Source organism: Neovison vison, chromosome 5 (genome assembly GCF_020171115.1).
Source record: "Neovison vison isolate M4711 chromosome 5, ASM_NN_V1, whole genome shotgun sequence".
NCBI classification, from domain to species: Eukaryota; Metazoa; Chordata; class Mammalia; order Carnivora; family Mustelidae; genus Neogale; species Neogale vison.
This window is the reverse complement of record NC_058095.1, coordinates 21,886,051-21,942,018: the sequence shown is the minus strand read 5'-3', so window position 1 is coordinate 21,942,018 and position 55,968 is coordinate 21,886,051. Positions and strand designations below refer to the sequence as shown.

The 55,968-nt window shown below is 58.8% G+C and overlaps 2 protein-coding genes across 9 annotated transcripts; one reads left to right on the top strand and one right to left on the bottom strand.

Moving 5' to 3' along the window:
* The first annotated feature begins 2,642 nt into the window (after nucleotides 1-2,642).
* On the top strand, nucleotides 2,643-46,926 carry RARA (retinoic acid receptor alpha). Of its 8 annotated transcripts, none has more exons than XM_044248033.1 (9): nucleotides 2,643-2,731; nucleotides 23,910-24,453; nucleotides 38,103-38,251; nucleotides 39,532-39,673; nucleotides 41,668-41,828; nucleotides 42,075-42,251; nucleotides 43,560-43,764; nucleotides 44,601-44,759; nucleotides 45,348-46,926. In XM_044248033.1, exons 2-9 carry the CDS (start codon nucleotides 24,276-24,278, stop codon nucleotides 45,563-45,565), a joined length of 1,389 nt encoding a protein of 462 aa, XP_044103968.1. In that variant the 5' UTR covers nucleotides 2,643-2,731; nucleotides 23,910-24,275; the 3' UTR covers nucleotides 45,566-46,926. The 8 variants fall into 8 exon arrangements, with proteins under 8 accessions (XP_044103968.1, XP_044103967.1, XP_044103969.1 ...); XM_044248032.1 differs by lacking the exon at nucleotides 2,643-2,731 and adding an exon at nucleotides 11,740-11,942; XM_044248034.1 differs by lacking the exons at nucleotides 2,643-2,731; nucleotides 23,910-24,453 and adding an exon at nucleotides 31,702-31,831.
* A 5,571-nt stretch (nucleotides 46,927-52,497) lies between these two features.
* Nucleotides 52,498-54,330, bottom strand: GJD3 (gap junction protein delta 3). The gene is made up of 2 exons (XM_044250434.1): nucleotides 54,139-54,330; nucleotides 52,498-53,368 (listed from the first exon to the last, which is right to left on the bottom strand). Exon 2 carries the CDS (start codon nucleotides 53,362-53,364, stop codon nucleotides 52,498-52,500), a length of 867 nt encoding a protein of 288 aa, XP_044106369.1. The 5' UTR covers nucleotides 53,365-53,368; nucleotides 54,139-54,330.
* Nucleotides 54,331-55,968: the final 1,638 nt, after the last annotated feature.

The following is a 55,968-nucleotide window of genomic DNA, read 5'->3' as shown; positions in this document are numbered from 1 at the left end:
CCTAGTCCTACCTATGGGCTCAGAAGATGGGGGCCTGTCTGGAAGTTCCTAGTGTTCCTGGGGATGGGCCAGAAGCTGTGTCTCTACTTGGCAAGGGATTGGAGAGGAATACGCCTTTGGTGTCCCACCTTTCAACTCTGGAGGAAAGTTGTGATCTCGGGTTCCTCCTGAAAGTGCAAGGTGCCCTCTGATACATTCTCTTGGAAAGCTGCAAACAGTGCAGGTCTCCCTCTTCTCAGAAGTGCGATCTGTAGGGGGAGAAGGTGTGCCCTCTGGCCTCCCTTGATTTTCAACCCCAGCCCCAAGGCACTGGCAGTAGAAGCTAATTGGGTGCAAGAGGCCTGGGTAGAGGCTGTCTGAAGACTGGCTAAAGGAGAGAGCCAGCTCCTTTTTTAAAAAGCTCTAATTGAGTTCTGAATCAGCCTCCCTCTCTTTGATCCCTCCTCTGTTTCCCACACTGCCTGAAAGAGCCAGATCAGCACTTTATAACAAGGGTGCGCCTGCTCCCCACACAGCCCCCCTCTCCCGACGCTCTCCGCTGCCGCCATCCACTGCTTGTCTCCTTCAGTTAAGATAATGAAGATGCTGAGAGATAAAATGTGTATTTAATAAGGGTGGGGGTAGGGAGGCGGAAAGGGGCAGCCAGGGCCTTCCCTAGTTTGGGGCCTAGCCAAGACTCAAGCTGAAAGCAAAGCTGGAGTAAGACTTGGCCCCAGGGTTTGGGGGTTTCTGGGCCTCAATCCAGCTGACTTCACTGCCTGCTGTTTGCCCTAAATTCCCCCACCTCCACCCTCTCACCCCCACACTCCTTTCTTTCCTCTCTCCTTGCTCCCAATGGGGAAAGGGAATCTTGCTTCTACTTTATTTTGAGCTGGTAACTTGGCCTTTGGTTCGGTGCCCCCCACTCCCCCCCACCCCGAGTCAGCTGCGAGGTCGGGCTAGGGCAGCCCCCTCTAGCCTAGGCCCGTAGAAGCCATGGGTTCGCCGTGGGGGGTGAAAAAAAAGCTAGAATTAATGAAGACCAGCTGCTAGTCTGGGTTCTGCCTGCAGTTAGCTGGAGGCTGGCCCTTGGTGGTGGTTGGAGGTACTGGGGTGCGTGACCTCCATCCCTGGGCACCAGGATATCCTGTGGCAGCTGAAGCTTGTGCTCCTCTGTGAGCTCGGTTTTAGGTTTTATCCTCAGTTTGAAGAGAGTAGTCTGTTTCCCTGTTGCCCTACTCCTCCCCTCTCCAAATAACACTGGGCCCTTATTGGGCTTTACAACTGTAGTGGCGGCCCAGCTGAGATCTGAGGATCTCCAAGTTCTTTTGTAAACACTCATTAACTGCCTGGGAAGAACCAAGAGCCCTGGTTAGCAGCTGGGAGGGAACTGAGGCACGTTAGGGAGAAAGGCTTGACCTGAGCTCACCCCATGGACTCCACCCTGGGGCCTGCATCCTTCCTGTCTAGCTCCTTTCCTCAGTTCTCCCTGAAAGATGGAGAAAGAGGTAGATGCGACGCAGCTGCCCTCTCCCCTTCTAGGAAGAGGCCAGGCTTTCTCCCGGGCCTCGGGAATCAGTCCCTGATTTCCCCTGGCCCTTCACCCCATGACACTTTCCCTGCTCTGCTGCTGCTGGAGATCTGTGCAACTCTCCTTGCAAAATCTTCTCACTCCAGCCCTCTGCAGACCTCCCATCCACCTTTCTCTGGCCCACCAGACCCAAACCCCAGTGCCTCCTCGCCTATCCTAAACTGGGTCTGTAGCCTTGAAGTTGATCTAATTGTGCTAAGAGGCCCCTCCGCCCCCTAACCCCCTAGATTGACCCCAAATGGTACCTGGGAAAATATTCTCTTTCTTTACCGTATTCACTCGGGTAAAGTTTCAGGATCCTATTCAGGGCTGGGTAGCGGCACTAGGGCCCTAGCTGACCCCTAGGTTCTGAATCATTCTTCCACTGACAATTGTTCTTTCTAGTGATGGGTGTAACTCAAGGTCCCCCAGCTCTACCTGTTCACACTCTCACCTGTATGTGCATGTCTGCCCACTTCGGCACACTCCCAGGTCCACCCCCGCCCCCCGCCAGGGTATGAAACTCGACCGTTCTCAACTGCTATCCATGTTTTGCCGCCCTGTTATTTGCTGGGGGGTGGGGGGAATCCCCCTCCTCCTCCTCCCCTGGGTGGCCTCCTAGGTATTTAGGAATAGTGGGAGGGAGCTCCAGAGACCATGCTATGTCTATGAGGGGGCAGACAGGAGCAAGCACCTGTCCAAAATGAATGCCTCTATCCCCAAATTCTCAATGGCTAGGTGGCTTAGCAGGAGTGCTGAGGGAATCTTAACCCCCATCTTCAGCACCAAAGCCCAAATCATCCGCTGGGGACGGGCAGAAAGAAATGCTTTTTTCCTCCTGTCAAATCTTATCCTATCCTTGGCTAAAGTCATTCCCCGTGCTGTGTATTTGAGACTAAGGACTGTTCTGGTCCCCAGCCCGTGACTCAGATCGCCGGCTTTCTCCCAGTGAGTTCCTTCTGCCCCATCAGTCAGCTCTGCACCCGCTGACCCAGTCAGGGCTGGGGGAAGAGGGCGGGGAGAGCCTACTGTTTGGTGAGTGGGCTTTAGGACCCAACGGGAACCCGTGCTTCTTGCAGCAGCCTAACCCAGAAGCAGGGGGGAATCCTGAACCGAGCTGAGAGGGCTTCCCCGGTTCTCCTGGGAACCCCATCGCCCCCCTGCCAGCACGCACCTGAGCAGGTAGGACCGCGCACACCCCTTCCCAATTCCCCCTGGGCCGCCTTCCGCCGGGCTTCCCCGCTGCTGATCTGGTCGTTTCCCTCTCGCCAGTTCAGGCTTTCCCCATCCCTCCTCCCCCACTGCTCACTGTGGTCCTGGGAGGTGGGGGCCTGGGAACAGTGGGGTGTCTGAGAGCTCGGAGCCCCCGCGCCCCACAGCGCCGTTCCTGCACTCCCCCCAGGCACTGCCCGATCTCAGGCTAAGAATGGAAAGTCGGGGGAAGGTCTGCCCAGGCCCCACGCCCTTGCACCCTCCTTTGCAGCGTTGCTTAATGCCCCTTCCCCCACCTCACCTCGACGGGAGAACTGGCAGTGTCGGGGCGGTAGCGGAGGGAGCGGGAGAGGGACCTGAGCCTCCCTGGGGGATTTCTCCGGCGCTTCCTCCTGGCCTCCTGTCCCCCAGAGCTCGGGACTTCAGCACCCCCCACATCCCGCCTCTGCCCCCAGATCCATACTCACCTTGTAGGGGAACGAACGCCCCTTTCCAGGCTCCTCTTACACTTGGGGGGCTAAAGACTTTGCTGGAGGGTAGTGGAGGTTGTGAGTGGTTTTTGGTGACCTGTTCCTCTAGGGAAAGTTCTTTCAGCTTAGAACCCCATCCCTGCCACGACCTCAGCACCTATTGCAAAGACAAGACCCTCACCCCAGTGTGTGTGTGTGTGTGTATGTTTAGACGATGTGGTTTTAAGCTCTATAACCTTTGCATAAAAGGTGGCTGTATGCATGGAAGGGGAGAGGTCCCAGAGTGTGGCCCAGGCCAGAACAGGCTCAGCCCAGATGGCTGGGGAAGGGGGTGTAGACCAGATCAGGAAGGCCACCCCACCGTGCCAGCTCCCTGGATGCCTTGCCTTCCAGAGTCTCAGGCTCCTGGTGTTACCCCCAAGCTCCTGCACGCCTGCAGGCTCTCTGGGAAAGGGCTGAATGGCACCCACTGTTTACAGCGGCTGATTTTTCCCTCCAGTCGGGGGCTGACAAAGCCTGCTCTCTGAAGATCTAGGGCATCTCATTCTGGTTTAGTGGGTTTGCAGGAGGGCCGTATGACTTGTCTGAGTAACTGTGTGAATGTGTGTATCGCCTCTGAGCGTAGCTGACTGAGGAAGAGAGTGATAGGAAAGACTGGTCACGCTTTGGGGGAACCCCTCTAGCTCTGTGTCTGGTGGAGTGGGCGGCTTGTCCCCATCTGGTAACTCCGTTGAGGTGTGGGGTGTGCTTTGCTCTTCTCCATGACTCCCCAGGTCCCTTAAGGGTTGGTTTTGGAGGAAAGGGTGGATAAGGGAGTGACTTCAGACTTAATTCTGCTCTTGACCCAGGAAGCAGAGCTTCTGAGTGTGAGCTGGTGTGTGATTTACACTAACGGCTTAGTTTGTTCTTTCTTTCTCTCTTTCATCTTTCCTTCCTTCCTGTCTTTCTCTCCCTTTTCTTTTGTTTTCTTGTTTTTGCTGTTTTGGTGAGACAAGAAAAGAATTTATTTCAGTGAGGCCAATACCAGGAAGACAGCAGACTTAGTTTCTTCATTTGTAAACACTTACAAGGCGATCAGTAGCAGGCCCCACTTGCCTGATAGGGACACCTCTATAAAGACCCCATAAGACAATGTATCAGACAGCTAGGTGCAAATGGTAGTTATGAGGGGGGAGTGGGGGTTCTAAGACAAGATTCTTTTCCTAAATCTAGGTCAGTCTCCCTGCCTTGGCTTTCCTTCCCCCCATCCTTGCCCATCTGTGGGAAGGCAGAACCAGGCAGGCCGTTGCCCCCAGGGCTGTGGAATTACCCTAATGCAGGGGGTAACTGTCACCAGAGAGCCTGTGGTCAGAGAGGACAGAGCTCTCCACCAGGCTTTTCTTCCTCTGGGGCTCCACACCTTCTCCCCTGAGCCCTGTCTCCACCTTCCTTCTGCCATCCCTGCTCAGCGTCCTTGTCCCTGTCTCTCCCCTGCCCAGTGGCCTCCTTCTCCGGCTCACTGGACAGGGGCCCTAATCGGATTGGACAGCTGAGATCTGTGTGACGGCTGAGAGCAGGCGGGAGGGAAGCCAGTGGGAGGATGGTACAAGGGCTGCCCCTGGCACTGTCCGGGCATCCCAGGCACCACCTTGGGCCCCGTGGACTCTTGGCTTGTCTTGGCCCTGGGGAAAGGATGCCAGAGGAGGCTAGGAATGAAGAGTAGGGGAAGGGGAAACCCCAGGACCTCTTTGATCTTTGGTGGCCTTCATGTCACTATCTCTGACTGTGACCTGGAGGAGAGGACAGCAGGTGAGAGCCAGGCTTGTCCTGCCCCCTCCCCCATCCCCATGACCCCACTTTCTTCTCTCCTCTTGTTGGGAAATGTGTTCACTTTCCCCACCCAGCCCCTTTGGCCAGTTCCCCCTTACGGGTCACATCTGGGAGCTGCTGGGGGCACTGTGTGTCTGCCTCACTGTGGGCTGTTTCCTCCCCTCCAAGGTATTTCTCTCACTCACTCTCTGGGCTGGGAGCCAGGACTCCTGGGTTTCCCGCCTGCCTCCTGGTGCAAGGCTGCCCTGCAGGCCTCCAGAGAGTCGCTAAGCTGGTTTCCTTCCTCCTTCGTGGGGAGGGCCTTCTCCCTGGGCTGGGAGGTATCAAGAATCCCAGGTGGGCTGGGGTGGGGGCGCCACAGCACCCCGGCTCCTCCCTTCTCGCCTCTGACTCAGCTGGGGGGCAGCACATGCCCTGCCTGGCAGGCACAGCCGGTTCTCGCCTCCAGGCTTCCATCTTTGCATGTGGGCAGCCAAGATCTTCTGCTCTTCTTTTTAGCTTTTTTTCCCCCATGGTATCTGGGGGTGGCCATTGAAACCCCTCTGTACCCACACATTTTGGGGAGCAGGGGATTAGCATAATTGAGGCTGGGGCGCTATTTTGTCTTCTCTCCAGCTGGGCCAAGATGAAGGAAACCAGCACAAACTTCCCCATGCCAATCCGTTCTGCCCTCAAAAGACCAGTTAGCGGAGCCAGGCCCTGCCCTCTCGGTGCCCACAATGTGGTTGGCACTGATTTGTCAGAAATTGGGAAGGTTTCCCTCTAGACTGCTTGCCTCCTCTCTCCTCCTCTTGGAGGGCAGGGACAGCTCTAGGATTGTAGGCACTTATGGGCAGGCCTCCCCCTAGGGAAGGGGTGTGGGATGCCCCTGAGATGGCCAAGTTGGCATGAGCCCCAGGCTGGAGTGCTGGACTTGGTGTGGAGCTGGGAGTTTGTGGGGGAGAGCAGGCCACGGGCCTCCCTGCCCCCCTCATTTCCTGCACTTTGGGCAGCTGTGGGCGAGAAAGGCTGCAGGGACTATTTTTAGTTGGTCTGTCCCCTGGCAGGAGGGACGTGCAGAAAAGCACGGGGCAGCAGAGGGGCTGGCCAAGGTGAGGGTGAGCAGGCAGGCGGAGGAGTGAGGAAGAGCCAGAGGGGCAGCAGACAAGGCAGAGAGGCGCATTGGGCTGGGGCAGGGCCTTGCTGAGAGGGTCCTGACCCATGTAGATGGGCCTGGCTGGGTAGGGGAATCCTGGGGACCCCCCTCTTGGGGCTCTCTGTCCTACTAGACTTAGAACCCAAAGGGGCTTTAGAGACCACCTAGACAATCCCTCCCCCTTACAGAGGCCTACACAGGGAGGCAAACAGAGGCAAACAGGTCTACACAGGGAGATGTCACTTTCCGTAGGACACTCCGCCAGTCACTGGGCTGCACTGGGGCCCCAACCCAGACCCCTTGCACCGGATTTTCTCCCATCAGGGTCCCTTGCCGCACCTGATTGTGCCTCCCTCCCTTACTGGTCTCTTTCCCTCTGCTTGTTTATGCAGGGTCTCTGGTAAGCCCCAGCTTGGTTTGCTTATAAATCTCCACCATGTGGAGAGAGCCTGTGTCCAGGCTGGAAGGAGGTCAATGTTGGGGTTTGTTTAGGTGGCCTGTGGCCACTGGTGTGAATCCAGGTGCTGGGCCTCTTCCAAACAGGCTCACAGGCTGATGAGCTTGGGCTTGGAGACACCTTAGGGAAGGGCCATCCGGTCTCATTCCGTCTTAGAGACCCAGAGAGGGCCTGGATTTGTCCACAGTCCTGGGATGAGTTGAGGACAGACCAAGGACTAGGATTCAGCTTTGCAGGGTCTCCAGAGCCCCCATCCTGCCCCACCTAGATCCTTCTGGTTATTTGCCAATGCCCCCAACAAAGGAGGGGAACAGGCAGGAGAGGGCGTAGATTACCACAGGCTTCCAGTCAGAAGTGAACCCTCCTCCAAGTCCTGGGGGCAGGGGCCGTTGGCTGAACTTCAGGAGGAGAAAGTTCAGTGGAGAATTATGGTCCATCAGAATACAGTCTCTTGCCTCAGCCTCATCCCCAGGGCCGGTATGTTGCACACAGACTCTGCTGGGAGTGGCGCCCCCTGGAGTTGTTTAGGGCTCTGCCTACGGAACCAGATGTGGTGCTTCTGTCCCCCACCTTCTTTCTTCCAGTCAGCGTCAGATGCAGCTGGAAAAGGAGGTGTTCCAGGTGGGCTTGAATCCAACACGCCCTCCCCCACCCTGTCTCCTGCCGCTAGGCGGCTCCTAGTCCTCTGTTGCCCGCCCCCTCCCCACCAAGCCAGGGAGATGGGCCACTAACCGGGGTGCAGGAGCCCCTCCCCCTCTCTCCACTCAGTCTCTCTGTCTCTGGGGGGCTGATTTATCATGCCCCCCCTCCATCAGGCCTGCTGCAGTGTGTGAGAAATCAATAGCGCAAATGGATTGAGGTTGTTCAGCCTGTCGACTCCCCTTTGGGCCCCCCCCCAACTCTCCTGGGACTTGGCGAGTTACTCAGTCCCTTTCCGCTCCGACCTCCACACCTAGTGGTTGCGGCTGGAGCATGGAGCGCAGGAATGACCCTTTCTGTCCATCTCTGTCTCTGTCCCTCTCATTCTCTTTCTCTGCTAGACTGGGCTGGCCTTAGCATGACAAATAACTCTCGAACATTTATTTTCTAGCCTGGGTGGGGTGGGGGTGGAGGGGCTTAACAGGGAGTAGGCTGCCAGCCAGAGGTGGGGGGAAGCAGGTGGGTGAGGGAGGCAGTGCCCAGGGAGAACTAGCTGGGGAGGGATTGGGTGACAGCCCACCCCGGCAGCCTCTGGTAACCCAATCCCTGCACCCCACCCTCCCGAGTCCCCTCCTGTTCAACAGCTTCAGCAGCTGCTGGCAGAAGCAGGGCTGGCAGAAGTGTGTGTGAGTGCATGTGTGTGTGTGCGCATATGTGCGTGTGCGTGTGTATATGTGTGTGCATGCGCGCACGCGCTGGGGGTAGAGGGGGCTGTGGGGGTTGGTGGTGCTGCCAGGACATGTTAAAGGAGCCGCAGGGGCCTGGGTACAACTTGGGTGGCAGGAGGAGGTGGGGCCGGTGGGCGAGTGGGTGGTGAGTGACGGGCAGGGGGCAGGCCGCAGGGGGGCAGGGCAGCCCAGGGGTCTCACAAAACTTGTCTGCACTGGAACAGGGCCTGGTGAGCTGGGGGTGGGCGGTGATGGGGGGGCCGGGGGCGGGCACAGCCCCAGCTTGTCCTGGGATGCCTGTTCTTCACCAGGGGGCGCAAGTAGCCATGGAGGACACGGCCTGCCCCCGTCTGCCATCCCTGGGCTGTGCCTGCTGGGCATCACAGTCTTGGTGACTAAGTCACTTCTGTCCTGGGGCTGGCAAGGTGCCAGGCTCAGCTCTTCTCGGTAGGTGAGTCACTGCCCTGGCATCTCCCCCGGATGCAGCTGAGTCACCCGGCCGTGCCTGCTGGGCAGGTGGGCACCATGCTTTGGGTGGGGTTTGGGGGGCATGTGTGTAGCCCCCGGTGTCTCCTCTGATCTGTCTCTGGCATGTCCCGGCCCCACCCACAGCCCTGCATCGTGGTGCCAGGATGGTGTTTGTCCCATGTGCTCTCTGGAGAGGGTAAAGGACAGGGCAGGAGGCAGCAGGGAGCTGCGTGGAGATGTTGGATTTGGAGCAGAGCGGGGGCGGCCGAGGAGGGGACGGTGGGTCAGAATTTCAGCTCTGCTGCTGGCAAGCTGGATGACCTTGGGTGAGGCAGTTTCCTTTCTGCACCTCAGTCTCCTAATCTGCACAATGGCAACAGGATTCCTGCCCCCAGTGACCCTTCAGGACTGCAGGGCAGGAGCATGCTTGTGGAAGGAGCTCCCCTTGGGCTGAGGGGGGCTGAGGGGGTTGGAGGGCAGCCAGGGAGGGGATGAGAAGTCAGGCACTGGGCAGGTGCCAGCAGACGTCTCCCACCCCGCCTGCACCCGGGGGGGTCCTTGGAGGGCAGTGCTTCCCGTCCTCTCTTCAAGCTACCAGGGTTGCTGTTCTTTAAGAGTTCCCCAGAGGCTGTGAGAGGGAGGCCTTGTTTTGCTGGAGGTGTGGACCCTCCTGGGGGGTCGCAGGGCTATTTTGTATCTCCTTTGGCTCCTGGGTGCTCCCTTGGGTTTCCTCTAGTTTGGAGAAGGATCCCTGTCTTGGGAAAACAGTGGCTCAGGCTCCTTTCCCAGCCCATTGCCTTCTGTGTGTGGGAGGGGAAAGGCAGGCCCTAAAGAGGAGCCTGTGGGCCTGTGGCTTTTCTCCGTCTCCTGGCCTTCTGCTGCCACCTGCACTTTTCTCCCCTTCTGCGTGAGGGTCTCTGCAGGTTGGGGGTGGAGACCCTGCTGTGGGGCTGGCACAGCTGGAGTTCAGCGGCTGCAGATTGGGGACTCCTGGCCTCCCACCTGGGAACCTCTCCTGTTTCCTGGAGTCAAGCCTGGGTAGGGCTAGACACTGGGTCCCCTGAGCAGGGGGTTAGTGCCCCAAAGGCCGGTGGGCTGTGTGCTTATACCTGTGGGTGTCTGAGGGTCTGGCTCCCCCATGGGGAATGGGCATGTGGGGGCATGAATTTCTTCCTTCATCAGCACATGGCCCTACTGCTCTGTCTGTTCAGGAGTGTGCCCCACACTCTGCTCTGTGACCTTGTGTGTGCACAAATGCATCTTTTATGGGCTTGTTCGGTTCTACAAAAAAATGTGGATACACGTGTGCCCTGCGTGTGCACGTGGGGGTATACACATGTGTGCTCTGAACGTACACATGGGTGTGCATATATGGGTGTCCTGCGTGTGCATTTTACACATCTGAATCTCGTGCACACGGGTGTATGTGACTCCTCTGCGCTGGCTGGTGTATGTGAGGGCTGCCCTTCTCGGGAGGCAGCCTACCTGTGTTTATGCATACTTGCAATTTTGTGTTCGTGGTCCTTTCCCTCTAACCTTAGCTGGAAGGGATACTGGTGTAATCTGGGGCAGGAGGAGCCAGTGCGGGCTAGGGGTGGCTGGTGCAGAGTCCCCTCCCAGGCTGGTCTCTCACCCCGGTGACGCCCCCTGCTGCTGGTTAGGCTCAGGCTGGAAGGCCTGGTTGCGGGAGGGGGGGGGAGGAGCGCTGGGGGGGAAGGGGTTAAGCGTCGGCGTCCACATCTGGGAGCCATTGGCGCATTCCTGCCCGCTGAGCGCATGTTTGCGGATGGATCTGGACGGGACAGGACGGGAGGGGCTGGGCGGGCGGTTCGCACCGGTGGACGGAAATCCAGAGGAGAGCGAGAGACAGCCGGGCCTGGAAGGCGGGAAGGGGCTTAGGGAAGCGCTGCCTGGGCACCCTTTCCTTGTGCCGGGCCTCAGAGCAGAGCGTCCCAACGACCCGGCTTGTCCTACCTACCAACGCGGGGAGGGGCTAAAGCAGGAGGGAGGCAGTCAGATACCCCACTTCTGCACCCAACTGTGCAGCCAGTGCCATAGTGGACGGAACCCCCGTGTCCGCTCCCGTCTTCCCACCTCCGGTTCCTAGTCTGTACAGCGGGGACTGTCATGCCCGTGGCTTTGAGAGCTCTGGCAGCCGGATCAGGCTGAGAGTCTCCTCACTGGGGTGGAGGCCTGGGAGTGTGACACTTCCCCTTCCAGTGGGAAGTCCTGTGGGGGGACTTGTGGTCACTTCTGGGGGTGGGAGTTGTTCCTTAGTGATTCTGATTTCATCCCCCAGGAGGCTGCTAGAGGTGGGGACATGATCCTTCCAAACGCAGTGGCAGGCTCAGAGGTGGCCTGTGGCTGTGTTGGGGACTGGGGTCCCTACGGATGGAGAGTGATTCAGATCCTGGCCCCCTAGAACCAGAACGTGAGCTTTCCTGGCTCCTCCAGCTGGGGCCACGAGAGAGACGCTTGAGTCTGATAGTCCTCTAGCACGGAAAGGGTGCTCCTGAGCGCCCCCTCTTGCTAGCCTCTTGGAAGATCCGAGGGTCATTGCCCTTTTTGGGGAAGGGTACATGGCGCCTAGACGCTGGGGATTGGGTTGGGCCCGAGTTCCTGCGACCCGCTTGGGCTGGCGAGGTGTTAGGGGGAAGAGGAGAGGAGTTACTACTCGAGGGAGGTCTACTTACTCTTGCACTTCCTTTTTTTTGCAGATGAGAAAATTAAGATTCAAAGAAAGGAAGGGACTTACACAAGGTCGCACAACTATCAGTTCCAACTGATCCCTGGAGGATTATAACTATGGGAGTCAGGGGCTTGATAACCGGGCCCAGAATCAGTGTATTAACTTACATATTATACCGCCTTCCCTGGCTTAAGCGTGGGACGTGTGTGTGCTGTGTGTTGTGTGTGTGTGATCTGTGCCCCAGCGAGTGTGGGTATGTGTGGTTGGGGGCAGGGGATTGCGACACCACACACTGCTGTCCTTTCTCTACAGTGCCCTCTTTCCATTCTTTCCGCAGAACTTCTCTTAGTACTGAATCTCTCCTTTTGGGGTAGAGGGAGGGAATTCTCCCAGATTCCCACGGTCCGGCCTTCTACCAGGCACGGCTCCTTTAAGACTCGCCCTTCCCTGGTTCTGTTAAGGGAGGGCGTGATCCTGTGGGCCCGCCCCTAGCTGGTGATAGGTCAGTGGGCGGGCGGAGGCGGGCCTGGGGGGGGAGAGGGCCTCCCCTCCTGCTCTGCACCCTCCGCGCCCCCCCCCCAGTCTGGGGCTCCGGGTAAAGTTTCAGCCTCCGCACGTGACTCGCCATGGCCGCTGCCTTCGCCCCGCGCCCCTGAGCCTCGGCCCCCCAGACGGCTCCTCTCCCGGGACCCCGTACCCCTGACGCTTAGCAGCACTGAGGCGCAGGGTCAGGGCAGACGCTGAGCCCGCGGGCGCCCTGGACGGATTGCTTCCTCCCGCTGTGAGGTAACCTCTGCCCCGGGGATTTTGGAGAGCCCCGGCTCCCGCCGGCTTCGGGGCCCGGTGGCCTGGCCCAGATAGGAGCTGCGGGCGGGGATCCGGTGCCGGGAGGGTTCCGAGGGGAACCCGGGGTTTCCTGGGCTTCCTACTCCGCGGCGGCGGAGCCCAGGGTGGGGGAGCCCAGTCTGTGCGTATGTCTGCGCCGGAGTGTTCGCGCGCAGCCGTGGGGCATCTGGGGCCGTCTGCCGCGCGTGTCCCCGGCGCCCGAGCTGTGGCAAAACCGCCGCTGGGAACTCCTACTCCCTCTCTTTTTTCTCTTCAAAAACAAACAAAACAAAAAGACTTTCAAACCTGTTTGGGGGAGAGATCGGATGCCCAACGGACTAGCCCCCTCCTTTCCCTCCTGTTATCTGAGCTGCCCTGTGGTTTGGGGAGAATCAGCCCGGAGGCCCACCCCCACCGGAGCAGCCGGCTGGGGGGCGGGGCCCGCTCAGCTGGTGTCCCCCGTGGAGTGAGGGAGCCGACTGAATTGGGTGCGGAGTCAATGCAGTCAGGCGAGGCAGGTCTCTGGGTCTGTTGCTACTGTGGGGTTGTGGAAGCTTTTTGGGGTGAGGGGAGGACGGAGTGGGCTGGTTGTCTTTGCTTTGCTGAGGGTGTATGGGACCTAGTGCCACCCACGAGGAGGGGAAGCTGCTAGCCAGATGTGTATGTGGAAGGGGGGCGCTGGAGAAATCAGCTTGGCTGAGCCCTCCCTCTTCTCTGGGCACTGCCCTATTGTCAGGCTGCTCAGTGGGAAGGGGGGCAGGCCACCAGTGTGCTAGGCTGGGGGTGAGGACCAATTCCTGTGAAAATCAGATAGAAAAAGACCCGAAGCCTTGGGAGAAAATTTTCTGCCTCTGTCCATTCTCTCTTGGATAGGGTTCCCATGTGCTGATATGGTGGGGTACCCTCCGCACTCACCTGGGGCCAGCTCCCTTCTCTTTTGCCACATTGCCTTCTGCCTTCGGGCTGTGTGCACATGTGTGTATGTATATGTTCTTAGAGGGTCTTGTACCTGACAACACTACCCCACCCTGGAGATTTGCTCCTGGCCGCCATCCCTCCTCCACTTCCCTGGGTGGGAGATTCAGGGATGACTCTTGTCCCCTTCCCTGACTGCAGTGGTCACCCGGCAGGGTCGTTCCAGGGAAGTAATACAGTAAGGACGCCAGGTCTTGGTACAAAGTGGGCTCAAGCCCCAAACTCTCCTCCAGGCCTTGTGCTTGATGGGGAGGCTGGGTCGGGGAAGCCCCAGATTGGAGTGGAGATGGCTTGGCACCTTGGGGCTTCCCCTGTGGGGGGTGGAGATGAGTCTGGGGGAAGAACAAGAGAAAGAGTATTTGGAGCTGGAGGAAGTCGGTGAGGGGGAGGTCAGGGAGTTTGCCCTATGAAAGATTTTAGTGCACTGGGAGGGGCTAGGACATCAGTTTGCTTGGGAGTCTGGGTCATGTTGGTCCTGAGATGGAGCAGTCGCTAGAGTCAGACTGCATTAGGCCCTTGGGAGCTGAGGATCTTAGCTTTGGAGCTTGAGGGTGTGAGTGAACGTGCATGAAATGGTCACGGCAGGAATTTCCCCAACAGACTGGTGAGGGCAGTGTGGATGAAGTAGCAGTTCTGAGAAGACCCTGGGCTTGGAATGGCTTACTCCTGGCCATCTCCTCCTATAAGTCCTAAATTTCCATCCTTTGTTTGACCCTAAATGCCCCTGCTACCATTCTGGGACACTTTTCTGGTCCACCTCCTACTCCCAACCATGTGGCAGCCTGGCAGGAAGCTAGCCGTGGGCAGCCCCCTCCTGATCACCCCTGTGCCTCCCCCACTGGGCACAGTCACCCACATGTGCCATGACGTGGTTCCTGCTACCTCGTCTGGTGTGGGGGAGAGGACACGGTCTGAGTGGCCCTTCAAATCTGTTTTTGGGGCATTGACCCAGACCCTAGTTAATTACCTCCCCTTCCCTAAATCCTTTGGTCTTAGAAGCTAGCTTTGCACCACCCCCCCCCGCCACGGACCTTTCCCCCAACCCACTTCTTGCTCAGATTCCAGGTTCTTTAGTGGGGTAGTTCTCAGAGCTGTGCGACTTGAGGGTGGGACATGCTCCAAAATACAAAAGCTCAGTGCCCAGTTCCCTGTCCTTTGGGTGGTATGGGCTGGGGCAAGGCAGGGCCCGACCTGGGTTGGGCTGAGGGGTGGCTGGCTGTATACGGCCTTTCTGGAGGTCTTTTTAGGAGCAGTGTCCTGGATCTAGGGTGGTAGGCATCTGGGGAAGGTAATCCTGTCCCTGTGAAGAATGAACGTGGTAATCTCTGCTTGCCCAGTGCCCCACACCCCTTTCTGGTGGCAGTGGTTTGGGGAGAGTGGGAAGCTGGCAGGGTCCCAAGCAAGACGGCCAGGGTAGTTTTGACTTACTGGGTTTTGGGAAAGGAGTGTGGCAACTGATACCCTAGCTCCCAGGGCTTTGGCTGCACATCCCCTCTGATGCCTGCTGTCTTCCCTCCATTCCCCTCTCCACCCTCTGGCTGCTGTCTAGAGCCCACACGGTTTGTAGGGGGATGGAGGGTGGGGGCGAGGGCCTGGATCTCTGTGTGTGTCCAGGGAGTGTTCTAGGGATTGGCAGGATTGGCTGAGAGTGTCTGGGTGTCCCTACAGGGTGGGCGGCATGCGGGGACCAGGCCCAGAGTGTGAGAATGTGTCAGCAGCGGTGTTTCTGTCCCCCGTCTGGGTCTGGCTCGGGTGTGGGTGTCTCTTGCTCGTCTGGATCTTGCCTCCCGCTCCAGTCCCCGCCCCCCCCCCAGCTGGGACCGCCTGCTTGCTCTCCCTCTCTCTCCGCAACTGGAGCCTCCCTTGCCTGTTCCTGGAATTTGGAGAGGAGGAGGAGGAAGAGGCAGGCAGACAGACCTCCCACACTCTAGCCCGCCCGCCTGGCATCATGGGGAAATGAACTAGGTGCTAGAGAACTCAGGTTTCCCTGCCTTCTCCAGACCCACTGACAAACGTCACAGAGTCTAGGGAGCCGGGTTGTACAGAAGGGCCTTGGGCTGCCGCCGCCTCCACCTGCCTGGCAGTCATGCCTCCTTCTCCCACCCAGCATCCTGCCTGCCTGGCCCCTGCTGGGACCTCCAGACACCACTGTCAGCCCTGGGGAGCGGGTGGGGGATTAGACTGCTGCCAGGCTGGCCAGCACCTGTTGCCAACCCCCAGCCCTGTAACTGGAGCTGGCCATGGAGGGGGCTACAAATGACAGGTGGAATTTCTGCAACCAGGCACCCCCGCCCCCTGCACTGGATATGCTTTTCCCTTCCGGCCCCGGAACAAGGAAAGCCTGCCCCCCCCAAGTGTCAACCTGATCTCATGGATGATGTCCCAGTCCTGCCTGTGGGGGCAGGGCCTGAGAGGTGGGCAGAGGAATGAGTTTATTGCTGTTTGCCCAGTGATCCCCCTACCCCATTCTCTGGCTGCAGAGCTGGGCTGGCCTTGTTTAAGTTAACTGAGCTCTGCAGCTCTGGGAGGGCTAGGGGGCATGGGGGTTGTGGATGGGGGTGGTTCTCTGTTAATGTTTTAATTGCATAAAAACTGGGAGCTCAGCTCCCGACCAGTGGGGAGTCTGGGTCTGGCTAGCCGCCCAGTTTGGGCTAAATATAGTCTGGGACATCTGCAGAGAAGGGGAGGGGGGGTGGAGGGAGGTTCCATTCCCCCCACCTTCCGCCAAGGTGCCCTCGTCTGGGCGGGCACCTTGGAGCAGGGAGGGGGGATTCCTCAGCACAAAAGGCAGGGGAGAGGCGGCGGGGGCTGGGTACAGTTGGGATCTCGCCTGTCTGGCGGCCAGCAGCTGCCTGAGATGAACCCGGAGGCTCAGGACAGAGCTGGAGTGGGGCGCACAGGCTGGATCCAGTGGCTCTGCTCCCCTCCCCCCAGAGCTGCTTGAGGTCAGGCAGTCTCTGCATGTCACCGTGCCCGGCCTATGTGTCACTATGACCCACTCGCTGTGGGCCTCTGTGTACACACCTACCTAGGCGTGGCTCCCTCCTGGCCCCTCCCCCAGAGCCTCTGTCCCCTGGGTCCTACCGCAGATCCCCAGCCCTCCTTCCTTCTGTCCCTTGGCCCACAGTGAAACCTCCAGCCCAGGAATCGAGACTTGAGAAGGGGAAGCTGCGGTGGGGAGTTCTCTGATCTCTAGTCACGGCAGGAAGTGGAGGGGAGGGGGAGCCAGGGGGAGAACCGTGAGTGGCAGGCTGGGAGGGAGGGCATGTCAACCCTGCGGACCAACCTCACACACTGCGGTAGGGGGGTGGCCACCCTCCTGGTTGGCCCCCTTCCCTCCCGCTCTGAGTGGGGGAAGCTTAGGGGACAGCTGATTCTCCAGGGGCTGCTAACAATCATTATCACCCCCCCACACTGAAAAAAAAATGTCTTCCTGTCACGTGCCTGTCACTTCCTGTCCCACTGTGGTTCCCGGGATGTTTGTTGTTGGTTACCATGGAGATGGCTGCCGTGGGCACTACCCTGGTTCTTGTGGGGAGGGAGCTGCCCCTCCCCCCAGACCCACAGTTGTTGGGGGGATTTGGGGGGGCCTGCCCTGGGGGCTGTTTCAGGCTGAGTGTGTGTGGTCTCTGATGCCCCAGATCCCCCAGGGCCCCCCAGACTTCTATCTGTGGGAAGGAGTCACAGCCACCTACTTAGACCGAGTGTTGGGGAGAGTGTGACCCTGTCAGGCTGTGCTTAACTGTGGCTGACTGTGAGTCTGACCTGTTGTGCAGACCCTGTCCCCTCCAGCCTGGGTCATGTTCCCTTAAAGATGTTTCACAGACGTTTGAGTAACCTCTGCTCCCTATCTCCTTTTACCCCTGGAATCTTCTCCCATCTTGTGTTCTCATGGAAACTGCCTTCCTCAGGGAGCTTCTGTGATTTCTTGGGGTTCAGGCTGGAGTGGGAGGAGGCTCTGAGCAGGTTGTGTGTGTGTTTTCGGTGGTGGGGAGGTGGGGGTAGTGGCCTACGGACCATCCTCACCCCTGCACACAGCCTGTACGCCCAGCTTCTGTCTGGGCATGCAGGTGCCCTGTGCTTTAAGGGGAAGGCCACGAGACTTTGTGACCCATTTTTCCCACCCCCTGTGGGCTTCCCTCTTCAGCCAGGGATGGAGAGGAGAAGAGATTCCCCCTAGTTCTAACCCCCAACTGGTAGGTGGGTGTAGAGGAGGAAGTTCCTGGGGGGTCGATGGATGGGGGGGTGTGGGGCGAGGTACAGTCTGACTCAGGCCTGGTCTGGGGTCAGAGCCAAAAGGATATCCTGAGGCAGGAGGGGGGGCGTTTCCAGCTTCCCTGCAGTCTGGGTCCCCAGGGAGAGGTGCTGGGAGGGGACTGGTAGTGCCGTGTCCTGCTGACTGTCTGCCCTGGGATTCAGAATCTCGCAGTCTCAGCTTTAGGGCAGGCTGAGGGGATGAGCGTGGTGGTGGTGGGGTTGCCGTGCACACATACACACACACACACACACACACACACACACGCACTCCCACTCTGTGGGAGCTCTGTGCTCCTGTTGTGAGAGAGCTGTGCTTCCTGCATGGCAGAGTGGGCAGACGAGTGGTGAGGGGGCAGTTGTCAAGGGGAGGGTGGGGAAAGCCCCATGCCAGACTGGGTCTAGGAACGGTGGTTTCCAAGCTGGGGGGTCCCCTTTGTCTGTGCCCCTTTGGTCCCCCACCCAGACAGAGGTGCCTTTGTTTGGTCCACAAACTCCTGTGGTCTGGCTGTGGCTTCAGCAGGCTCATCTCTTCCTCTTCCTGTTTTCTTCCTTCCCCGTAGGTTGCTCCCTCTCCCTGAGGCCTGGGCTGCCCCCTGCCCTTTCACCTACTCCCTGCTCCGAAAGAAGACCCAGTGGGTTCTGGGAGGCCCCTTAGCACCCTGATCTTCGGAGGTCCTGAGCACGTCTCCTGGGGGCTCTGGGGTGCATTCCCCGGGGAACACAGGCATTGGAGGCCCCATCGTGCCCTCTGAGACTAGCCTTTCCTTCTCCCAGAACCTGGTCTGTCCCGGGCTTGGGCTCTTCCATTCGTCCTTTCTGCTTCATGTTCAGTTGCTGCCGAGCCTGTGGGCATGTGCAGGTCTGGTGACCCTGGGTAGCTGGGGCAGAACCCTGGGCCAGGCCTGCTGAGGAGACATCAGATGCATTCTCCTGGGGCTGAGTGCTGCATCTCTAGGCAAGTGGCCAGTGGCAGCCTCCAGAGGAAGGTGCTAGACTTCAGCCTTCCCTGAACCCCCTCTGAGGAGGGCTCTGGGCCTGCACAGGTTTGGGGCAGGTTTTCAAACAAATCCTAGCTCCAGTGAGGGAGGCCTGGGGTCCCACGGGTCTGGTAGGGAAGAGGTGCCCTGTACCTGTTCTAGCATCATCCAGGTGATCCTACTCAGGCCCCCTTGGGGTGCTGATCTCTTTCCAAGTGGGGCTGGCCTTGCTGGCTCTCTGCAGCTGGGCCCCTGGTGAGCAAAAGGTAAACAGAGGACCAGAGTGGCCAGACTGTGGGCTTGTGGGGGAAGAGAGGGGTGAATGCCTTGGACAGAGGAACCTTTGGAAAAGGGAAAGAAGGAATAGGGGTCATCACTGCTCCCCAAACCTTGCTGAAGATCTGAAGAACTTGGAGGAGGGGAAAACTGTGGCTGTGTGTGTGTGTGTGTTTTCCTGGAAAGTTTATAAATAGTTCCAGCCCACTCTTCTGGTTTGAAATCTGCTCCCATTCTACCCTGCCCGGCTAGCTCCTGGTAGGGTAAGGGGTCCTAAGGGGCAGGTCTTTGTTTTTACCAGGACTCATGTTCTGTGTATCCCTTTGCCCCCACCCAAGTTGAGCTGAACTTTGGGTGTCATTTGCCCATGATTCACTGACTGTCTAGAATGTTTAGGAAAGCCCCTGTCTCCCCTTCTTTTAAGTTCCGCGGTCCTGATCCCCTTCTGTCAGCCTCTCTGGGACTGCATGCCTTCTGTTCCTTGGGAGCCAGTGTTGCAGGGGAGCCTGGGGAGTGGAGAGGAGGGAATAAATGAAGAAGGGAGGCTGGGCCAGTGGGACTTGGGGACCCCGGCTCCTCTTCCTGGGGATAGGAAAGAAAATAGTCTATTTCTCTGCCCCTCCTCTCCTCCCCAAATCCAAAGGTTTCCCTTTTTTGGTTTGTGAAATGAAAGAAGGGAATTTGGGAAAGTGTTGCGGTTGGGCCTCCACCCACATCCCTGTCCTCAGTCTGGGGGGAAGCAGACCCTGCAAAATGGGTAACTCTCTGTCCGGGGCCTGTCCACAGACACCAGCCGTGGCTGGGGAGAGGGAAGGGAGAGCGGACACATGGTCCAGGGAAGCACCGGGGCTGGTGAAAGGTGTGGGGACAGGCTTGGTTCCCTAGTACCTCCTGTATGCCCAATGCTGTGCTATGTGCTTTCGGACTTGTCTGTCTGAAATCACACCCCCAGTTGTTGAGGGGTGAAGCTCACAAGCAAGTAAACAGATACTTTAAGAGGTTAAGTGACATGCTTATGGTCACCCAGAGTGGCAGAGCTGAGATTTGACCCATCAGACCTCTTGCTCTACCATCTTCATGGCTCGGTCAGCTCTTGCCTTCTTCTCTGGGGATGTGAGTCTAGGGACATAAGGACTGGGCAGCTGGGGATGCCTGACAGTGGAGAAGGTATCCTGGCACCTTTTGGGAGTGAGGGAGGCTGCAGTGGACTGGGTGCGTGGCTGGTGGTGGGCCCTCCAGCTCCCACCCCCTTCTGCTGTGCCCAGGCGAGACAGCGTATTGGAGGTGTGGGCCTGTGGTTTTCTCTCCCTTGCAGGAGGGTACCCATGGGCCATGAAGCTGGCGGGTATAGGGTGGAGGTTGGATGTGGGTAGTTTGTTTTCCTTTTCTTTGGTGCTGGTTTTGATTCTCTGACAGTGTCTTCTCTCCCCCTGGGTGCAGGGTGCTGGGGCCCAGGTACCTCCCCAAGGGTCATGGCTTCAGAGAGATGAATCAGGGCCTGTGCTCTTTGCCCCTGCCCCATCGTGCCTGACCTCGCCCATCCCTGTTCCCTGGCCAGCCTGGCTCTTGGCCCATTTCTCTGAACTTTACCTCCTCCCATGGCTCAAGGCCCTACCCGGGGAGCTGAGTTACTCTGTACCAGAGTTTGCAGGCTGAGCTGGATTAACGAGAGCGAGGCTCTGATGGGGTTGGGGAGGCATTTCAGTATCTCCCTGGGGTGTGGGTTTGGAGGTGGGGGTTTGAGGCTCGGTCCAATGTCTGACTCCTCACGGGCAGAGTTGAGGCGTTAGTTCTTTCTAGTTCTCTCTCCTCTGGGGGTCAGGCTGGAATGCCAGGGGTCCAGACAGGACTGACAGAATCTACCCTTTGCCCCCAAAAGCTGGGTCAGGAGGCCTGGGGTCTGGAGTGAATGGCATTCTGGACGTCAGCCTCCTGGACCTTACCTCAGGGAGGCAGGCCCCTGTATGACGTGAACCCGCCCGAGTGTTTGTCAGGGGGTGCCCCTCAGTGTGTGTGTTTGGTGCTGGGCCCTCAGGGAGGCAGATGCAGAGGCCAGGCCTGGCTTTGGGAGGGCCAGGGAATGTGCAGCTTGGGAAGCTGCGGGGCCGTGGTCGTGTGTCTGTGGGGAGGTGTGTCCTGGGGCCGTGCACACAACCCCTGAACCATGTTCATTGTGTGCTAAAGCCAGGTGTAGAGAGATGGTATCTCCAGGTTCTCTCTCCTCGCGTGCGTGCCCGCGCACACACAGGCTGAGGCACGCAAGCATGCTCTTGCCCACCCGGACACGTTTCCATAGACCTACGTGTGTGTGTTTCTGCAAGTGTGTGTGTGTGTGTGTGTGTGTGTGTGTGTGTCCGACTGTCAACGCTGATGAGGCTCAGCCAACCTCTCCTTCCCTTCAGCCTGGATCCCTCAGCTCGAGAGTTCCCGTTGTGTGGGGCCCCACTGGGGTGGGGGGTGCTGGGGTGGCAGCTGGCCTGATGGGTGGGGCCCCTGTTCCTCTGACGTCAGCCTTCTCAGCCTGGGAGGGAATCAGGGGCCTGGGGAGGGAAAGGGGCACCTCATTCAGGAGTAAGGAGAGAGACATTATGGTTCACTTCTGGGGGAGCTGCCCCCTTCCCTAGCAAGTACCTGTCCCTACCTCCCCCTCCCTCAGCATGGCCCAGCTGGGCCCAGAAGTCCTGGCCTTGTCCACAGTGGCCTTGGCAGGAACTCCTCCATCCTAGGCATGGTGCTTGGCCAAACTCTGGCTATGTGCTTGTCCCCTGGACTCCAGGTCAGAGCCTGAAGCCTGGGGCTTCAGACCTGGCGTGGCCTGAGCTTGGGCAGGGGGAGGGGAGTGGAGAGGGAGGAGGAAGGTTACGGGTTGGACACAGAGGCAGTCCTTAGTTTGGTTCTTCGGGACCCCGTTTTTCCTTTTTTCTCTTTCCTTTTCCCTTCCTTTCTTCTTTTTTTAATATTTATTTTTTATTTTTACGTAAACTCTACTGCCAACACGGGGCTCAAACTCAAGACCCAGACATCAAGAGTTGGCATGCTCTGCTGACGGAGCCAATCGGGCGTCCCTCCTTTCTTCTTTTTAAGAGCTTTATTGAAATGTAATTCACATACCATAAAATCCAGCCACTAAAGTGTACAATTCAGTGGTTTTTGTATATGCACTGCTTGTGTGACTGTCACCACAGTCCATTTTAGAAAATTGTCAGCACTCCCAAAAGAGCCCCCCTAGCTCTCAGCAGTCACCTCCCGTTTCCTGTAGACCCACCTCCTAGCCCCTGGTAACCGCAGTCTACTCTGTCTTTACAGATGTGCTTACCTTGGACATTTCATATAAATGGAATCATCAGTATGTGGCCCTCTAGAACTAGCGTAAGGTTTTTAAGGTGTACCATGTTGTAATAGTGTATCTCGGGACCACCTTCCTTTCTGTGACAGAATAAGCTTCCATATGGCTGCACAACATTCCCTTTACCCATTAGTTGTTAGATATTTGGGTTGGGTCTACTTGTTGGCCATTTTATGAGTAATGCCGGTATGAACATCCATGTACAAGTTTCTGTGTGAACTTGTTTTTATATCTCTTCTTGGGTAGATACCTGGGAAGGGAACAGGCTGGATCCTGGGGTAACTGTTTAACTTTTGGAGGAACTGTCACACTGTTGCCCAAAGCAGTTGTCCTATTTCATATTCCCGCCAGCCTTGGAGGAGGGTTCCAATTCCTCCCTCGTTATTCGTCTTTTTGATTATAGCCACCTTAGTGGATATGAAGTGGTATCTCACTGTGGTTTTATTTATTTATTTATTTTAAACCGATTTTATTTATTAATTTGATAGAGAGAGACCACAAGTAGGCAGAGCAGCTTCCATATGGCTGAGAGAGAGAGAGAGAGGGGGAAGGCAGAGAGAGAGAGGGGGAAGCAGGCTCCTGGCTGAGCAGAGAGCTTGATGCGGGGCTTGATGGATCCCAGGACCCTGAGACCATGACCTGAGCCGAAGGCAGAGGCTTAACCCACTGAGCCACCCAGAAGCCCCTCACTGTGGTTTTAAATGGCTGTGCTTCTTTCTGTCTGTCTCTTTGCTTTGGTCTTTCATCTAGGGTTTTCACATATAAATAATGCCGTGTATATGCCATATGTGTGTGTACCTACATTCATATAGAAATACATTCATGCACAGGTATTTGTGTATGGATATCCTGGGCCCCGAGAGGGTTTGATTTGAAGCACCCTCTTGTGGATGCTTCTCTTTTCCCCTTTCTCTCTGCTCTTGCTGCTGCCTCCCTGTCTCACTGGGTCCTGGGATCTCCGGGTTCATCTCTGTCTCTGCCCCATGGTGCTCTCAGTGCATGTCCTCTGGTCCCAGCTGTTCAGACAGGTATGGATCTGTGTCCACACTGTTGGGGGGCCATCTGGTCCTTCATCTTGTACCCACTTCCCACCCCGTCCAGGAATGTGGTTTCTGCAGACGGTGTGTGGGTGAACTGTTTTTTTAAACTTTAAAAAAAAAAATATTTATTCATTTATTTATTTGAGAGAGAGAGAGCACAAGCTGTGGGGAGGGTGGGGCAGAGGAAGGAGCAGGCTCCCCGATGAGCAGAGAGTCTGATGTGGGGCTCGATCCCAGGAGCCTGAGATCATGACCTGAGCCCAAGGTAGAGGCTTAACCAACCTGAGCCCAAGGTAGAGGCTTAACCAGCAGTTAAGGGGACCTTAACTCCCAGGTCCCCCTTGTGTGGGTGAGCTTTGATCAGTCCCCCCTACCCCTTCATTTGCTAGGGGTAGGGAGCATCCTCTCTGGGCAGTCACCGCCCTCCTGATGGCCTGCCCACGGGTGGCCCATCCTGCTGGTAAGCATCAGAGATGACACCCAGGAGTCCTGGGTTCCCATTTCCCTATTTGTGTGTATGGCAGCAGGCCTCCTCCCTGGGCCTGTGGGACAAACCCGTCTGGGGTGCTAGGGCTTGGATTTTGGGGGGAAGTGGTGTAACAGGGGCCCCCTGGCCTAGGAGTCATTTTTCTGAGAAGTGCCAATGCTTTAGGGAAGCGGCTTTTCCTCCCCACCCCACCACCCCAAGCACACGGTTCTTTGCATCTTGACCTCAGGTAACCCATGCTGGGGGGAGGGGGGCCAGCTGCCTGCCTCTGCTACAAGGATCCTCTGGGGTGGCAGACCCTGACCTTTCCCCTCAGGACTGTGGGTGAGAGGCCCTTTGTGGCTCTGGGCCCTATCCTCGTCTCCCTAGCCTGGCTGTGCTGTCCTACCACCCCCAGCAGTGTCTGGGCCCTGCTCCCAGGCTGTCTCTGCCAGCCAGGCATAGTGCCAGCTGTCTGCTCAGCCGGGTGCCACGGGAAAATCTCCGGCCGCCCAGGTTGGGGAGCTCCACGGGGAATGCCCAAGTACCCACTCCTCGGTGCCCACTCACCTGTCTTTTCTTTTTCTGCAGTGCCACAGGACATGGCCCCCCCAGCTGCCTAGCCAGGGCCCATCCAGGAGAGGCATCCTCTTCGGTGTCCTGAAGGCCAGCTCTGGACCTTCCCAGAAAAGTGCCAGCTCACAGAACTGCTTGACCAAAGGACCAGCTCTTGGGACATCCCCCAACCCACCCGGCCCCCAGCTTGAGTGGGGGATCCAGGACGCTGAGATTAGCCTGCTGGCCTTGGACAGCAGCTCCAGGACAGAAAGGGGGGGGTGGGCCAACCACCCAAACCCCTCTGGGCCCAGGCCCCATGCCCCGAGGAGGGGCAGCCTGAAGCCCGCCAGAGCCTCCTGCCAGACTGTCTGCCTGCCCTTCTGACTGTGGCTGCTTGGCATGGCCAGCAACAGCAGTTCCTGCCCAACACCTGGGGGAGGGCACCTCAATGGCTACCCGGTGCCCCCCTACGCCTTCTTCTTCCCGCCTATGCTGGGCGGCCTCTCCCCGCCAGGCGCTCTGACCACTCTCCAGCACCAGCTCCCAGTTAGCGGCTATAGCACACCGTCCCCAGCCAGTAAGTGGGGTGGCGGGAGGCTCGGTGGGGGGGACTTTGTGGAGGGCAGGAGGTTTTGGGCTGGGCCTCTGCCAGTGACACCTTCTCCGGATGAGGAGGACCATCATTAGTGTGTGTTGCGGGGGGACAGGGGGCTCAAGGATGAAAGGCTTGTAGGCTGATCGCAGTGGTCCTGTCTCTGGTGTTGGGGGCGGTAGAGGGAGGGCAGCAATAATGCTGTTGCTCGGGGCTCCTGGCGCCCTCTCCTGAGCCGTGCTGTTGAGGGCCTTATAAATAGCTCCAAGGACTGGACACAGAGGCCGGAGGCGGGTAAACAAACCTCTCGACATTTGGTGGAAATGGCAACTCTAGTGAGAGTGGCACCCCACCTCCGCCCCACCCCAGCCAGTGCCTCTGAGGGAAAGGGCTTGAAGGAGCAGCGGGCCAGGGCGGTGGGACCCCCCACTCCCTCCCCCTGCCAGCTCCGCCCACAGCTGCCTGGTGACCTCACTGTGTCCCAGGAGGGGGCGCTGGGCCTGGACTCCGGCGGCGTGCTGGCCTGCAGGCTCTTGGCAGAGCCTGTGTTTCCTCTGTGACTCCACCCTCTGCCATGGGGGTCGCCTGCTGGCAGGACGGGGGTCTCAGTACCCTTCCCCGGCTGGCCGAGCCAGGTAGTGGGAGGCGGCAGCAGCTCTGGCCAGCTGGCAGAGTCCAGGCCTCGGGCCTGCCAGGCCGCTTACAGTAACTCTGGCCCCCAGGGCCCGGCTGGGCACCAAGCCAGGGCTGGGGGGGTGGGGGAGGGAGCCCGGGCCTGGCCTGGAGCAGGAGGGGTTGGAAGCTGCAGAATGGGCCATGGACAGCCGCTGGCCAGTCAGCTGCTGACCTGGGAGACGTGTCCCACCTCTCCTGGCGGGCAGGGACTGAACACCCTGCCCCGGGCACCCACTGCCCCTCCCACGGCCGCTGGCAGGCTGCCTGGCACCACTGCCCTGGGCGCCCGGCTGGGCTGGGTCAGTGTCCCCTTCTCAGTGTGGGGGCAGCACTCTCTCCCCGGAGCCAGGGAGTCTCTCTGTCCCTGGGGCAGGCCCTGGCCGGGCGCCTCGCTGCCCGCACTGGCCGTCTGCCCACTGCCACCACCGCTTCCTGGACCTCCTCCTCTGGCTGTGCCACAGCCCCTCCCTCCCAGGCCCCACCGGCTGCCGGAACAGGGGCTCCGTGTCTGTGCCTCCCCCTTTATGACCTGGGACCTGGGGCAGGCAGGTGCCGCTGTTTCCACTGTCATGCCATTCATGCACCATCTTCTGTCCTCCCTCTCTTCCACCCTCACCCAGCAGGGGCGGATGGCACAGTGACCTGGAAGTCGGGGACCTCTGATTCTGGTCTGGTCTTCCAGTCTGTGCTAGGGGACAGGGAGGGCCAGTCTCTGGGTTCAGAGCTGCTGGGGAATGGGTGGGCATGTCTGTGGGTCCATGTGTCTACAGGGACTGGAATTTGTATTCTTGGTGGGGGTAACTGAAACGTCTGCTTCCTGCCAGGGTGGGAGAAGTCGGGGCCTTCTAACCTGGTACCTGTGGATAAGTTGTCCTTCCCCAGGTGATGGGAACAGAGCCCCGGGCACTGCTCAGAGTTGGAGGGACGCAGGGTGTGGCCTGGGCTCTTGCCCACCCTGTGTCAGATGAGCAGATGCCATGCCCTCCTCTAAATGTTGCAAGCTTCTTCCTCTTTCTTAGAGGTGGGGAGGGTTTCCGGGTCCTCCACTTCCCACCCTGGTAACCTTTTCTCCCTAGGGTGGGGTACTCACATTTCGGGCAAGCAGAGCCTTCTCTGGCTTTCCCCACCCAGGTTAGGCAATGCCCCTTTCCTGCCCCCTCCCTCTGTGAGTGTGTGGGTTTCCCTACCCCTCCCCTCTTCCTAGTAAACAACTTCTCTTCCTATCCAGAACCTCAGCTTCTGAGCTTCTCCCTGAGCTGCTCCTTCTCGGTGACCAGAGGAGGCCATGGGCCTCAGGGAGCCAGGCATCTCCTCCTTTTTGTGCGGGACTGGGTGGCCTGGTGACCCCAGCTCCTCAGTCCTGGGCAGCGAAGCATGACAGATCAAAATTCACGTGTTGGAGATGGAGGCAGCCTCATTACCCTGCTCTCCCTGCCTAGGGGCTGGTGCCAGGGGTCAGGCAGTTCCTGGGAGGCCTAGGTGGCCCCCATACATGCACAGAGCAATGGTCACCCTTTTTGTAGGAAACCTTCCAGATGAGGCCCTTTCCTCCCACTTCCCACCAACAGAGGTGTTTGGATAATCGCCCATTTCCCATCCCTCTTCCCATGTGTGGAGGAGGCTGGACCTTGGGTATCCTGGGTGTCCCTTTCAGAGATGTGGTGGTCTGTGGAATGACAGGTCCAGGTCACTGTGGGGAAGGGTGGGTATTTGTCCTACTCCAGTCAGGGAGCCAGAGTGGGAGGCCCGAGAGAGAGATGGTATAGGATTCCCTCCCTACCTCCCCAGAGCCCCTGGGGCTTGATCTCTGAGGACTAGTATTTACTGTGGAGGGTTGGGATTCTGTGTGCATTGTGGGGAGGGTCAGGGTTGTGTGTGTTTTAGGGGTATGTGGGGGGGGGTCAAGGGGGTCAAGGCTGAGTGTGTGTTGGGAAAGGGGGTTAATGGTTTGTATGTAAGGGGTGAGAAGGTCAAAGGGTTGAGTGTGTTTTGGGAGAATCAGATCCAGAGCTGGAGAGGGGGTATCTGTTTGTGTGCTGGAGGGGGCGGTGACCCAGGGTGTAGAGTCTCTAAAGCAGGAGGTCTGTGGATTGTGCTGTGTGTTTGGGGAGGTGAGGGTCTCTCTTATCACCAGTCTAGCCTGGAGGGGAAACTGACCTGTGTTTTTGGTTGCTTACTCCGGGATTGCACGTGGGCTGGGGAGTAGGCAGGGTAGCTGGAGTTCGGGCTTTGCCACTTCCTACATAGGATAACCTCTCTTGAGCGTGATTCCTGGTCTGTACAACTGTATTACCAGAACCTCCCTCAAAGGCCGAGATTGGCAAGATCACTGATGTCAGGCCCTTCGCTCTGCCTCTTGCTTGCTGAATCCTTCCTGTGTCATTGTGTACAGTGAAAAGGGACTCGGGCCCCTTCTAGGTAGGAGTGGGAGAGAATGGGATGCTAACATTGTGCAGCACCTACTGTGTGCCCCAGCTTTATCTCAGTTTCACAAGCCTTAATCCCTGTGATGCTGGGAGAGGGTCCTTATTCCCATTCACACGAGGAAACAGCGTGGCTGGAGGTGAAGAGACTGCGTTAAGTGAGCGGTGAAGCCGAACCTGTTTTCCATCATCCAGACAGGCAGCTGCAGGAGGGTATTGTGGGGGGCACTCCTTGGTGGGGGGTTGGTGGCCAGTGCCAAAATTGAAGCCTCCTCCCCCATGGCTGAGGTCCACTCCTGCCCAAGGACCTCCTGCCTTCCCCCAGTAGGGGGCGCGGGTAAGGCAGCCAAGCCACGCCCCCTCCTCTGTGTTTTGGATCCTGAAGGCTGGAGGGAAAGAGCGCTCAGAGGCCTGGGCCAGATCTCCATCCTGTCCTGGAAATTGCGGATGCAATTTGTTCACACCCATCCCCACCCCCAAATCGGCCTCTGCAGCGTACAGGAGTTTGTAGAGCTCAGGAGGCACCCCCCACACACACACTCACACACTGTAGGAACAGAGTGTAAAAGCCACAGTTCTTATTTTGTTTCGATTTGTGGGGTGGGGGCAGGGAAGTTGGAAGCAGTCAGTAGAGGAGTCCGAGATGGGAGCCCTTTTCTGTCCACATATTGGTAGTGTATGTGCCTGGAGACTGGGGAGAAAGGGAGGTGTGCCCCTCCCTTCCGCTCCTCTGCCGCTCCCTTCCCTTAGTCTCTGCCATCCCTCTCTCCTCTTCACTGTGCCCTGGATGATAAGAGGGACAGCTCAGGGAGACAGGGTATTGCCAGTGACGACTTTCCTGGGGTCTAAGATGCAGAGTCAGCCAAATGACTGGTGGATGGGGTTTTGAGTGAAAATGGGGCCCTTCCCCTTTTATCTGGTAGCACTGATGATGCATGGACTCCCTCTGGCAGGACTCCGGGAAGGAAGCCTGTCCTCTTGGACTGGCCAGGACGTGAGACATTGGGCCCACCCCTCGCCATGGCCTGTGTGCCCATAGAGATGTGCGAGTGCAGGCCAGGACTACCCTTTAGGGGGTAGCATCTGTGGAAAGAGGAAGCATTTCCCTTCTCCAAATCCCTCGGGGGCGGTGCCCACACTACCTCCTTCCTCCTCCTCCTCCCTGGAGTCAGGCACAGCCAGTGGAGCTGGGTCTCCCGGGGTAGGCCAACTAGATCAGCCTCGGCTAGGTCAGCGGTAGAGGCCCTCCCCTCCCCGTTTTGATTTCTGGGTTGCCGGGAACCTCACCCAGCCCACAGACCAAGGCACCACGGGCAGAAGTCTTAAAAAGGTTAGCTGTTCCTGTGCGGCCTTGGGCAGGTCACCCATCCTCTCTCTGAGTCTGTAGCCTCCCCTTTAAAGCAAGACTCTGAATGCGTTCCTGGCTGAGTTGCTCTGAGGCCTTGTTGACCTGCTGGCTGATGAGAACCCTGGTGAGCTTCAGCTATCCTGCAAGAGCCTCAATGCCCAGGTGGGTGGAGCCAGGCACTATCCTGGGGGATGGCCACCCTGTACTGGGACCTAGTGTCTGGCTGGCTCCAGGAGTCCTGATTTCCTGTTTGTCATGCCCTCCAGTTAGGGCTGGGGACAGGAGGGGGCCTGGCACAAGTAGGGGCCAGTTCAGGCCACACCTGCTAAGGGCCTGCTAAACACACAGCCCTGGGGGAGTGGTGGGGAATGTGACAAAGGAGCAGCAGAGGAGGATGGGGCCTCAGGCCTGCAGCCAGCTGATGGCGTTCTTCCTCAGCCAACAGAGCCTTCCTACCCCCTCTCTTCTCTCACTGCCCAGAACAGGTATCTCCCCCTTCTCCAGCTTCAGGAAGCCTATCCACCCTTTAAGGAACATCCTGAATGCTGCCTCTTCCCAGAAACCTTCACAGCCATTCCTCCTTCCTCACGACACACTTGCACCTTTGAATGCCTGTGGATCCTTATTTCTTTTTTTCTTCCAACACTCATCTCTCTACCACGGAGTGACTTCTTCCCACCTAGCTCCTGCTGTGAACTGTAATCATTTGGGAGATCTTTTCCCCAGTTATCTGGTTTTTGATTGTAGGGACAGTCTCAGATCCCTTAGTACCTCGCAGCAGTGAACACAGAGCCTCACACATAACTGGTGCCTGGGAGCTAGGTCATTTGGGAGGAGAGATACCAAGGGCCGTGGCAGCAGTCTGCCCTCTTCCCCAGCAATCATCCACTGCCAAGCCTTGCACATGTGTCCCAGACCCCAGTGTTCCATCTGTAGCCCAGACTACACTTAGGTGAGACCTCACTTGGGACTCCTACAACCCACCTGTCCACCAGGCCAGTAGACATCTCTACTTTGCAGTCTTGGAAACTTTGCCACAAGCCAAACACCAGTCATCTTTGCTGCCTCCCGCTGCCCTTTTGTGCTGCCTGGACCATTGTAGCAGCTACTAACTGGTCTCTCTTGCCCTTCTACAAGTCGTTTTTCACACAGCTGCTCGAAAGATCTTATACCACTGTAAATCAGATCTTGCTTCTCCCGTGCCTGGAAGCTTCCTGTGGCTTCTCCTTGCATTTAGGATAAAATCCCAAAGTCATATTAAGGCCAACAAGGCCACCTGGTCTGGCCTCAGCCCACCTCTCCAGCCTGGTCTTGCATATGTTTTCCTCTTGAATTTTAAGTTCCCACTACCTTAGTCTTATGTCAATACCTTGAATGATCCCCCTCCCACCCGCCCAATCTCTAACCCCAGGGCCCTTGCACAGGCTCTTTCCTTTACTGGGACCACATTCCTTCTTCCATTTTGCCTAACTTCTAAGCTTCTACTCTTTTTTCAGGTCTCTGCCTTGAGGTCCTCCCTGAGTCTTCAACCTAAATTAGGTACCTACATTAATTCTTCTTCAAAGCATATTATAGTTGTTTCATAATACCAGTTACCTCAACTTGCAATTATATTTACATATATATTTACGATTATATGTTTAATGGCTGTTGCTCCATAAGGTCTGCAAGAACAGGCTTACCACGGTATCCACATAGGAGAGGTTCAGAAAATACTTTTTCTGAGTCAGGCTGGCATGGTGGGAATATGGGCTTTGGCAGCAGAAAGTTCAAATACTCAGGTTACCCTTTATTAGCAGTGTGAACTTGGGACAACCCACCTAGCTTTGCTTAGACCTTAGTTTCTTTATGTGTAAATAGGAATAACGCCCATTTATCTCTTGGGAGTTGCTCAAGGATTAAATGACAAAAGGGGTTAAGAACCTGGCTTCTAGAGGAATATCCTTGGGAAGCCTGTCAGTTCCTATCCCCTTTTAGAGAGAGGGAGCTCTGCTGCAGGGTCAGTGGGAGTGACAGGATACCCTCTCCTCTAGGGATATCCCCCTCTTTCCTGGGCCTTCCCAACCTAGGCCTTTCTTCTACTGAAACAGGCATCCCGAGGGCTTCCGGGAGGAAGTGGTCAGCTGGAAAGCGCCACCCCCTCCTTTTAGCTCTCCCAGGTTGGACTGCGCGGTGGGGGGGCCGATCCTGGTTCCGCCGCTGGGAGACACCCTGGGCGGGGTTTTGCTCGCCGGAAGCACGCAGATCTTGGGGTGGAGAGCCCCCTCTGCACGCGTTTGTGCCAAAGCATCCGCGCTGCCGCGTCGGGTTCTGACGGGCGGGCGGCCGGAGTCACACATGATGTCACAGACAATGACACAAGCCGGGTGTCTCAACCCTTTCACAGTGCCTGAGCTGCACAATGTCACACCCGGGACACCCAGCACGCCGTGTTCATGGTGCAAACACTTGGCCCCGCGCACCCTGGTCTTTTGCGTCCTGCGGCCACTCTCCGCGACTCCGGGGGCGCTCCCCCTGCCCGGGGGGGGGCGGGGGCCGGCGGGGGAGCCCCGAGGGCGGGCTGGCGAGCGGGTGATGTCACGGGCAGCGGTGGGTGGGTCACCCGGAGGTGAGGCGCCGCCAGGCGAGTTCAGCGAGAGTTCAGCCGCATTGCATTAGGCAAATGAGGCCCGGGCCGGGTGGGGGGTTTGTTGGGGGAGGACACCGGGACCACCTCCTCCTCCCCGCCCCATCACCTCTCCTCCACCAGCGCCGGGCCAAGGACTGACCAAACCACTGGGGAGGCTGGGAGCCGGAACCGGGATGGGGGAGACTCCCGCCCCTCTCCCGTCCCTGCCTCTGCGTGCAGCCCCCACCTCTCCGCGTACCCAGCCTCCGTCCGTCCTCTGCGTACTCCTCCTCTGGAGCATTTTCCCCTGTGAGTCCCCTCCTTCTCTCCTCCCACTTCCCAGGCTCTCCCCACCCGCCCGCCCTAGCACGCCTCTCCCAGTCTGTCCCCTGCGTTTCGCCTGCCGCAGTCGGTCCCGCACGGCAAGGGTTAAGTCAGGGGCGGTGCCTGGACGGGACGGGGCGGAGGGAAGGGGGTGGGGCCGCCGGGGAGGGGGCGCGCAGGCTCGGGGCGGGGGGCAGCGGCGCGCACCTCGGAGACCCTGCGTCGGCCGGCTGCCCCGGACCTGGCGGAGGCGGAGCCGCGCGGGGTCCCCACCCCCACCCGGAATCCTCGCCCCGGAGAAGCCCGGGAGCCCCGGCCGGGAGGAGGAAGTGCCCGGCGTGCCCCCACGCCCCCCCACCCCGCGCCGATCCCGCCCCCGGCCGGCGCACTTGGGGAGCCGCGGGACTCTGCCTCGGACAGCATGCGACTCGAGACGGGATCCCCCTCGAGGTGGAGCCGCTGAGTTCCCGGGCCTCGGCCGGACGTTCCCGGGGTGGGGGAGCCGAGGGACCCCCCCCCACAACTTCCCCGCTGTTCGCCTGGGACTGGCGGAGCGGCCGGCCGACTTTGAACAGGGACTTCGGGCGACGGGCGGCCCCCGAGCTCGGGTCGCCTGTCGGAGCTGGGGGGTGGGGGGGGACGTGCCCCTCGCCCCCAGCTGCTCTCCGCGGATGGCGCCGCCGGCTGAGTGAGGGAGGCGGCGCGCATGACTTCCCCGCCCGGACCTCTTGTCTTCGCGGGGAAGATGTACGAGAGTGTGGAAGTGGGGGGGCTCACCCCCACCCCCAATCCCTTCCTTGTGGTGGATTTTTATAACCAGAACCGGGCCTGTTTGCTCCCGGAGAAGGGGCTCCCTGCCCCTGGTCCCTACTCCACCCCGCTCCGGACTCCGCTTTGGAATGGCTCAAACCACTGTAGGTACCGGCCTCCTCTCTCCCATTGTAGGAGCTGGGGCTGAGGGTGGGCAGTGGAGCTTCCACTCCCACCGGGGATGCGGGCCTGGGGCGTGGGGGATGGCGCTTGTGTCTACTCTTCACTTTCCCGTCTCTCTTGCTGGAACTCGGGTGCCCTTGCTGGACAATTGGACCCTACCGAGGAGCCTTGGGCGCTCTTTCTTCTTACATCAGGGCTGAGGAACTTTGGGGGGTTCTCCCTTCAGGAAACGTTTGTTCATCTGGCCTGCTACTTCTGGCAGGGGAAGTGAAGCCCCTGGCCCCCAGTTTGTATCTTCTTGCTTGGAATCCAGGGGCTTCAGCGCAGAGTGGTCCTTTCTTCCACCCTGCAGGGTGCGGTAAAGGCCGGGTCTGTGGGTTTATCTGCTCGGAGGAGGAGGGGCCTCCTTCCCAGATCCCACCCGTGGAAGCCTGGGGGAGAGCTCCCTCCTGTGCAACAGCTGCTGCCCCCAGCCCTTGCCCTTGTGTCATTAGAGTCGGTGTCAGGGGACCACTCGATGTCTTTGGTGTCTTTGGCGGTGTGGTGTGGCAGGAAGGGGCAGCTTCATCTGACACCCGTCTGCCGCCCTAACCAATCCTTCCATCCTGCGGAGGGGCACCTGTCCATAGGAGGGTTGCTCTGGCCCTGGACACCTGGCTGGCATCTTGGAGGTTTCTGTCCCAGGAATGGGAGGAGGAGAGCGGCTGCTGTGGGGGGAAGGATTGCCCTCCTCCTAATCCTAATCGGGTTTGCTCTCTGGGGGAGGAGTTTGTTTTGTTGTGGGTCTGGGCTGCTCTGGAAGTGAGGGGAGCATCCCCTGCCACTCCAGCTGTGTCCTTTTGTTACCCTGTTTACACTTAGGGATGGGGCAGGCACTGGGTTGTCCCTAAGAGCGGCGCTGAAGAGAACCCTGGAGTCAGTCCTGGGAGCCTCCTCACCCCCCTGCTCTCCTCCATCTGGGTTCGGGCTCCTCTGGAAGGGAGGGGCTCTGTGCACCCCCGGGAGCTGTGAGCGCCTGGAGTGCACACCTGGGTGTGTTTGAACCCAGCTGTGAGGTAGTGTACCTGAGTGGGAGGGAGCCGGCGCTAGGGGCTGTTGTTACCTGGGTCGGGTTTCTTCCCTTTCTCTGCCGGCTGCCTCCCTCCTGCCTTCCAGGGAGAAGGGGTGGGATGGGTCCCTGGAGGCCTGACAGATTGGAGAAGGTTGAAGGGTAACCCCCAGCCGCTTTGGTCTAGGAAGAGGGAGACTTGGAGTGGAGAGACACCCCACCACTGCCCCTCCCAGAGCCACCTCATCCCCAGCCTTTCCTATTGTCCTGCCCCTTGACCTTTGCCTCTGGGGCCCAGTGGCCGGGAGGCTGCAGACTCAGACCGTGGGAGGCAAAGGGGGAGGGGTGTGAGTGTCAACTGACTTTAGCTGAAGGGGAGAGGTAAGAGGTGTGACACCAGGACCCTTCTTCCCACCCTCCAGACCTGGAGGAAGGTGTTTCTCCCCAGTGTAATCATTGGGGGCACAGCTGCCATGGTCACCCCTGTCACCACGTTGGCCGCCTTTGCCAGAGGACTGGGGGAAAGCTGGAATCAGAGACCCTGGGCTCCAACCCCTTCTCTTCCTTCATTGCATGGGGGCAGCTCAGCTCTCCCTGGCCCCAAACTGGTAGAGGAGGAGGAGTATGGAGTCCAGCAGGCCTTGGGTTTGGTGAGGCTGGTGATGGGGAAGTGGAGGCCTGTTTCCCACGCTCTGTCTGGAGTTGGGTAGAGCTAGAGGTCTGGGCTCCCCTGCTCCCCTAGTTGCCCTGTAGGTGTGTGTGTGTATGTCATTGGCATGCCAGTGGGGCTCAGCCCCAAGACTGGGGGCTGGGAGTGGTGGGTGTGGGAGTTGTTCTGAGGCACAGGAAGGACCTGGAGGCTGCTGGCCCCAGGGGTTCTTGACCCTGTCTAGTGTACAGGGGGTCACCACCCCTGCCTTGGAACCCCTTGCTGCATGTGGAGGTCCTGTGGGGATAGGAGGCCTCTGGCTCTCTCACCCAGATCCTCCTCTGCCTCCCACCACCTGCGCCAAAGGTGGGAAGAGACAGCAGGCTTGGGGTGGGGGGTGCTTTGGGTGGAGACCCTTTCAATCCTGCAGGGCCCTGGGAATTTTGCCTCCTTCCCCAGAGCCCCCCTTTGGGGGCACTGGAGGATGGGGGGTACACAGGATGTGGCTCCCCATCTGTCCCCCACCAATCTCACCGCTCACGCCTCCACCCGCTCCCAGACGTCCAAGAATGTGAAGCACGTGGATGCTCGTGGTGGGGGGAGGGGAGAGATGCTTATCGGGGCGCTGGGCTAGGGGCCTCCTTCCGCTGCTACTCCCAGAGCTACCCCACCCTGCCCCTAGGCGCGGTATGGGGGGGAGGAAGGGCGGTTGGGGGGGACCCCGCGCCCCCTCCTGACCCCTCCCCAGGGGCTGTGAGGGGAGCTGAGGAGGAGCGGGCGCCAGCTGGATTGGGAGGGGAGCCGCTGGCCAGGGGCCCGGCTGATTTCCTGCTGATCTCCTCCAGGAAACTGGCCTCTTGTGTGAGGCCTCAAACGGCTCTGGGGCATGGGGAATCCGGAGCGCCCGTGCCTCCTGCCCCCTGACTCCTGCCCCCTGCCCGCCAGAGGCAGGGGGAGGGGAACCTGGCAGCGCTGGCAGGAGGGGACGCCCGGCTTCCTGGGCTGGTTCCAGCCCTCCGCAGGGTGCTGGGACTGGGAGCCGAGTACGTGTGGTTCCCCTGCAGCCTCCTCCTTCTGCAGGAAGACGATAGATTTGTGGGCTGGGGCCTCTCGGGCAGGGAGGTGAGCAGGGAGGGGCCGAGCCCTGACAGTCCGTCCCCCAGAGGTCGGGTGTGCAGGTTTAAGGCTGAATCCCAACCACTGCAGAGGCTAGAGGGGGCCCAGTGCGCCCTGGGCTTCCCTAGGCTGCTGGCTGGCCGCCTGGGGAGGTGGGAACTGGGCCAGGGCTCTGGGTTCAAAGGGCACAGGGCAAAACCTCTGGGCTGTTACCTGGGTGACAGGTGGGGATGTGCTGGAGGGGGGGGCGTGTGGAGCACCCTAGAGCCTCAGAGGTGGTCAGCTGCAGTGGGATGGGCTGAAAGGAAGCCTCACAGCCCAGGCTAGCTCCCACCTCAGCTCATCTCCCCTCATCCTGCCAAAAACCATTTAAAAAAGCACATGCATTAAGTTCTATGAACACCCTCTGGACTTTGCCTTAGCTCCAAATTTCTATGGGTCTTTGCCCCTTTAGTCAGTCTCTGGCCTTGGAGCTGTTTGTCCCTCGTCCCAGTAATCCTGTGGGTCTCCCCATGCCCTCCTCTCCCTCTGCCCCACTCTACCCCAAAGCTCCGCCTGCCCATTTTAGAGGTCGGGGATTGGAGGGGTGGGCCCGGGCAAAGGGCGGTTGGGGAGGGCAGGGGAGGGAGGTCAGTGCCTTCATCCTCTGCTTATTGGAACGCTGGCTGGGATTCTAGGCCATGGTCCCCCCACACCCCCTTGTCCTTGACCCCCCCCCCACCAGTCTGGATTGTCTATTGTTACTCCTTTTACGTCTTGGAAAAAGTTAGCACAACAAAGGCCTTCTTTGTCGCTCACCCTTCTGCCTCCTGGCCTCACCCAGGCCCCCCAACCCCACCCCACCCCCCAGCAGCTGTTCTCAGGCCTCTCTCCTGTCTGATTTGCTTGTCTGGCCTCAGGGAGGGTGAGGTGGGGGAAGAGCCTGGCCAGGGTAGTTTAGAGTTGGGGAGAAGCAGAGGGCCAGGGGAGGTCAGTGAAGAGCCTGTGGACTGGTGGGGGTCTAGGCATCCACTATCTTCTGCTGCAGGCTGGTCTCTGAGTAGAGACGGGAGTGGGGGGCACAGGGCCACAGCGGTGCTGGTCAGCCAGGCTGACGAGGGAATTGGTGCCCGGGCCCACTGAGAGCCAGGAAGGCCCTGCCAAGGTTATTGGCCTGGTTCCCTGTCATCATTGCCTGGCAGTTCCTGGTGTGTCTGCAGGTAAGGGGGAGGGGGGTCGTATGCAGCCAACCCCCACCCCCACCCCCCCTCCCCGTCCAGCTGCTGCTTTTCTCTGTGCCTGCATTTGGGGGCTGTGTGATTCGTGGCTTATAAGGTGCTTGGACCAGGAATTCTGGGACTCTCTGAATTCCAGAAGCTTGTGTGCTGGAGTTTTGGGGGGAGAGTGGGTAGGATTCTGGGGTATGAGGGAGGCTGGGATCTTCCTACTCAGGGAGAAATCCTTGCCCCTCCTTGGCTCTGGACAAGTAGACTTGTCTGTCAAAGGCCTCTGGACACTGCCGGGTTGTACCTTGGGCATCTGGGATTGCCTCAGTCCTAGTTCTCATCCAGCATGATATACCCCAGTTCCCCTGGCTTTGGGCACAGTCAGCCCCCACCCAGCCCAGCTCTGTTCTGCCTGGGGTGATGGGCAGGGGGCCAGGCAGTGGGGAGGATTTGGCTAGTTGGGGCTGCCCCTGTTGGCTGGGTCACCCCTCTTGGCTGCCCTCTTGGAGCTGAATAACAGGAGGGGAGGAGGGTAGTAACTCGGACATAGTATTGAGGGCAGACAGACAGAGCATTGATAGAAACAGACCCCCCTTTGTCATGCTGCTTCCCCCAGACGGGGCACCCAGAGCCGTGGGCTTCCGGGGCTCAGAGGGACTCTACTCCCTGTCTCCAGGGGTCCCCCTGCTTATCTAAGGGGAATCTGCTCTGCTACAACCTTTTCGAATCTTATTTGCACACCCTGCCTTGGGTCCCTAGCCAGGGGTTTGTTTAGGTGGAGGAGGGGCTGTGGCTACTGGTGGGGGGGGGAGGGAGCGGAAGCAGAGGGGGTGGGGGAGTGGCCGCTTTGAATATCCTGTTGACCCCAGTTTCCTCTGCCCCCAGCTTGTGTCCTCTTCCCTCCCTCCTCTTAGACCTTAACTCCTTCCTAACTCAGGGGAGATGGGGCCAGGCTACCCTGTGGGGCAGGGGCTGGAAAGCCAGGCCGGCTCCTCCCCCAGTCCCCATGCCTAGTCCTGTCTGCATGCAAATCTGATGGTTTATCCTCTGATCTTTCTGGTTTTGAAGGTGGGGTCCCGGGGGAGTAGGCAGGAGTGATGGGGTGCTGGAAGCTTCGTTGGCAGCTCATTGTCCAAGTCTGGCTGAGAAGTCCCAGCTTTCCTGAGACTGTCCCTGCCCCAGACTGAGAGTCCTGGTAGCAGTGGTGAGGCTGGGAGGCTCCTGGGGAGCTTGTGAGGCAGGGTGGGTGCCGTGTTAGGGATGGTGGCCTGGGTCTTAACCGCCCCTCCCCTCTTCTCTCTCTAGCCATCGAGACCCAGAGCAGCAGTTCAGAAGAGATAGTGCCCAGCCCTCCCTCGCCGCCCCCTCTCCCCCGCATCTACAAGCCTTGCTTTGTCTGCCAGGACAAATCCTCAGGCTACCACTATGGGGTCAGCGCCTGTGAGGGCTGCAAGGTGAGTTGACAGGGTCACTGGGAAGGACAGGCCTGATGAGATAAATGGGATGTCCCCACTGCCTCGTCCTGCAGCATGCCCTTTGCTGGGGGGATGTCTCAGAAACTGCTGCTCTTGCTTCCTTCCCTGCAGAAGGTGGCAGAGCCGTGGAGGAGAGGAAGGCTGCATTAGATGACCAGGGACCCCCAAACCAGAGGTCCCCTTCCTGCTGGAGCCCCTCTCCCCAACTCTATCCTCCGGCGGCCAGGGCAGGCACCCGCCCTGCTCCTGCTTGCTACCCGGGTTGTTGTCATAGTGAGCTGGCTGCCAACTGGCTCTTGGCTAGGGACCCAGGAGGCCTGCCCCCGATGGCCCTGCCTGAGCCTCACCATGGCTGCCTGGCAGAGGTGGTTAGGAGCAGGCGCCCTGATTGGCCTCTCCTTCAGGTGCCCGGGCTGTGGGATCCCCAGTGTCTGATGGGGTTTCCCCGGGCCCGTGTTAGACTCCAGGGAACGGACACAGCTGCCACCTTCCCAGCAGCTGTGGGCCTGGCTTCTTCCCTTCTCCCCAATGCCCCAGCCTCTGTGTTGGTGTCTGCCCTGGGGGTTGGGGTGCAGAAGCTGCTCAGCTTTGAGGCTCGGCTTCAACGGGCTGCCCCTCAGCGGGGAGTGGCTCTCCCCAGGTGTGGGGTGGAGACCAAGGCCAAGCACAAGGCTTTGGACTCTTTGGCTCTACCTGTCCTATCTGGTTGTTCCCAGTTTGTCTCTGGTGGGCCTGTGTGTAGACCCTGACCAGCCCAGATCAGCCTGTTAGGGTGCCCGTCTGCTGGGTTGGTGAACGTGTGTCCTGCTGCCTTACTCCAGATCACGTGTGCCTCTCCACCTCTCTGGCTGGCCTGTGTATGGCCTCTGTGGCCTCTTCCTCCTGTGCTCTGAGCCCGGGGATGTGGGTTCCAGAGCCCTGCCTCGCTCCCATCGAGTCCCATCTGCCCCTCTCCCTGATTCACTAGCAGCCCTGAGGTCCTTTGCCCCCGGAGGGAGGAAGCCAGAATGGTGGCAATAATAGGTTGTGGGAAGACGGCTGTCCGCCTGCCGTGTTGAAGCCGGCACTGGCATTTTCTGAGGGGGCTGTCCTTGTAGGTGGACTGTTTTCTTCACCTTGTCAGGCCTGCCCAGGTGGGTGAAGGCCAAAGGCTTGAGACAGCAGCTGGCCTGGCCCCCTGCCTCCGAGGTTGAGGCTCCAGGCCAGCCCTGCTCCCACCACGGGTGTGGCTGACCCGGCTCCTTTTCCTCCGCACCCAGGGCTTCTTCCGCCGCAGCATCCAGAAGAACATGGTGTACACGTGTCACCGGGACAAGAACTGCATCATCAACAAGGTGACCCGGAACCGCTGCCAGTATTGCCGACTGCAGAAGTGCTTTGAAGTGGGCATGTCCAAGGAGTGTGAGTGCCCCGGGCCGGGGGGCTGCCGGGTGCAAGGCAGCGCCTGATGCGCTCCTCAGAGGCGGGGGTTGTAGGGACGTGGGGTTGGGCTCGTGGGGATGGGGATGCCATGGAGCCCGCTGCGTGGTATGTGGGCTTATGGTTCAGGATGGTTTGTGTGTAGCTGCGAGGACATGTCTGTCCATGTGTGTAGCCAACTATACATCTGTGTGTTGGCATGCTGTTGGCTGTGTGTACTTGCACACGTGTGTGCATGTGTGTCCGCTTCCAGGCCCTGCTTGGCTTTGGGGTGGGACTCAGGGCATACCTGAGGGCCCCTGGATCGTGCCTCTTGGGGGAGGGCTTGCACTGGGGGGGGCTAGTTGCTGTGTGTGTGTGTGTGTGTGTGTGTGTGTGTGTGTGGCGGTGGGTGCTGCTGGCACAGGGATCTGAAAGCCATTGTCTGGTGAAGCCAGGGACCTAGAGTTGGAAGAGAGAATTGGGACTTCTTAGATCCCAGAGGAACTGGGGGTTTCCAGTTTGGGCTCAGCTGAGGCCCGATGGAAGGAGGGAGGGAAGGAGGGAGGGAGGGCTGGACAGGGAGACCCTCTTGTGTTGAATCATGGGTGTTGCCGTGGTGACCGGTGATTGATGATGTCAGAGATAAATGACGCTGACAGACGCCTCCTTGTCTGCGTGGCCGTTGCCATGGAGCCTGAGCCTTGGGGGATGGGGTGGGGGAGGGGGGCTGCAGGACCCCCTAGCCCTTTGTGGGGAGGGCAATGGAAGAGGGAGGTGGGGAGGGGATGTGGGGGAGACATGAGGAGTCCCAGACGGGAGCAGAGGGGCCCTGCAGCAGCCTGCTGCCTCCTGCCACCGGAGGCAAAGGACGCGTGGTCTGGTGCCCAGGAAGTGCTGTTGAGTGGGTGTCAACTTAGGACCCTTCCCTTCAGGGCCCAGGGCCACCTCCTCCCCATTGCTTCTGCCACCTTCCACTCCCTGAGCTTTTTAGCGCAGAGGGACCAGGGTGGGGACCTCTTTCCCTCCCACCACCAACTCCCCCTTTCCCTCCCTCCATCTCCTCCCCGGCTGCTCTGTGCCCCGGAGCTGAGCAGCTGCCATTTCAATAGAATTAAAGCTTCCGAATGATAAACGTCTTGTCACAGCTGCAATTTTCTCTTCCCAAATTATCCCCCCACTCTCCCTCTCCCTCTCCCCCCTCTCCCTTGCACTTTATTGAATTTGCAGAATCGACATGAGTGATCTCCAAATTATGCCGGCTCCCCCCACCCCCACCCGCTGCCCCCTCCCCAGGCCCCCCACCCCCACCCTGTCTTCCTCTAGCGTCAGCAGCCGCCACCACTGGCCCCGTGAGTGATTGTGTGTCTGGGATAATCGGCTGGTAACGACCCCATCGCTTCTTTAAAGCCGAGTGGTGTGTGCCGCTCCGTGCCCCTGGTGATTCGTCAGCTCCCCCAGCTAATGGGCTGAGAGATTCTCCCGCCTGGCCCCCTGCTTTCAGGCTGGGGAGCTGCTCTGAGCCAGTTCCAGGGACCCCCAGAGGGACGGCTGCAGAGGGAGTCGGGGTGGGGGGCAGGGGAGGCAGAGCACAGAGGTAGGCTCCCCTGCACACTTGCTCTCAGCCGTGGACACCCGTGCTCCTGGAGTGTGGGCTTGTGTAGATGCGTGGGGTTCAGCTGACGTGGGCCGGCCAAGGGGTGTGTGTGTGTGTGTGTGTGTGTGTTTGAGCGTGCGTGCAGTTGTGACGTGCTGGGGCCAGATGCAGCATTGGGGTCGGCTGGGCATGGAGGGGCGGGCCTTGCGCAGACACCTTACCTGCCGGTGCCCTCCCGTGTGCGCACTCACACGTGTACTCCCGCGTGTGCATTCCTGCGCGCGTGCGCGAGGCCCGGCCGGGTGACATCCTTGGCAGCCGCAGCGGCCCGTCTGCGGGAGGAGCTCGGGTGGGGGTGGGCCGCCGCACCTGCTCTAACCCTGGCCTCTGCCCTCCACAGCTGTGAGGAACGACAGAAACAAGAAGAAGAAGGAGGCGCCCAAGCCCGAGTGCTCCGAGAGCTACACGCTGACGCCTGAGGTCGGGGAGCTCATCGAGAAGGTGCGCAAAGCGCACCAGGAAACCTTCCCTGCCCTCTGCCAGCTGGGCAAATACACTACGGTATGGTTCCCCCCAGCCTGGTGGGGCGGGGAGGGGGGTGCACCCAGTTACACCGGGCCCATCTCGCCCTCCTCACCCCTGCCCGGGCTTCCCGGTCCTTTCCCTGCTTCTCCCTCCTCCTCCTGCTTCCTGATGAGGGAGCTCTCAGGAAGCGTAGCAGGTGGAGGGCAGGCCTGTGGGGGCAGCAGAGCCAGGCCGAGAAGGGGCACATGAGGAGAAGGCCCTCACTCTGCCCCGTCCTCCCAGAACAACAGCTCAGAGCAACGTGTCTCTCTGGACATTGACCTCTGGGACAAGTTCAGTGAACTCTCCACCAAGTGCATCATTAAGACTGTGGAGTTCGCCAAGCAACTGCCCGGCTTCACCACCCTCACCATTGCTGACCAGATCACCCTCCTCAAGGCTGCCTGCCTGGACATCCTGGTGAGGGTCTACACCCTGCCCCCCCCGGCCACTGCCCCCGAGTCCTTGAGGAGTTCCTGGCATTCAGATAGCCTCCTTCCCCAAACACACATCTGGAATCGATCTGTCCAAGTGCCCACCACCCAAATGTCCACCCTTCCTTTCCCCCACGTGACCACCTGTTCCCTCAGCCCCTCCGCATCTGGATGTACACTGCTTCACCCGTTCACCCCCACACACATTCATCCACGCTCACCCCATCCTTCCTGCTGCCCATCTGCCCACCTCTTCCGTCTAATAAAGATTCACCTAGGACCCTGTGTGGCCGGGCCTTGAGCTAAGTGTCAGGAAACGGAGGTGAACACAGCGCCGCCGGCCCCTCTCTCGAGAAGCTTCTGTGGGTGGAGGCAGCAGATACGTAAACAGAGGTTACCAAACCGTGCTGAGTGCTGGCCGGAGATGGGGGCGGGCTGTCCCTTCCTTGTGTGAGAGAGAGCCACAGCTGCGGGGCCCCAGGCAGGCATCCCAGAGGAGGGGGCACCCTGGGTTGTATAGAAGGGGGATGTGAGACGGCCCTAACAGGAACAGGGTATGACAGGCCGGAGGGTGTGAGAGCAGCTGGATTCAGGGGACTGCAGGGCATTTGGTGGGGCAGAGGGTGACCAGGCCAGAGGCTGGGTGTGCTTGGTGGGAACTACCAAAGTCAAGACTGGAAGGACTCTCCTTGACTTCCCTGGTGGGTTCAGCCCACCTGTCCCCTCTTGGCCACTTCCAGGGCAGGGAACCTGCAAGGTGACAAGGCTGCAGCTTCCTGGTAGGGGTGGGACGGGAGGAGCAGGGTGTGGCATTTCTGGGGAGCCCGCTATTCCCATGTTCCAGATGCAAGAGTTTCAGACCTGAATCAGGGTTTGAAATGGTTGAAGCTGGTACACATTTCATGGAGTTCTGCTGTGTACCCAGGCCTGGACTGGAGACCCAAATCTGCTATGGCCCTTGCCTTCTGAAAATTCTGGTTTCCCTCTAGGTGATCTAGATCTGTGTGCACGGGACAGTAGCTGCTTGCTGTGTGTGGCTCTTTGAGTTTAACTTAAGAGTAAATTTAGTTCAGTTCCTCAGCTGCTCTAACCACATTTCCAGGGCCCAATGGCTCTGCTGGCCGGTGGCTGCTGTTTGAGTGCTGTGTAGACATAGACTGTTTCCATTATTGCAGAAGGTTCTATGGGACAGCACTGGTCTGGCCGCCTGCCTGGTGATCCCGTGGGGCCGCTGGTACTGGCAGTGCTGGGGAGGTGGGGCGAGTCCCTGAACCCATGCACCCTCTGCACCCAGATCCTGCGGATCTGCACGCGGTACACGCCCGAGCAGGACACCATGACCTTTTCCGATGGGCTGACCTTGAACCGGACCCAGATGCACAATGCCGGCTTCGGCCCCCTCACGGACCTGGTCTTCGCCTTCGCCAACCAGCTGCTGCCCCTGGAGATGGATGATGCTGAGACTGGGCTTCTCAGTGCCATCTGTCTCATCTGTGGAGGTGGGCAGGGGGGCCGGGGCTGGGGGGCCAGGCTCGGGGGTTGGGGTGGCCCCCGGAGTCTCTGCCAGGGAGAAGCCCAGGGTCAGATCAGAAGGGGACCTTGGCCTCGATCAGGCCCCTCTCAAAGGGATGAACGGAGAATGCAGAGGGGGGCAGGGCCTGGTCGGCTGCCACACAACAAGGGAGTAGAAGCAGACTCCTGATGTCTGCTTCCCTGTTGGTGGGCTGTGCCCCTTCTGGGGGGCTTAAGAGTGCGGGCTTGAGGGTCAGGCCACCCAGGTTCAAATCCTGGCCAGCTTGTGACCTCGAGCAGGTTGCCGAACTTCACTGAGTCCCTGTTTCTTTAAAATGGGGCAGTAAGGGTCTCCACCTCATAAAGTTGATGGGGGGGACCAAGAGGGCAATAAGTGAGGCACAGTTTGCCTACAGCAAGGCCCGGTCATTGTTGGCTGCTCTGATTATTTGATTGTTAAGAGCTTTGATACACTGAGCTGGTACCCTTAACGGGAGTGAGACCTCCCTGGGCATCCTCTGTTTGCCTGAGGACAGCACCACCTGTGTTCAGAGGTCTTGCCCCTATGAATTGGGCTGCTAGAGAGGGCGGCGGATGACCCTTACCCCAGTTCCTCTCTGCTCCCATTTAAGGGCCTCTTAGGGCCTTTCTCACGCACACAGACCCCAACCACTGCACTGGATGGGGAGAGGTCCCAGCAGCAGAGATCCTCAGCCCGTGGCCGGGGCCAGCGCGCACCCTAGTGGCCGAGGCTGGGAGTGCAGCTGTGTGCCTTGCTTGCCGGGGCAGCTGCTCAAGGGGCACCTGCTTCCTGCTTCCTCAGACCGGCAGGACCTGGAGCAGCCAGACAGGGTGGACATGCTTCAGGAGCCGCTGCTGGAGGCGCTGAAGGTCTATGTGCGGAAACGGAGGCCCAGCCGCCCCCACATGTTCCCCAAGATGCTGATGAAGATCACAGACCTGCGAAGCATCAGTGCTAAGGGTGAGGCTCGTGCCCTGTGTGTATGCCAGAGCCGGACCGAACACCTGGCCCCGGACCCCCTGCCCGTGCCCAGAGTCAGGCCACCCACGTGGGAGCCAACAGCCCATGTCTTTGTGCCCAAGGTGATGCCCCTTCCCCGGGGCCCGGTGACCTCCTCCTGCCTGGGAGCTCTTGAGGGGGGCACTGTCACCTTTGCCTGGTAGTTGAGGGCTTGGCTCTGCAGCGTGTGTTGAGCAGGTCCCTTCACAACTCAGCCTCAGTTTCCCACCGGAGGGATGGGGATCGTGATGGCGTTTACACAGTTGTGTTGGAGGTGTCAGTAGGAGAACCCATAACACAGAGTATGCAGGAAGGGCCCTCGGTCAACCCTTGGCAGTCTGACCCCAGAGCCTGGATTTGGAACCACGGCTGCCCCCAAGACCCAGGGACCCGAGAGAGCTGGCTTATGTCGGAGAACCGAGCCCTGAGTTCAGTCCATAGCGGATGCTGATATGAGTCGGACCAGCCTTACCAGCCCCACACCCTCCTTCCTGGAGCTTCATGAGGCTGGGGGCCCATGGGCTGACCTCTGCTCCTCCTTCCTGCCAGGGGCTGAGCGGGTGATCACCCTGAAGATGGAGATCCCGGGCTCCATGCCACCTCTCATCCAGGAAATGCTGGAGAACTCGGAGGGCCTGGACACTCTGAGCGGACAGCCAGGGGGCGGGGGGCGGGATGGGGGCGGCCTGGCCCCCCCACCCGGCAGCTGTAGCCCCAGCCTCAGTCCCAGCTCGAACAGAAGCAGCCCGGCCACCCACTCCCCGTGACTGCCCGTGCCCCGTGGACACAGCCCTCACCCCGCGCCCTGGCTTTTCTTTGCCTTTCTACCAACCATGCGACCCCCACCAGCCCTGCCCCCCGACCTGTCCTCCCTTTCCTCGGGGACAGGAGGGAGGAGGCGGCGACTCTTCAGAGGGAGGCCCGGGCATTGGACTGCCTGCTCCTGCCTCCTGGGCTGATGTCAGGGGCAAGGTCGTGAACTGAGTGAGGACCCCTTGTCCTGGGCCTCAGGATGGAGCCTGGGGGCCTCGTGTTCATCAAGACAGCCCTCTGCCCCCCTCGCCACATCTTCATCACCAGCAAATGCCAGGACCTGGCTTCCCCATACTCAGAACCCGCAAGCCATTGCCCCCCGGTCGGGAAGCCCCCCCTGCCTCGGTTGGTGACAGAGGGGGTGGGCCAGGGGTGGGGGGTTTCCCCTGTACATACCCTGCCATACCAACCCCCAGGTATTAATTCTCGCTGGTTTTGTTTTTATTTTAATTTTTTTTTTTTTGGTTTTGATTTTTTTAATAAGAATTTTCATTTTAAGCACATTTATACTGAAGGAATCTGTGCTGTGTATTGGGGGGAGCTGGATCCAGAGCTGGAGGTGGGTGGGTCTTGGGGGAGGGGAGCGGCTCGGAAGGGGCTCCCACTCTCTCTCCACGTCCCTGCACCCCCTGGCCCTCCTCCCCAGCCTTTTTCTCCTCAGTTTTCTCTTTAAAACTGTGAAGTACTAACTTTCCGAGGTCTGCCCTCCCCTTCTCCCTCTGCCTAACCACTGGGCGTGGATAGTTTCAGGCCGCCCCCAGGAGGAGGGGGCCCACCATGAGAGACAGGGCAGGGGGCAGAGGAAGGGGGCCCTCAGAGCATACTTGTGTGTGTTTCTCAGTCCTGTGGCCTGGGCAGAGCTGCCTCTCCATCGGGGCTAACACCATCCAAGCCCTCCAGCCCCCACTGTGAAGGGGCTGGCCAGGGAGTTCAAGCTGCCCCTGTCCCCCAGCCTCACAGCCACCAGCACTGCCCACAGGGTCCCCAGACACACACACACACACACACACACACACACACACAGTGGACCGATGGGCCAACAGACACACTTGGCCTGAGTTCCTCCGTTTCCCTGGCCTGCCCCCCCCACCGCTCCCCACCCCATCCCCGTGCCCCCTCCTTGCCCCGCAGGACGGGCCTACAGGGGGTTCCCTCCCCTCACCCCCTGCACCCCCAGGCTGAGGGAGCTGGTTCTGCCCTGCCCTCCTTGCCCCGGGGTTGGGGTCTCATCCCCTCAGAGCCCGCTGGTGCACCTGTTACTGTTGGACTTTCCACTGAGATCTACTGGATAAAGAATAAAGTTCTATTTATTCTACACATGTCTCAGAGTCTCACTGCCTTGCTGCCTTCTCCCGCTGAGTGGGCAGGTATCTGGGGTTGGGGGGTCAGGTATGAGCCCCGGGGGCCAAGCTGCCTTTGGGACCTGCCTTGCTGTGCTGGGGTCTTTGGTGGAACAAGGTAGGCCTGTTTTGGGGAAGCCCTCTGTCTAGGGGTCTATATAGCCCATGTCAGAAAGCTCCAGTCTGGAGGTGGGGAGGGGAGAGGAGAAACTGTTCCCACCTTCAGGAATCCCCATTCTGAGGGAGAAAGCCAGCCCCAGCTCTCTGGGAAGCTTGATCCGAGGGAGGAAGCCACTGTCTGCCTTCAGAGAGTCCTGAGCCCTTGGAAGCCAGAGGTTAGTCTGGGGGTCACTAAGTGGCAGAGTTCTATTCTGGACTTGCCCTTCAGGAGAGGCGGTTGGCATGGGTACCCGGATCGGGAGCCCTTGGCAAACTAACAAGAACATGGGATTGGGATGTCAGCTTAGAAGGCCAGCCCGTCCATCCCTGTGCCTTCAAGGACAGTCCTGCCCTCCCCGGCCCACCCCCGAGGTCACTCTGTAGGCAGGAGGCACAGAAGACAAGTTGCAAGGGAATTTGAGAGGTTGAGAGGATCAAGTGTGGCAGGCCTGTAGTGGCATCAAAATCCACCCTTCCCACTACACTTCAATGCCCAGAGAGGGTAGTGCCCTTGCCCAGGGTCACACAGCGAATTAGTCGCAGATGGCGGCCCAGTACTCAGGGCTTCCACCTCTCAGCCAGAGGTCTTTCCTGGAACCTTGATGCCCCCAAAGAAGCATCAAGCACTGAGGTCTAAGGACTCCAGGGAGGTGGCAGTGGAGGCTGTGTCTGGGTTGGGTTGGCAGGGCTCCCAGGCAAAGAAGAGAGGTTTTCTGGGCAGGAAGAGCTCCTTCTGCAGGGGTCTACCTGCCATTTCTATTTCAGCCACCAGGTGGCGGCAGCGCCTCACTTATTTCGCCATCTGGCTGACCTGAGTGCGCGTAGGGACAGGAGTTCTCTTCCTCCAGCAAATTTTTTCTAACATTTTGTTTATGGATCTGACCGGAATTTAACATAACATACCTACCCACGTGCTTTACAAAAATCGCTATGCTATCACACTGTAGCCTAAAGGAGAAATGGAGGGAAAGGACTGAATTTCAGCGTGTTAATGCACACAGCTGCGTGGCGGTAAGGCCATGGTCCCATGATTACTTCTACTTTTTAATTAATGCATTGGCATTTAAAATAAGTGAGAAGGAGGGCGCCTGGGTGGTTCAGTGGGTTAAAGCCTCTGCCTTCAGCTCAGGTCAGGATCCCAGTGTCCTGGGATCGAGCCCCACATCGGGCTCTCTGCTCAGCAGGGAGCCTGCTTCCTCCTCTCTCTGCTTGCCTCTCTGCCTACTTGTGATCTCTCTCTGTCAAATAAATAAATAAAACAAGTGAGAAGGTTGGAAGCCATTCTGTACAAGAAACCCAGGAAACTTAAGGAATCTGGGTGAATGTTGAAATAAAAGCTGACAATGTATAATAAAACCATGCCACCCGATCCCCCTCCCCCCCACCCCCTGCCCGGCAAAATCCCCAAACAAAACCCTAATGTTTTACATGTAGAACAGAATCAGGTTTTACGCTCAGGTAATTATGGAGAGGGTTTTCCCTTTGTGACTGTCCAGTTGAACAATCTAAAATCATGTGTGACGATTTTTTTTTCTTTTAGCTGTGCACCTACTGTGCAGCTTGAACTCACGATCCCAAGTACAGCCCCTGCTCCTCTGACTGAGCCACGGGCGCCCCCACGCGTGATAATTCTGTATTGCAGGAGGGCATCTTGGCATTTCTAGCGTCTGCCTACCAAATGCCGAGAAGGCCGCCCTTACTGTGGCGACTAGAGCAGTGGTCCGTTATTTATAGAGTGCCCCCCACCCCAGGGTAGTACCTTTGACCCTGGGGCTTGAGGTTGCCCTCGGTGGATCACAGCTCACCGCTGCCGAGCAATTTCTCCACCATGGTGTGACATGTGCTTTGCGATGGGTCTTGGCGCCCCTCCTCCAAAGAAGAGACTGACCCAAGGATGGTGACTGGGTGCAACCTGGGGAAAGCAGTGACTAAGTCTTGAGCCTATGAGAGCACTGGACATTTAACCAGTTTCAGAAGGCTTCCTGGAAGAGGTGCTCCCTACCAGCCTTCTGAGAGTGTAAGGGGAAGAGCTAGCCAGAGGGGATAAATAGCTTCATGTGATCAGAAACTGTCAGCTAGGGCGCCTTGGGTGGCTCAGATGGTTAAGTGTCTACCTCTAGCTTAGGTCATGATCCCAGGGTCCTGGGATAGAGCACTGCATCCGGCTCCTTGCTCAGCAGGGAGCCTGCTTCTCCCTCTCCCTCTGCTGCTCCCCCTGCTTGTGCTCTCTTGCTCTCTCTGCCAAATAAATACATAAAATATTTCTTTTTTTTAAGATTTTATGTGTTTATTTGAGAGAGAATGAGGGTCAGAGAGAGAAGCAGACTCCCCACCGATCAGGGACCCCAAGGCAGGACTCGATCCCTCGACTCCAGGATCATGGCCTGAGTTGAAGGCAGTAGCTTAACCAACTGAGACACCCATGCTCCTGTAAATAAAGATTTAAAAAAAAAAAGAGAGAGAGAAAGAGAAAGAATGAAAGAGAAAAAGAAAAAAAAAAGAAAGAAAAGAAACCATCAGCAGCTCTCTCTGCTTTAACTATTTTGGTTGGAATGCTGGAAGAAGTTAAGTTGAAGAGGCTGGGGTGGGCTCAGTCCAGGGCTGGTTCAGGAGCTGGACTTGACCCTGTGGGCGATGGGAGTGAAGGATTTCAAGCCAGCGAGTGAGCTATTCGGATTGGAATTGCAGGAAACAGGGCAGAAGCTGTGGGAGCACTCCAGGCCACCGATGTCAGGGCTGACTCTGGGCAGCCCCTCAAGTGGTGAGAGTGGGTAAAGGGAGGAAATGCTTAGGTAGCAAAATGGGAGGACTGGGTGATTGACAGGACATTGGAAGCGGGCAGGAGACAGGCTCTCGCTGTAGTGGGTGGAGATGGTTAGGGTAGATGGAGACAGCAGCACTGAGAGGGGGAACTAAGGCAGTTGGGGTTGCATTTGAGGTGCTGGTGACCCCTCCTCTGATCCCTTACTCCACTCTAGCCACATGGGCCTCCTTGCTAGCCTCTAACACCCCCAGTGTATTCCTGCCTCAGGGCCTTTGCACTTGCCATTCCCTCCACCCAGAATGCTCTTCCTGGAGCCAGCTTCATGGCTAGCTCCTTGCTGCACTCTGTTCCAGTGTCACTCCCCAGCAATAGTAACTCTCTCACCTTACTCTGAGTGATACCTGGCATATATTCTATTGCCTGCCTTCCCACCAGAATGGAAGCTTTGTGAAGGCAGGTTTTATTCACCCAACATCTGGATCTGCTCTGTTCAATATAGCAGTCACTAGCCACATGTGGTGACCGAGTCTTAAAAATATGGCTGGCCCAGGGACACCTGGGTGGCTCAGTAGGTTGGGCATCAGCCTTCTGCTCTGGTCGTGATCCCAAGCTCCTGGGATTGAGTCCCGCAGCTGGCTCCCGAGCAGGGAGCCTTCTTCTCCCTCTCCTCCCCACTCATGCTCTTTCTGTCTCAATCTCTCAAATAGATAAAATCTTTTAAAGAAATATGGTTGGTCCATATTGAGATGTGCTCTGAGCATAAAATACACACTAGATTTCAAGGCTTAGTACAAAGAAAGAATAAATAGCTCTTTAATATTTTTTTTATATTGACGATGTGTTGAAATAACATTTTGGACACAATGGGTTAAAGAAAATATGTCATTAAAATTAATTTCATCTGTTTCCTTTTACGTTTTTTTAAGTAGCTGATGGAAAATTTTAAATTACACATGTGGCTCACATCCTATGTCTACGGAACAGAGCTGATCTTGAACATTGTATGGCGTAGAGTATGTGTTCAGCAAATATTTCTTGAATGAGTACACCTGGAAAACAGCTGGAAGTCCACATCTGAGTTTTTTCGTGGCCCAGGCTTTGCACACATACCTGGCCATCATCAGAGAAATGCTGTTGCACACCACGGGTACAGGTAAGCCCTGGGGCCTCAGGGACAACTTCAGCTCCTCATGAACGCAGATATACTAAGCATCTCCTCTGGGCTGATGGTGGGGGCAATGATGCCATCCAGCAGGCGTGCTCTGCCTGGGGAAGTAGGGGTGCCACAGGCATCTAGCTGCACCTTGGGGGCAGGCGCTGTGAGGGAAGGGACCTATTTGTTCCCAAATGAGACCAAAAGGTAGGTATTAGCTAGGGTGCGAGGCAGGTTGCACCAGGCCAAGAAACAGCATGCTCAAACTTCTGGAAGGAGATGGGTCACTGTGCCTGGCAAGAAGAGAAAACTCAGTATGGTTTGGAGCACAGATACCGTGGGAAGCCCGCACCCTGGGGCTGGGGCAGAACAGGACAGGGTGAGACTCCAGAAGCCTCATTCCGGTGCTGGCCTTGCCCTGATGACAGGGAGCCCCTGAGGGCGTGAGCAGGGGGACTAGGAGATCAGGCAGGGTGGGTGGGGGTGGCCTGATCAAGCAGGGTTGGATAAAGGCCAGGGCAGGGTCAGATGGGGGCCCCTGAAGGTCACTTAGGTCCTGGGTGATCTTAGGGAGAGCAACCCCACTGCGGTGGCAAGGGAGGAAGACAGATGGGAGTGGAGAAGAAACAGGAGGGGGACAAGAGGCAGCCACTAGGTAACTCTTGTATCTCCCCAGGAGGGAAGATGGTGGTGGCTGCAGGGAAATGCGGGGCCGGGAGCACGTTTGGGGGCAGATTTCTTTCGATGACGGAAGGAACTTGGGCATGTTTATGGACTTGGGGAATAGCAGCAGGGGTAGGGCGGGAAGCTAGGACAGAACCCTGCCCTCTGACCCTACTGTCCACCCCCACTGTACTTGGAACAAAGGGAGGCCTTGGCCACAGTGCCCAGGCCACCCTGGGAGGGTGTGGGTGGTACCCACCAGCCCAGCCTCAGGGAGGCCTGCCCAGGGTGAAGGGGCACCTCTCTCCTCCCTGTGTGGGCTCCATCAAGAGGGGAGAGCTTCCTGCAATGCCCCCGAAGGTAAAGAGGGAGCCACAGTGGCTGTCGCTGGCACCTTATCAGCTCTCTCTCTCTCTCCCACATGCAGTCACCCAGGGCACACAGATGCCTGTACACACACGGAACACAGCGGCCCACAAAGGACGCACCCGTGCTCACACACTCGTACACACACAGCTCACAGGACAAACGCATGCACGCACACGCAGCTCACACTGGACAGAGGTGTGCATGTGCGCACGCACAGAGAGTCCGCACAGGGGCCACGCCCCAGTGTGAACGCCGAGAGGCCCGCGGGAAGCTGGTGTCACGACGACTTTTTCTGGGCACCACCCGAACGTCCACTTCCCTCTCTACTATGTCCTCTGGGGCGCTTTCTCTCGGTCCGGGGCCTCCGTTCCTGCCCCGGGCCCCGCACCACGGACAGCCCCCGGGAAGGGCTCGGGCAGCGCCCTGTGCCGCCCGCCTCTAGATGGCCAGGTCCTGGCGGACGGTGGCCAGAGACGCCTTGCTGCGGCCACTGCCGCCCTCGCTGTCGCCGGCGGGGCCCGGGTGCGCGTAGGCGGGCGGGCCGCTGGGGTCGTCGGGGCGCGGGCGGCGGGAGGGCGGGATCGGGGGCAGCGGCGGCGGCGGCGGCGGCGGCGGGAGCAGCTGCTGCGCCTCCTCGTGCGCTGGGTGGCGGCGGCCGTCGCGCTCGGCCCCCTGGCGACAGCGCCCGGCGCGCGGGCGGCCCTTCCAGAGCAGGTGGCCCAGCTCGGCCACGCTGAGCAGCGCCGAGAGCAGCCCCACGGCGAAGTAGAAGAGCACGAAGACGGTCTTCTCGGTGGGCCGGCTCACGAAGCAGTCCACGGTGTGCGGGCACGGCGGGCCGGCGCACGCGAAGTGCGGGGCCACGCGGAAGCCGTAGAGCAGCGCCTGGCCCGCCAGGAAGGCCAGCTCGGCCAGCAGGCGCAGCGCCACGCTCAGCAGGTAGCAGCGGCGGCGCGGCGGGGGCCGGGGCCCGGGCCCGGCGTCCGCGCCGCCCGCCTCCTTGCCGGCCCGGTGCACCGAGTAGATGACGAAGAGCACGGGCGGCGCCGAGAGCAGCAGGATGTGGAAGAGCCAGAAGCGGTAGTGGGAGACGGGGAAGGCGCGGTCGTAGCACGTCTGGCGGCAGCCCGGCTGCAGCGTGTTGCACACGAACTCCTCCTGCTCGTCCTCGAACACGGCGCCGCCCACCGTGGCCAGCACCAGGATGCGGAAGATCAGCATGACCACCAGCCACAGGCGGCCCACGAGCGGCGACTGCAGCTGCACGGCGTCCAGCAGCGAGCCCAGGAACGCCCACTCCCCCATGGCGCTGCGGACGGACGCGGGGCCGGCGTCAGCGGAGGGTCGGCCTCCCCCCAGCCGGTGCGGAGAGATCCGCGAGCCCTCCTCTAACCTGGGGGCTCAGCGAGGCCTGGGTTTAGCTGGGATTTTGTGGGAACTAGGGTGTCAGCAGGGGCTGGGCAGGAGAGGTCAGGAGATTCTCCACTGTGGGTTCCCTTTCCCTTGGGACCGGCAGGTACCCGGGAGAAACCCCTCCCTGGCGCTCTAGCCAGACACCCAGGGGCCTGCTTGGTTGGACCGCATGCTACTCCAGAGTCCAGATCTGTAGAGAATGAACTTGGACTTCAGGAAGGGCAGCCACCCACTGCATTGTAGAAGTAGAAACCCAGGCGTGACCTTATGCGCTGCAGGATGCATTCCGTGGGCAACCGTGGGGCCTCCAGCCCAGGACTCCAGACCCGAGTGGGTGCCCCTGGGAGAGGCGGGAGCCAGCCGATCCAGAGGGACCGCACCTGCTTCCTCTGCTCACCATTTCTCTTGCCCTTCTTATTGCGGTGAACTCCTCTCAGAATTGTGGGGTGGACACAAAAGTAGTCCCACTTCCTTAACTCTATCCTTTGTTCTAGGGGTCCCCAGCCATCCCACCGCGGAGTGGCAGGAATAGGGGCCCAGCCCTCTCCATCTCCTCCCTGGTGTCCCTCAACTTCCAGCCTCCCACATCTCCTGAGAACCTCCCCCAACACACACACACTCACACAGGTCCCACAGCCCCCCAGACCCTCACCTGACCCCACTCACCCTGGAGCTGGAGCTGAGGTATTAGAGCTGAGGGAGGGATCCTGGGGGATGGCTGGGACTTGTTCCTCCTAGGCCCTCTTTCATTTTCCCTTTTGGATTTGGCCAGGATGGATGACAGGACAGAGGGCTGAGAGGGGCTTGCTCTCCCCCTTCTCTTAAAGGGACAGGGTGGCCCCGCTGCCTGGCTCCACCCTTGGGAACAGACACAGGGCCATGCCCCTTGCTGGGCTTTGCCAGCCCTCCCTTTCTCCCTAACCCACTCCCACCCCCATCCCACTGCTGTGTATCCTGGGAATGGGGGAGGGGGTTAACGAGAACCAACCGCTTTTGGGGGGGGTGCTTTATGGAAGCCCATGGAACAGACTCCCTCAAATTGGAAGGCCTGGATGCACTACCAACGGACTGGTACCTTCGAAGCTGGAGAGAAGTTTGGTGTTGAGTTGGGGGCAGCAGCTCTGTCACTGCTGGCTTTGGACAAGTCACTGAGCTCTTCTGGGCCTGTCTCCTGGCTTGTCAGCTGAAGACGCTGGGCCATGTGACCCCCAAGTTTCCTTCTAGCTCTATGTCTTAAAGCTAAGGTCCTAGTCATATTACGGAGAACAAAGAAAACCTGTGCCTGGAAAAAAGTGCCATCTGGAAACCATTAAGGCATCAAGAGTGATCAGCATTGGTGGTTAAATAAAAGCTTTTGCTTTTTTTCTGCTTTTCTATAATTTCCAGATTTATTACAATAAGCGTGTTATTTTATAATGGGAAAAATAAATAGACTTCTCCTAGAAGGCTCTGAATCACATCCTGTGACTGTAGGTGGCAGGAGAAGCTGTCCCTTAGAAGAGTTAGGATGACTCATGGTGGACCTGTGTGGCCAAGGAGGGGACACCTCCAGGCTGAGACACTTCTTTCGTTCCCTGTAGGCCTTTCTAGGAATCTGCCCAACGCACACACCATTCCCCTCCCCCTGGGCACCTCGTCTTGACCAGGCACGACACTGAGCCCATCACACAGATTAGCTCATTTAGTCCTCTTGACTGCCCTGATGGGAGGGAAGCTAAGACCGGGAGGGTCTCAGCCACTTGCACAGTCACACAGCACATAAGTAGCTGGTCCCTGTCTCATGCTGGGCTTGACTGCTTGGGAGCCCATGCGCTTGAGCCCATCATGGAACTGCTCTCCCTCTGGCCTGCTTGGTTTCCCAGGGCCTGATGACCCCAGGGCTTTTGTTGGGCCTAAGTGGACCATGCCTGCCCGATTCTGAGTGGGGAGGCCAAGACTCTCCTCCTCCACATTTCTTCTTCCCTTCAGTCACGGGAGCCTGTATAATTTTCCATGTGTTGACAGGGACCCCCTGGCCTGATTTCAGGAAGGGGTGGGCAATGTGCCCTTCACTCACACTGGCCCAGGGGCTCAGCCCAGCCTGGAAAACCCCTAGGCTAATGATGGATGTGCCGGGGAACCCTGCCCACCATCATGCAGAGTTCCTCTGGGAGTGGGCCTGGGTGGGGAGACACTGCCTTGGACAAAGTCCAAAGGAAAGCACATGCTAGGGCCCCACATTTCAAAAACAGGATGTGGGGTGGGAGGCATGGCTGACTTTCCCAACTCTGACCTCTGCCTGTTCCTGGCAAAGCTGTTCCCCAACCCCCAACCCCCAGCCCCAGCGATGGGGGCTCAGGGACACACCTCATCTTTCCTGACTGTCCAGGAATGGTCCCTGCCCTGTCCTCATGGCCCCTGCTGGGTCAGGCCACTGGCCCAGCCTGGAAAAACCCCAGCAGACCGTCTGCCTGTCGGGAGTGGAAAACGGCAGAGGTGGTGGGCTTGGGTGGGGTA

Bases quoted from the DNA above. Each gene is read 5' to 3' on its own strand.
- GJD3 (XM_044250434.1), bottom strand. From the start codon at position 53,364: ATGGGGGAGTGGGCGTTCCTGGGCTCGCTGCTGGACGCCGTGCAGCTG.
- RARA (XM_044248031.1), top strand. From the start codon at position 32,553: ATGACTTCCCCGCCCGGACCTCTTGTCTTCGCGGGGAAGATGTACGAG. The intron at 41,829-42,074 runs GTATGGTTCCCC...CCGTCCTCCCAG, and splicing joins AGCTGGGCAAATACACTACG to AACAACAGCTCAGAGCAACG. The intron at 44,760-45,347 runs GTGAGGCTCGTG...CCTTCCTGCCAG, and splicing joins GCGAAGCATCAGTGCTAAGG to GGGCTGAGCGGGTGATCACC.